The sequence below is a fragment of the Chanos chanos genome, chromosome 4 (assembly GCF_902362185.1).
Source record: "Chanos chanos chromosome 4, fChaCha1.1, whole genome shotgun sequence".
NCBI lineage: Eukaryota > Metazoa > Chordata > Actinopteri > Gonorynchiformes > Chanidae > Chanos > Chanos chanos.
Window position 1 is genome coordinate 28,914,331 of NC_044498.1, and position 72,089 is coordinate 28,986,419.

General features: G+C 41.6%; 1 protein-coding gene across 2 annotated transcripts; it reads left to right on the plus strand.

Moving 5' to 3' along the window:
* The first annotated feature begins 13,056 nt into the window (after window positions 1–13,056).
* Window positions 13,057–49,461, plus strand: LOC115810793 (AN1-type zinc finger protein 3). Of its 2 annotated transcripts, none has more exons than XM_030772806.1 (6): window positions 13,057–13,359; window positions 29,141–29,181; window positions 30,031–30,224; window positions 35,303–35,366; window positions 35,935–36,102; window positions 47,850–49,461. In XM_030772806.1, exons 1-6 carry the CDS (start codon window positions 13,289–13,291, stop codon window positions 48,002–48,004), a joined length of 693 nt encoding a protein of 230 aa, XP_030628666.1. In that variant the 5' UTR covers window positions 13,057–13,288; the 3' UTR covers window positions 48,005–49,461. The 2 variants fall into 2 exon arrangements, with proteins under 2 accessions (XP_030628666.1, XP_030628665.1); XM_030772805.1 differs by having other exon boundaries at window positions 30,031–30,210; window positions 35,301–35,366.
* Window positions 49,462–72,089: the final 22,628 nt, after the last annotated feature.

Below are 72,089 nucleotides of genomic sequence, written 5' to 3' on the forward strand. Positions count from 1 at the left end.
ATATTGCCAAATACAACTATATCATCAGATATCATCAACTACAAAACCAGTTTATTAGCCACATGATTTTATTCATTTGCCAGTCTGCCACCACCACCCGCACATCATCTCTGTTCCGCCCACTGATCGGTATCAGCCGTCTCATTGGGTCTTCCAGCAGGGTATGCTGAATCTATGGAAGAAAGGCGGTTATTTCCGATCTATTCATTATTCTATGTGCCATTATTATTTAAATCCAGCAAGACCTGTCTAAGTAAGCTAAGTAAGCTAATTGCATATTAGACACACAGCATTGTAGGCTAGACCAGTGTTTTTCAACCACTGTGCCGCGAGATATTGTCAGGTGTGCCTTGGGGAAATCATCCAATTTGTGTGCCTGTGCAGTCTAGCGCCTGGCAGAGTAATCATGTAGTACTCTTCCATACCAGTAGGTGGCAGCAGCAGCAGGTAGCTAATTGCCTTGTGCCTAGAGACAAGCGAATTAGTGACGCATGGATGCAGCGACAGGTGGATAGCAGGACGATGGTGAAAGTGATGGATAAGTTTTTGAAGAGGAAAAATGCTGACTCTGAACTGGACCCTGGACAAAATCCGGACCCAGATGAAGGCCCTAGTATGAGTGGAGGTCAAAAGAAAGCAAAGACGTCCAGCAAAGTTTCTGGCGCGAGGCAATACAACGAAAGCTATCTTGCATTTGGATTTACTTTTACCGGAGATGCAACGGCACCGACTCCGTTGTGCTTGGTATGTGGTGAAAAGCTCTCCAACAGTGCTATGGTCCCAAGTAAGCTTAAACGCCATCTCCAAACGAAACACCCTTCACCTCAAAACAAAAATGTGGAGTATTTTGTTCGCCTGCGTGAACACACGGAGAAACAAGCAACTTTCATGAGAAAAACCGCAAAGGTAAACGAGAGAGCCCTCAAAGCTAGCTACCACGTCGCTGAACTTGTGGCTAAATCAAAAAAGTCCCACACTGTGGCAGAGCAATTAATACTTCCCGCCTGCAAAGCCATTGTAAATGAGATGCTCGGACCCGAAGCGGCTAAAGAAATAGCCAAAGTCCCTCTCTCAGATAACACAATTTCCAGACGTATTGATGATATGTCTGCAGACATTGAAAGTGTGGTTTTGGACAAGATCCGTATCAGTAATAAATTTGCGTTGCAACTTGATGAGTCTACTGATATAAGTGGACATGCTCAACTCTTGGCCAATGTGCGTTTTGTAGATGGAGACACAATCAGAGAAAACTTTCTATTTTGCAAGGTTTTGCCAGGAAAAACAACAGGAGAGGAAATTTTTCGGGTCACATCAGAATATCTGGAAAAAGGAGGACTTAAGTGGGAAAACTGCACGAGTGTCTGCACTGATGGAGCTGCAGCCATGGTCGGGCGCACCAAAGGCTTTGTAAGCAGAGTGAAGGAAAAAAACCCAGATGTGATCATTACGCACTGTTTTTTACACCGCGAAGCCCTCGTAGCCAAGACTTTACCAGCAGACCTCGTTCCTGTGTTGGATGATGTTGTGCGCATGGTAAACTTTGTGAAGTCACGACCTGTGAAAAGTCGCATATTTGCGGCTTTGTGTGAAGAAGTGGGAGCGGAGCATAAAGCCTTGCTGTTTCATACGGAGGTCCGATGGCTGTCGCGCGGCAAGGTGCTGGCCCGTGTGTATGAGCTGCGAGAGGAACTTAAAGTGTTTCTGACAAGTGAGGGGTCCGACTACGCAAAGCTGCTTGCAAGTGATGAGTGGTGTGCAAGGCTAGCATACCTGGCAGATATTTTTCATCATCTGAATGAACTGAACACACAAATGCAAGGCCGAAATGAAAACCTGCTTACAAGTACAGATAAAATAAATGGATTCCGTTCAAAGGTGCAACTCTGGCAGCAACATGTGGAAAGTGGCAATCTTGAAATGTTCCCACTCACCAATAATTGGCAAGATGTTAATACTGCTGCACTGTGTGAGATAATAGTTAAACATTTGAAAACTCCTGAGGAGAAGATGTCATTTTATTTCTCTTCAGCCTCCACGGAGTGCCTTGAGTGGGTTAGGAACTCTTTCAGCTCAGCATCAGCTGTTGGAAAGGACATGACTTTACAGGAGCAGGAGGAACTAACTGAACTGAGACAAGATCGTGGTCTCAAGCTAAGCTTTGCTGATCTACCTTTGGACAGTTTTTGGTTGGCAGCTGCCAAGGAGTTCCCCATGCTGGCCAACAAAGCTATTTTGACATTGCTCCCATTTTCCACAACATACCTGTGTGAGGTGAGCTTTTCAAGCCTGACTGCTGTAAAAACTAAAAACAGAGAAAGACTGAGAGCTGTGGAGAAAGAGCTTCGTGTGTGTCTTTCATCGATTCCTGCCAGGATATCAGCTCTGTGTTCATCCAAACAGGCCCAGGTTTCACACTGAGTGAGTATAAATATGAAAGATTATAAAATACTTTTTTCTTTGTGTTTATTTGATTCCTATTCAAGACGTTATAATATAACGTCATTCTTCAATGTTAAAAAACGCTTATATTAACAATACAACACTTATATTGTTAAAATAAGCTTTTTTTCACATTTTCAGCTGGTGGTGTGCTGCGGGATTTTTTCAATGAAAGAAATGTGCCTTGGCTCAAAAAAGGTTGAAAAACACTGCTCTAAACAACAGGCTTCTTTACAAATTCAGATGTACTATGATGACTTTGAAATTGCTAACCCACTTGGTTTAAAGCACGGCGTTCACAAAATAGGTGCTCTCTATTTTGTCCTCAGAAATCTGCCACCAAGTTTAACTCTGCTGTGATGAACATTCATTTGGTTGCACCTTTTCATACTGAAAATGTGAAAAATATGGCTTTGATCCTATTCTACAGTCTCTGACTAATGACATCAAAATACTGGAGAGTCATGGCCTCGATTTACCTTTCTCCACTGAAAAATTCCATGGCACTATATGTCAGATAACTGGGGACAACTTAGGGATGCACGCAGTTATGGGTTTTACAGAGTGTTTTAGTGGATGTTATTTCTGTCGTTTGTCTTTGATTGAAAAAGATGATGCCCAGAATGTTTACAGAAAGGATGGCACCAAAATAATCTTGCGTGGAAAAGAGCTTTTTGAAATGCGCTGCAATGACTTGCAGTCAGACCCACAGAAGTTATCTGTGTTTGGTTAAAAGCAGAATTCAACTCTTAACAGCCTACAGTTCTTTCTTGTTTGCCACAATTTTTCTTTGGGCATAATGCACAACATTCTCGAAGGGGTGGCTCTGTATGAGATAAAGTTACTTGGAGTATCTCTCAGAAAATGTTCTGTCAAAACCTAATCTGATCTCTAGAATTCATGCTTTTGACATTTGGTACTTGGAGCACAAAAATCGTCCTACAGGGATTAACTTGAACAGTAGTGGCAATAATATAGGACTCAATTCCATTAAGACTCTTCATCTTGTAAGAAACCTTCCTTTGCTTTTTGGTGACATTGTGACAGAAGGAAACCAAAATTTGACTTTGCTGCTGCTTTTATTGCAGATAATCAACATCATATTTTCTCCATCTCTTACACTAGGCATGCTTGTACATTTGAAGCATTTATTAATGGACTTGTTCAAACAGTTGTATCCAGATAGGAAGCTGATCCCAAAACATCACTTTATGATACACTACCTGGCTTGCATAAGAAAAATAGGACCCTTAATACATATGTGGAGCACGAGATTCGAGGCAAAATCACAGGGTTTTCAAAAACACTCTTAAATACTTCAAGAACATCACTAAATCACTTGCATCATATGTCCATAGGATATCATTGGGAGACATCACCTTTAAACCATATTGAGTATGGACCCTTGAAATCATTTAATGTGGATAATGAGGACAATAGTTACATGTTTGTCCGAGCCCTGCATGCTGCTGTACTGAAAGACATCTTCTCTACTAACTGGGTTAAATGAGTGGGACAGACTGAATGTGTTTTGTATTGCAGTTTCTGTAGTGTAGTGGTTATCACGTTTACCTCACACGCGAAAGGTCCTCGGTTCGAAATCAGGTGGGAACATTTTGCTACTTGCTTCAAAAGCCCTTTTGAACCTGTTAAATTTGCTTTCGAGTAGGCTCTGTTAACGTAACGCAGAGTGTTCGCAGCAGTGACCATCCAAGGAAGGAGAAGATTTTCAGTTTGGAAGCTTTTCTCTCAGAAGTTAACCATTCGTCCACAAGATAGCGCCCTTGTAGAAATATCTGAAATGTATTTCCTTTTCTCGGTTACTGGAACATATTTCCCTTAGAAGAATCTGTCTTTTTAAAACACCTTAACACAGAACCCCGAACAGAAACGATGTCACCAAAAACACTTTTGTACAATGCATCATTGTTCTTAAAATCTAAAGCATGCCACAATCCAGACAGCGCTGCCAAAACAGCAGCTTTAGTTCCCCTTATGATGTCAGACTAAAGAGCACCAGCATGATCGAAACAGTATCATTTTTCATCTTGTGGGCTGTTTCTTTATGCATTCAACAACTAAGCTTCCATAATCAAATTATGATTTCAGATTTTCAGATTCAGTCTGCAAAACGAGGCTTTAGTCATCAGTGTTTTGAAGCTTATCATAATAGCCTCTTTTATGAACAGATGTGCAGAAAATGGATCAACTACAATTTGTGAGTTTAAGACCGCAGTTTATTAAAAATATATGTCAACCTTTATAGCAGACGTCAATGAAAACTTGCATAGTGTTTATCTATATACTTACACGGACTGACATCATTCTTAGTCCTCTAAATCATAAATTATCAAACCTGAGCTGGGAAATGTAAATTTGCCCATGTAAAACCTCTTAAATGAGTACAAAATTGTAGAAAATAATGTAGAAAATTGAAGACACAATGCAAAAGCATTTTCTCGACAAATAAGCTTATGATTTGCAATGTTTGGGGTGATAAAAGAGAAGGGGTGTTTTTTTAGGTATTTTTAACATCATAACTCAGAGATAAAATTGCACGTCCCCTGGGTGGCATTTCACCGTCTCTTTTCCAGAGACTGCTGCCCTCCAGTTTGAATGACCTACAGCCAAACCACTGTCAGTTTTTCAAGTAGTATTTATATGTAGATTTCTCTGTCCCCTAATAGTGTAACTGATGTATGTTCATGACTTACAAGCTTAAAAGGATGGATCTCAGAGCAGCAGTTGGATAAATGCCATTTGAAGCCATGCCTCAGTCACACTGAAGCATTCACTGATCAAGCAGCTACTCTGTATCTCTGAACCTTGCATGGATTTGCATTTTTTAAAATTGAATTCAATGTAATTAAGATGCAGTGTCACCTATTGAACATCAATGGTAGTTCACCGGTTGTAAAGTCTGCAGTATCCCAACAACCACCTCAGTGTTTCAAGTTTCAAGTTTCAAGTTTTATTGTCATTTACTAGATAACAATTGTAGACATCATTATCAGCAATGAAATTCTTGGGCTCGGGGCCAGCTCAACTTGCAAGAGTAGCAGTTAAATAACAATAATAATATAATAAAAGAACAATAAAGGTAGATATAGGGGTTCTATAGGGAGATATATAGGGAAATATTATGTACATGTGCATAAATAGAATGTACAGAGCCGTAGAAATATTAATATAGAGGTATAAGAGTAGGAGTATAGAGTGTGTAATGGGTGAACAGTCCTGAGTGGAAACAATCTTAAAGTGCTTGAGCAACAGCATGTGCAGCAGCATGGACGGTTGTGGGGTAGTGCAATATTGAGTTCTTTAGTGCAATGTATGTAGACAGTTATCAGTCTAAGGGTCTGAGGGTTCGAGGGTCCGAGGAGTGTCTGCAAGTGTAGTGTCACAGTGTTGTCACTTGTGCTGAGCTTCAGTCACTGGAGCCTGTTGTCTGTCTCGTCTTTATAACACCACAAAACCAAACATGGTGTCAGAAGTGGACCTTTGATTCGGCGATCTAATATCTACATGTACATTGAGCTGTCAAGTGAGTCTTTCAAGTTTTCAAGTTTTGTTTGCTAACATTAGCTTTACTGCAGCAGCAATGAATAGCCATGGCTGCGATCATACCCCCGTCAGCTCCGATGAAGCTCAGTGGCAATCTGAGTGTGAACTGGGAAATCTTCCAGGTGGAATATGAGGATTATGCCCTCTGTGTCAAGAAGCTTCAGTTTAAAATGTCGTAGGTGCGTTTTCATGGCCACATTCTGTCGGCTGAGGGTCTCAAAGCTGACCCAGAGAAAGTCAGAGCTGCCTTGGACATGCCAGCCCCATCTGACATCAAGGGTGTGCAAAGACTCATCGGATTTGTCACCTACCTGGCCAACTTTCTCCCGCGGCTCTCAGAGGTATGTGAGCCTTTGAGGAGACTCACGGACAAGGACATTGCCTGGCACTGACTGCCAAAGCATGATGCAGCATTCAGGGAGATAAAACAGCTTGTGACAATGACACCTGTGCTGCGGTACTACGACGTCTCAAAACCCGTCACAGTACAGAGTGACTCCAGCCAGCATGGCATGGGCTGTTGTCTGATGCAGGAGGGGCAGCCTATTGCTTACGCATTGAGGGCACTCACACCCACAGAGCGAAACTATGCGGAGATAGAGAAGGCATGTCTTAGCATAGTATTTGCCTGTCAGCATTTCCATTTTTATATGGATGAGATTATATCACAGCGGAGACAGATCACAAGCCCCTCATAGCGATCTTCAGCAAGCCTCTACTTAACGCACCCAAGCGCTTTCAGAGCATGCTACTGGCTCTACAGAATTACAACCTGCAAATCATCTACAAACCTGGACCGTTAATGTTTGTGAGTGACACGTTGAGCAGGGCTGTCACCTCTGACACCCACCCCGGCTCAGGCAGAGTACACAATCTGCAGTATGGTGGACGAGCAGCTAGCGATTGAGCACATAACTATATGGCTGACTATCTTGACGTCACAGACAGGATACAGCAACACACAGAAAATGGCAGTCAGTCGTAAGCTGTGAGGGCTATCATTTTGCAGGGTTGGTCTATTAACAAGGATGAAACAGTGTTAGCTATCAGAGAGTACTGGCCTAAGAGGACCTGAGTGTTCAAAATGGAGTGTTATTCAGAGGACAAAGAGTTGTGATCCCCAAGTCACTGCGTCCTGAGACGCTTGCTGGAATACTCTGCAGTCACATTGGTGGCGAGGCCTGCTATAGACAAGCATGGGAGACGATATACTGGCCGGGAATGCAGAATGAAATAAAAGACTTTGTCAGTAAGTGCACAATATGCAACAAGTATGCAAGTATGCAAGTATGCGGAAAGGCAAGGATGCCTGGAGGGCAATATTACAATGGTGGAACACCCCAACAGAGGGTATGGACAGCAGCCCTGCCCAACAGCTGATGTCCCGCCGTCTGAAGTCGGCTCTGCTGGTGGCTCACGCACTTCTCAAGCCACGGGTCATTACAGATGTAGTGGACAAATTGCGGCATAGGAAACAAGTCTTTTAATTCATCTACAACAGGACTGCCAAGGACTTACCTGAGCTGGCTGTGGTGGAAGCAGTTTGGATGAAGCCGCTACCAGGTGACAGGACAGGCATCTGGCACAGGGGAGTGTGTTTGCAGAAGGTGGCTCCACAGTCATATCTGGTGGGGGTCGAGGGATACCTCTATTGTTGCAATCGCATGGACTTGCATGTGGTAGAGCCAATGCCGTCACAAAAGCTGATGGTTGGTTCAGAGGGGCCTCCAGCTGAATGCAGTGAGTTTCAGCCCCAGAGTGGAATGGCTAAGGGAGAGCGGGCATGCATGCTCTCTCCTTAACCTTTTCCCAGCAGGCCCTACAACAGTCAGCATACCTCTGGCCCACCACAGGCATTGGATACACCTACTGTCCTTTCTTCTCTTCATCTCCCTGTTTTCACTCGATATGGCTGTCAGACACGGCCTACCAACAGACTGAATCTGTAACTTAGCATGGATTGTTAGCTACAGACCCTGGGTAGCTGGAAAAAAAAATAACAAAAACAAAAAAAAGGCATAGGATATGGGGGGGAGGGGAAGATAAGACGGGCTGTTCAATTGTTTTTAGACCCAGGTCATGTTTACTGTCATTGTTGTAACCATGTCCTTAGTTAAGACACGGTTTGTTATTACAAGAAGAGTGTGGTTTTACTTAAAGAAAAGGGAGATGTTATAGGTGGTATTATAGTGTCACCTATTGGACGTCAATGGTAGTTCACCGGTGGTAAAGTCTGCCATATCCCAACAACCACCTCAGTTGTTGTTACTTGTGCTAAGCTTCAGTTACTAAAGCCTGTTGTCAAATAACGTGATGGTCTGTCTCGTCTTTATAACACCACAAACCCAAACAGAATCTTATATTACCTACTTCTGACAATTACAAGTAAAAGTGTTACTCACGATTTTTTATGAGGATATAGTGATATTTTTTTAAGCTTCCTGTACTCAAACACCTGCATTTTTTTCTAATCTAGTAATTATAACATAGATTAATCTATAATAAATCCATACATTCTAAAGTGCCATGAATAGAAATACTGTACTACTCATGCATTGATACTGAAGAGCCTTGTCAAAATCTCTTTTGCACATTCTGTGCCCCACGCTTTGCTCTCTCTTCAGTGACCTGCAAATACATGTACATTATTATGTATCAGTGCTCTAACTCTTGTTACTTTAATGCCTGCTCTCTTGGTTCTCTCTATTTCTTTCTGTCTCAGGCCTCTCTCAACACACCTCCTTTGTTTGCCTGAAACACTAGTTCATGAAATTCTCCTCATTAAATATCAATAAATCTCCCCCCTCTCACTCTCTCTCTCTTGCTCTCTCTCTTTGTATTAGCCAGAAGGAGATTTTGCTCAGTATTCTCTTTGATCTTCCCCCTCCTCCTTGCCCAGTTTGTTGCCCCCATTTCACAAACTTTAATTAGGTTGGGAACTGTGTAACTCTATCACCTGTAGACAAATCTAGGTATGGAGTGTACCTTGGGCTGGGACATGTGCCGTCCCTCCATATCAGTTCATTTTACTCTACTGCTCCTCAGTGCTGCACTGGGATTTAAACTGAGAAGGAAAAAAGGTTCCTGCTGTTAATTGTGCTCTGTGAAGCCATACCAGCTAACTCTCCTCTGTAGTTTCTGGCAGTTAATGCTCCTTTGATCAGGAAACTGAGGCTCTGCCCTAACTGCGCGTGGGCCAAGACAGTGTGATGGTGTGAAACGAGTGGCAATAAACAGTTTCACTTTGCCACGTGTTTGCTGTGGTACTGTGGTCTGCCAAAAGCAAACTGTGCCTAGCTGCACATACCAGTTTTTAAGGGAAGATTTTGGCTTCCAAACTTACAAGCAAAGAGTTTGCTGAACAGACTTGTATCAGAGACAGAATGAAATATATTTTTGATGTTCATTGCTGGGTAAGGAGCAGTTGTTTATTTCTTTTCTCTTGTTCAGAGGAGAGGACTTATACCAGGGAGCCAGAGTATTCCTATTCTATCATCACATCATTTACCTGTGCATGCAGTTAAACAAATAATTTGATATGTAATGGTACCAGATGGATGCATAATTACTTATATTTTCTCTGATCCACTCACTATCTAAGCTGCTTATCCTGATTAGGATCACTGGGGGTGCTAGAGCCTATCCCAGCGCTCATAGACAGGAAAAGACTCTGGACAGGTTGGGCAGACACACACATTCACACCTAAGGGCAATTTAGTATGACTGACCTAACCTGCATGTCTTTGGACTGTGGGAGGAAACCCACGCAGACACGGGGAGAACATGCAAACTCCACACAGATACCCCTTTTCCACTGCCGCGGTGCCGGTGCCGGTGCCCGATCGAGCACCGGGGCCACGCTTTTCCACTGACAAAATACTGGTGCCGGAGCCAAAAAGCTGGCACCGGCACGGCACCACAGAATTGCTGGTCCCAAAAGTTGGAACCGCTGACGTCAGAGGCTATGCAAATAAAAACCATGCGAGAACCAATCAGTTCAGCGTTTGATACGTGACGTTCTCTAGAGAGGCGGGAGTAACAAAAAACGTCTGACCAAGTAGCGGTAGGCTAAAAGATATTTGTAGCATGAAAATATGTATATGATTAAAAGATGCATGAGTAACAATTTGTGTCTACATCAATACGGGCTGTTGTTAACATGTTACATGAACGTAGTCGGACCCAGAGTGGTAGAAAAAGACACTGGCTGTGTCCAAAATGGCATACTAGCGTACTGCATACTACATACTAGCCTAGTATACACTGCGTACTGCACACTACTCCACACGCTAGTATGCAGTATGGTACAATTACGAGACGTTTCGTGTAGTGCACTACACTACATTGCCATTGTCGCCGTCCGCCATGTTTTTTGAAAATTTTTGGAAAGTTAGAGGTTACCGCGTTGCATCATGGGATGGAGTAGTCAGCGAAGTGAGCTCGGGATGTATACTAGAAATTTTCGCCAGAGTAGTACATCATCCGGGTAACTGTAGTGTACTGCAAAATTTTTATTTTTCACGTACTGCATACTACTTACTACTTTTACGTCATAATTAGTATGCGAATAGTATGTAGTATGCCATTTCGGACACAGCCTTCATTTTTCCCCCACGGAAATTACCCAAACTTTCGCTATGTAGCGTTCGGTTCCCAAACCAGTGGAAATGCGGGCCGGTTCTCAAAAGGCACCAAGGCAGCACTGGCTCCGCACCGGCACGGGCACGGGCACCAGCACCGTCCTAGTGGAAAAGAGACAAGAAAGGAACCGAACCCGAAACCTTTTTGCTGTGAGGCAACAGCGATACCCACTGCGCCACCGTGCCGCCTGATCTAAACATAGAAAAAAATAGAAAATATGTTGAACGTTTTGGGGTATGACTGACCAAAACCTTGAAATGTTAACCTAAATTTCCACATCACTAGATGTAACCTTATGGCAAAATGTCTGTTTTCATGGCAGATATGTAGAGTCTGATTATTTAAGCCATTTTGATTACCCTACCCAACACATACACAGTAACTTCAATCACAGTATGTCCTCCAGTCTGCCTCCTGACAAGCTTACAATTCAACATAATTTAAATCCAAATGTGTCGAACCTCACAGCTCAGCTGCCAGACTAATTACTGAAAGTGGGCATTTTCCGTGTCTTTGCATTGAATCCTGGGGGCAGTTCCAAGAAAGACACCCACGCGTTAATTATTCTCATATGTTACACAGTGTCATATTACATATTTCTAAATTATATACAGCACCTCATTATATATAGCACTGTTTTTGTGGAGAGAAACTGAGTTAAACTGTAATGACTGAATATTCCCATTTTGTTGTCCAGTCCACACAACCTATAACTGCTGCAATGCTGCAAGCTTGTCAATAAAGCTCTTCTAGTTTGTCCATCAATAAATGGTTTTATTCCTCCCTAGACAAACATATATATGTACAGATTTTACATAGGATCGACTACAATGATGTTTCAGATGGCTTCCCTGTAAAACCACACCTCATGAATCAACTTTTTTGACACACCTTGTGTTTCCAATACAGTGGAGCCCAGTCAGGGGAGCTGTATTAGGATTATGATTTGTTCATATGTAAGCAGTACAAAGTGCATTTCCATCCTGTCTTTTTAAACATAGCATATGAATATTGAGTATTTATGAACTGTTTATGCACTACATAGGGGGAAATGTGTGTGTACACTAACGGTACATTCCACTGCAGCGAATTTCGCTTCGGTCTCATTCAGGTTCAACAGGGCCGAAATTCACTCTGATTGGCGAAATCGGAGGTGAATTCACCAAAGCAAGCGAAATCCAGATGGCGAATTCTCAACTTTATGCAAATGAGAACCACACAAGAACCAATCAGGTTTACTACTCTAGTGTGCACACTCTAAAAAGTTTCCTGTTTGACGTAAAGATTTGATCTTTGCTGTGTTTGATGCTGAGTCATGTGCCTGCATGAGCAGCTGTATCTCCAAATTTATGTTATATTGTTCAGAAATTATGGAAAGGATTTAAAATTGCTAAACATAAACACAGTGCTTCTCAATGCTCAGTATAACACGAATGTAACAAGGGGGTCCTAAATTTCCTTCAAAAGTTCAACACCTGACATAGACCTGGATACATGTACATGTGTGTAGGTATGCATCTAAATGTCTATGGCGGTGTTGTGTATGTGCATGAGTACTGTGAGCAAGGAGTTATCAGCTGTTATCAGCTGAGCTGAGTATGTCCCTTACTTAGCTTGATAGATACACTGTCACATGAACTCCTAAGGCACCTTTATTTACTGTGTGAGGTGTGAGTGTGTTTGTGCACAGGGGAAGGAAGATTTGGCTTTGAAGTTGTACAGCATGGTCTCATGTGGCCTCAAGGCCTGGGGCTCAACTGAGCAACTGATGTGAGAAATGATAGCACTTTGAAAGAAAAACATTTCCCCTTCTACTGACCCAAGCTATTTCTACCTTCCTTACTACCCCCGGCCTCTGCATTTAAATCATTTAACTTTACTGGGATACTCACAGTATCATGCTGCTGCAGCAACACTGCTGTGTAACTCTCATGAACAACCTATTTTGTGACATTAATGCTGACACTTCAAAGACCTTAAATTAAAACTCATCTTAAGATCTATATTTTACAGCACATTTGAGGAACTCAAAATAATGATGAAACATTACTCATTTTGTGTGTTGTTGAAAAACGTTTTGACCGAGGAAGGGAAGGCAGGTTAGGTTCTCAAGACGCCTTTGACTTGTAAATATCTGCTACAAACAAACGGTGTAGATTGGGCGATTCCACCTCGTCTAAACTTGTTCACAAATTCTGATATAACACGTACTTCATAAAGACGCATATGACTGTGACTCTAACATTTAGACAGTACATTTTGGTAGTGCCGTCGAGAACACATTTTGGCGTCCACTGGATTACTACACTTCACGTTTATAAAAAAATATACATACAATAATTAGGCACCCCTATACACACAATGGAACTTCCCTTTACTCCAGCTGATCGGCCTTAGCTCCCAGTGCGGTCCGTTGGACTGTCTGCGGCGGTACATCTGTTAAAAAATACAGTTATAAAAACTCGAAAGGTAATAACCGTCAGCCGTGTTGGCAACGCTTCCCGCGTTTGATTTTTTTCTTGTTACTTTGACTAATTAGTGAGGCGCTTTTTGATAAACGGCTGCCCAAGGAATTCGCAACAATAAGGCCGCGTCCTCATCCCCGGTCTCACGTACAAGAGCCTTACATTTTCAGACAGCAATGGGGGACACAGGGAGTGAACGGAGCAAGCCACCAAGTATACCTCCGCGCTGCCCTTGTGGGTTTTGGGGGTAAGTCAGTAGAATACATTTAGAAGATGTTAATACGGCTGTTGTTTCGTACACACGTTTAATATAATCGACAGTAACATTCGCCTATAATTGGATACGAAGGCAAAAGGCAAGGTGAATCCCGTTAGCTCGCATGCTAGTTAGCTCTTAGCCCCGAGCTACTGTTAATTTGTCGTTGCCCGTCGCCCTTTCCTTTTGTTGTTTGGAGTAGGCCAGGATGGGGGTGGGGAATGTAGCGTGCTATTTAGCTAGCTTAACACCAATCGGCTTCAGAGATCTAAATTACCTTAATTACATTTATCTTACAATCGCATCTCTTTAGTGTCGCTCATCAGAATAGAATTTACTAGTAGCGAACCATGAATTTTGTTGATACAATGATACAATCACGTTGGTGCGACAAGTGTGGCCAGTTTGTCTGTTGACAGATCTAGCTAGCCTGTTAGGATTGTCAGTGGCACGGCTGGCTCTGTCGAATACTAATATTGGGCTACCCTAAAAGCTTTGTCCAGATTGGTGCTCAGTGATAAGCCTTTTGCACTATGTTTCTATTAATGGTACATTTTTTCTTGCGCACTGTTGTTTTCACTGAAGAATCGTTTTTTTCAGCAGCTTGTCAAATATGCAGGTGCAATTATTAACGCAACACGATGTCACATATGATAGCAATGGGGGAGGGAAGAGAGCAAGTCGGCAGCAACAATCATCAACTGCACGAGATTTTGTTCTGGTACGATTTATCATACTGGCCTGTGTTGTTTACTTTTGACATCCCTAAGGCTGAGTCTTTTTGTTTGAACTCAGTCAAATACATCAGAGATCTAGTGAAATGTTTGATTAAGGACATGGAACACAACTAGTGAACTATTTGGTTAGTGAACATGGCACACAGCTGAAATGGACCCTTAGATGACATGACATGGTTTAAGTGCATGTGTTAATGCAGGTGTTTATTGATCCATTCACTTGAGCAAGTTATGTTTGTGTCAGTGACTTGAACCGAAGGCTTCGGTGTAAAGGCTGAGAAATACCATGTAGTTCCTCAGACTGGTTTCCCAGTCTGCAAATATAGCACATTCAAATGATTATGGACATAGTATTGCTAATTCCTTTTTTGAAACCAGAATGCTCTTTCCAGTGTTGTCAGCTTATTAAAGCTGTGTTGGTGACAGAATTTGGTCAGACTGCTGCATCACACTTGTGTGATGAAAACGCTGTGGGGTAATGATTTTGCCTAAGACATTACATGTGAATCTGCATAGCATTTTTTCAAAATCTGTCAAATAGTACCTTCTTCCTTGCTTGGTCCCTGGATTTTAACTTTTCTGGCGCCTTGGGGCAGGAAGTGTTAGGCCTGCCTTTCACAGACCCCGCCAGTAGTGGTCAAAATGTGAAAGACTGAAAGCTAATGCGTCTCACTTGGTTGCATAGCATTGTCATGGATTCCCGTCTGCATTGTCATGGATTCCCACCGGGACATGCAACAAATGATTAAAAATAATTGCGTGTAAAGGGGGAACACATCAAATTTAATGAAGCACTGGTGAAGCCTAGCCTGTAGATGAAGCATCTGATGAAGCATGTAAATTTGTAAGTGTTTTGTATTTATTTATATTCATATATTTAAGGTGTTAAGTTAATATATTGTTCAATTTGAAGTTCAGATTTGCCTTAGAAATAAAAAAAGAGCTGTTCTTTAATGTCCTCGACCTTCGTTTTGTGCTTTCTTTTTTTTAAAGTATCGATTTAGGAACCATTTAGGCACTGACACCGACACTGTTTTTAAAAGAATCGTTTTAGCACCAGTATCGGAAAAAACCCAACCCTACCTATCGGGCAGATGCTTCAGAGCACCTCTGGCCAAAAAGAGAACCTACAAAAAGTCTCTCATTCCCACTGCAATATCCATTTTAAACAAGGACAAGTAGACTGTCACTGCCTTTTAATGCAGCTTTGCACACATGCTCTTATTTATTTATTTATGGAATTGTTTGTGTTTTAATGTAATTTTACGTGAGTCTGTCATTGGTGTATGTTTTTATGTTGTTTGTGAGCCCCTAACCCAAGACAATTTTCTATCATCATGTGATGGACAGTAAAGTTTTCTGAATCTTGAATCTTCAAAGCAGGAAAGTTTTTGGGGGTTTTTGACGAGTCCTTGTGAGTTTCCAACATGCAGTTAGTGATGGTGCTTTGGATTGCTGACAGTGAGTTGTATTTGTAAATGAATGCCCATGTATTAAAGTATAAGGCTCCCACTGCTTCAGCCATCATGTTGGTCTGATCCAAAATTGTTCTTATATCTTCCCATTTCATTTTGGCTACACAGTAGATGTTGCTTCTGAAAAGGGACAAATGACCTCAGAGACTGTTCATTGACCCAGGCCCTAGATCAGCCTACTAAAAAAATACTATCAGATTCAAATATGACCACTGACCTACATACTGATTTCAGTGAATACAAGAGGTGTTCAGTAGCTGTGTTGGGAGTGTCGCTACTTCAGCCTTCCTGAACCTTATAGCCTACTTGTATATCACTGTGAATCAATTCTTTGTTCATTCTTCACAAAACAAGACATGATGGAGTAATGGTGCATTCCATTTGAACTTGGAAGTTGGAATTTCAGAGTTCCCAGTCAGAAATTTCAACAGGAATGCCCCCTGAAGCCGGATTTCCAACTCGGAGGAACCTCACCAACCCTGACTTCATAATCCAAGATTGCTGCCCCCAGTTGAGAAGTAGTGAAAGCTGTAGTAATGTACTGCTTATTGGCACTTTTGTCTCAGTTGTGTCTCATTAAGTCAGTCATACATACAGCATGACTGTGGACATGTTGCTATGGTGTTTATATGCGCAAAATACCACATATGTGTTGTATCAACTGGTATTGCTAACAATGGCCAACCTGGCTAAAAAAGGTTTTCTGACTTGTTTGGGAATGTGTTGTGACGTCATTCCCAGTTCCGACTTCTGAGGCAAATGGAACGCTGCATAAGATCGTAAGTGCTGGTATAGGGATGTTATGTGTTTTTCTGGGCTGTCTCATTTGATACATCTGACACATCTGACTCAGGATCAGCTTTTACACATCAGCCTTGAGCAGTTAGTACCTGACAAAATGCTGTTCTGACAGACACCCCTCAGGTTTGATCAGTGAGCATGGCGAGCATCTCCTTCACCTGGCATTGTGAATGTAACGCTTAATTGATATGACACCTTTGAAATAAAAACACACAAATGTGTTTTCCATTGATTGGTGCTATGGATATTCATCTTTGCTTTTTTACTCTGGCACTATTGTTTATGTGACCATAAAACCATACAACATGTGTTTATGGTTTGCCCAGCTGGTGCAGCTGTAAATTTCACTCTGCATTCTGTAGTTTACCATTCACCCGGCCAGGCTGTGTTCTCAAGACAAGACATTCTCTCCAACATTGCACTTCAGTGACCCCTAGTGTTAGTGGGGGTCCTGTACAGTTGTAAGTGGATCAAAGTGAAATATCTTGGTCTCCACATGCACTGTGTTCTCATAGAGACCCTTGTATAGCAGATAGATGAAAAGAAACATTGGATGACATGCCCTTTATGCCCTTTACTTTCCGCTACCTGATTGAGTTGTGTCATAAAATTAACACAAATACAGGGAGCTGATGATGACAGGTTGGCAGAAAAGGTGTGTTTTATGTCTGATTTTTTCCTTGTCAGTGGCCATGAGTTGCCCTGTAGGGCAGAAAATGATTTTTACTTTGACATTTATGACATCTGTTTAATTCCTCTTTCTTTTCTTCCTCCTGTCTACTCCTGTGGCTGATTTCCCTGTAGAGGATGAACTGAGATGTGCGTGGAGGCTTGATTGGGCCTCCCACCCTCCCCCACAAGCCTTAATTGCAGATGACATTTAACAGGAGATGTCAAATTAATTTCTGATCCTGTCTTGTTATGCCCCCTGAGAGCACCTGTCTTGATTGGCTTGGACTGAGTGCAGAGAGAGATTAGGGGGCGGAGGTCTTACTTTCCATCAGCTACCACCTTCTTTGTCTTCCCAAGGAAAGGCACAGGTAACCACCAAAACAATGGAAATGAGGAATATAGAGCGCTTTGAAAGCAAGCTTCCACACAAGTGTGGTGTCTGATTAAATAAAACAGTTATGACAACATTATGCTTAGAGTTGCTTATAAAAACATCAGGCAGGACCCAGAGATTCAGTCAGGTGTTTTTTGACAACCATGGTTCGAGAATGAGATCTCAGTGAGTTTGAAAGAGTTTGCACACTCAGTGATGTTGACTGCTCAGCTGGTTCATGAAGATCAGTGGCTGAACTGTTGTTGGTGTAGAAGTCAGAGAGAAAGACACTTAACATGGATCAGGTGTGGTCGAATGCACACAAGCCTTCACCTTGATGTTTGTGCATTAGTTTAAAATCCAACACAAAACCAGTAAGATGGGCCACTCTCACTCTGTTAACTACAAATATCAGCCTGGATTGTGACCAAGCAGATTCATCAAGAACAGTCCAACGACAACCTCTGGGTTTGTCAGAGTATGATAACATGCTGCAAAACAAAACAAAACTGGCCAAAACCTGAGTACCTTAAAGCCAATTCATACTTCTGCGTCAAATCTACACCGTAGGTAGATGCAGACTGCAACAACTGTGATTGGTCCGCTTGGTAGCATAGCCCTCCTTCTGCCTCAGTTGGTTCCATGGTCGTACATACCATCTCCTCAAACATGTTCTGTTTTTTCTGCATTGCAGTAATTTCGGTAAAAGTAACTGTTGTTCAACATTTATTAGCTCCAACTCCAACTCCAACATGATCTGCTCAGTTTCAGTCGCCACTGAAAAAATTCTGGCAAAATGGCGAACTGAGTACATGTTATTTTAGAGCTTTGTTTGTTTGTCCCTCAAAGTTTAGAAGCTAGTCCTTTTTAACGCAAAACTTGTTCTATAGATATTGCTGTGCAATGACTGAATAATGCTTTTTATTTAACATTATTTTTGCCACCGATTTTAATGCACGAAGAAATTCAATACAGTGGCATAGAAACCCCACCGTAAACTAGCATTTTGAAGGTTTCATTACAGAGTGACGCAGACATAAGAATGCACAAGTAGGCCTATAAATGCTCGCAACGGCGTAGGCCACTCGCGTAGGCTATGGCGTAGGCTCTGCGTAGAGTCTACGCAGAAGTATAAATTAGCCTTTAAGCACTGCACAGCTGCTGCTGCACCTGTCTTGGCCTTTTTCCTCCAGGAGTCCTCAGCACAGGCAGATGATGAGATGTGCATGTCACATACGTATGGATGGCTCAGAGCTGAATTTTCGAATGGATACAAACATGGTTAAAATCAGAACTGCAAAGGAGCTCTTTTCACTGCTTTTTAAACATGTGGTTTGTGTCATATATAAATTTCTAGCAAAGTTCTCAAAATTAAAAATATTCTCAAATATCCATTGTATGCTTCCACCTTTATGTAATGAAGGAAAAATGTACATTAAAGACAACAATTTCAGGGTGTCTCTGCTGAAAATGAATAGACTGTGTTTGCTATGTAATGAAATGAAAATAATTTCCAACTATTTTTGAAGTTTATTGAACACCAGTTTGCAATAATTCACAATAACAATAATAAACAGTTACTTCACATGTTTAACAGAAAAAGTGCATTTGTGAATAGCATCTCCTTTATAACCAAAGCACAGCCACAAAATGGACTTATACTCCCTTTTCCTTAGTCAGTCCCCTGTTGCTTCTCCACTCACATTCTCTGTCTCAGTGTCTCATCAGGACCGCTCACTTTATAACTTTATCACTCGACTGTTTCGTGGGGTTTGTGTTTCTCTGCTCGTCTCACTCTAATCACGTCATGCACCACAGACTTGTGTACAGTTATACCAGAGGAGGGCATTCTCTCTGCCTCTCCCTTATCATTTCGGCTGTATGTGTTCCGGCCGTTCTCATATCAGAAATGGTGGTATTATCACAGTGAAAGACACACCAGAGTATTAGGGCCACACTGAGGAATGAGAAATTCTGAGGTTTGGAGGATATGGTTGTAATATTACAAGAATAAACTTGTTTCACAAGAAAAAGGTCATACTGTTGTGAGAATAAAGTCGTAATTTTAGGCTACGTGTTATTTTAGAGGGGAAATATCAGAAAAGCAGCCTGCTGCCTGCGTTAAAATGAGGAGCATGGAGCATCTTGTGAAGTTATACTTTGGTGTAGGTATCACAAATAACGAAATATTTAATCTTTTGGCACATCAGCATCAGATTGTCTAATTTGTTGGTTGCTGGTAGTATATTTCCTAAAAATTATTTTCCTAAAACCTTTTTTTCTGTGACTTTATTCTAATTAAATTATGACTTTTTTCTCATAATATTGCAACGTTATTCTTGAAATCTCTGATTTTTTCCCCCTCAGTTTTGCCTTAATACTCTGTTGTAGATTTGAAAGACGACGATGCCTCCTCATATTTGCTTCTCTCTGTCTCGCTGGCGATTGCCATTGTCACTCTTGGAGCTTAGAGAATATTTGTTTTTAGTTTCCCCTCTCTTCTCCAACTCATTTGCATACTGAGCACTGATAGGCTGCAGTGTAAAGACTGTATTATCCAAACTCTATCAGCATGTCGAGTTTCCAACCAAAGGATTAAATGCACTGGATCTGGTCTACACAAACATTAAGGCCTCATACAAAGCCATTCCCCGCCCCCACCGAGGACTTTCTGACCACACCACTGTAATGCTCACTCTAGCATACAAACCACTGCTTAAGAGGGCAAAACCTGCAACCAAACAGGTCAGAGTGTGGCCAGAGGGAACTATCTAAGCCCTGCAGGACTGCTTTGAGCGTACAGACTGGAGCGTCTTCAGAGAGGCAGCAACCAGCAGCCATCTCACAGACATTTAGGAGTACACTGCGTCAGTGACTGGATACATTAACAAATGTATTGAGGATGTTACAGTCATGAAAACCATCACCACACGAGCCAATCAAAAGCCATGGTTCACAACAGAAGTTCATAAACTGCTGAAATCCCAGGATGCTGCTTTCAGAGCAGGAGATGAGGCGGCGCTCAGAGCAGCAAGAAGCAACCTTTCCCGTGGCATCAAGCAGGCAAAGCGTGACTACGCACACAGAGTCACTCATCACTTCACCTGCTCAAGAGACACACGGCGCATGTGGCAGTGCATCCAGTCCATCACAGACTACACCACGTGTCTGTGACTCTGACGCCTGTCTACCGGATGCACTCAACACTTTCTACACCAGATTTGAGGCCCAGAACACAGAGCCAGCGAGGAAAACCAACCCCCTGCCAAATTCATCGGGTACTCTCCCTGTCCCCGGCCAGCGTGAGAAAGATGCTCTCCAGAGTCGACTCACGCAAGGCTGCGGGGCCCAACAGCATACCAGGTCGAGTGCTCAGAGCCTGTGCAGACCAGCTGGCTGACGTCCTAACGGACATCTTCAACACCTGCCTGAACCAGGCTGTCATCCCGCAGTCCCCCATGTTCAATCTTGCTGACCCATGACTGCACTTTCAGCTCCAGCACGAACCACCTCATCAAGTTCGCCAGTGACACTACTGTAGTGGGGCTCATCAGCAATAATGATGACAGGTCATAAAGAGAGGAGGTGCAACAGTTAGTAGACTGGTGTAAGGTCAACAATCTGTCTCCGAACGTTGACAAGACCAAAGAGATGATTGTCGACTTCAGAAGGTCCAATGTTGTCCACTCTCCACTCAGCATCAATGGTGCCATTGTGGAGCGAGTGAAGAGCACCAAGTCTCTTGATGTTCACATTGTGGCGGACCTCTACTGGACCACCAACACCAGTTCCCTGGCCAAGAGAGCCCAGCAGCGCCTGCACTTTCTGCGACGGCTGAAGGAAGTACACCTCCCCACACCCATCCTCACAACCTTCCACAGGGACACCATCGAGAACGTCCTGACCAATTGCATCACTGTCTGGTATGGGAACTGTCACGCCTCTGACCGCAGAGCTCTCTCGAGAGTTGTGTGAGCAGCAGAGTGGATCACCGGCACCTCTCTCCCCTGCCTACAGGACATTTTCACCTCCCCGAGCCATCCGCAAGGCCACCAGCATCGTAGCTGACTGTTGCCACTGCTCCCATGGACTGTTCACCCCCCCCCCCCCCCCCCCCCCCCCCCCCTCCCATCTGGGAGAAGGCTCTGCTGCATCAGGAGCAGGTCTATCAGACTGTACAATAGTTTCTTCCCTCAAGCAGTCTGGCTCCTGAACACCATGCTGAACACCATCCTCTCTGGACTCTACTCTGCACACCCTGCTTTGATTGGACAGTTAAGACAATGCACAGCCACTTTGTAAAGGGTACAATGCTGCTAGTGTTCAACACATGCACACTATGGCTGGTTGACCCAAGTACATACCATGCTACACTCTCTGTAAATGTTTACATACTGGACACAGTTTCTACAACACACACTTTATTTATTATATTGCACTCCCTGTCCTTTGCACAGTACCTGTTTTGTTTACACACTGTCTACTGTTCATGCACTGTTTTCTTTTACTGTTTTTTTTTTTTTTTTTTCAGTTCCCACTGTCAAACTTATACTGTATCACTGACATCTTATTTGTGTTCAATGCACTGTGTCTTCCCTTTGTGCCCCCCCCCCCCCCCCCCCCCTCCAGTATTAAGCCCTTAGTGTAATGCCTCTCCATATTTCTTAGCACAGTCTTCTTTTAATAAGTATATTTATTGTATTGTACTGTCTATAGTCTTGGTATTTATTGTATTTATGGTATGTCTGACTATATGCTGCTGTCTATTTTGCTTTGGTCCAAGGAGGACGACATTTCATCTCTGCTGTATGTGTACTGTATATGGTTGAGATGACAATAAAGCTCTACTTGGCTTGACTTGAGTAGGGGTGTGTGATATTGACAAAAAATGGTATCGAGATATTTTCTGGGATTTTGTTGATAACGATAAGTAGACAATATTTTGCATCCTTCTTAAGTGTTTGTAAAAATCTTATACTGTACTAGCTTGCTCTTGTTAATAGGATATTAATTATTGCTGACTAATGATATTAATGGAAACAACATGTTTAAGGGAAACAGATCTTATTTAAAAAACAATACAAAAACACTGAAATCACCAGTGCAATTATTATTGTGATCAGTTTGCAGATGGTGAAAAAAGTTAGTTGTTGAGCTGTCTTTAATGGCAACCAATTTCTGACGTAGTTTGCAGATTGCCATCTTTCGAGCAACATCCGTCTTTTCAAAGCCAAACCACCTCCATGCAAGTGAGAATGATCCACGTCTAGCAATTAAATCTAATGACGTACATTGCGAGATTTCAATGCACAGATGCAGTAGTCTGTCCTTAAATCTAACCTAGACAGCTCCCAGCAGCCAGTTCAGGCACGTCAGTGAGATGGGGGAGGTACAGTAGTCCAGTCTAAAGAAGGCTACCACCTGGACCAGAAGCTGAGTAGCATACTCTAGCAGGTACAGCTGGATATTGTGGATATTGTATAGTGCATATCTGGTGATTGGTTACTGACTGTTGCACACCTCCTTGATATGCGTTATTCTTACCCAGAAACCCCAGCTGGGTGAACAATGATGTTCTTTTTTTTTACTGGGTATCTATTTCATCTATGACAGGCAGTACGAGAGAGACAGAGGGAAGGAAAAAAGAGAACAAGGCAGTGTCATTGGGGCTAGTTGAGTGCATAACTGGACTTGTGACCATTTTGAAAACCCATGCTGAAGGACATGATGGTTCAAGAGTGATTGACATGTGATTGGTTCTGTGGTTACTACACCAGAGAGGAAAGAGAGGATTCAGATGAAGAGGGTTTACACAGACACAACTGTAGTGCCGTTATAAGTAACATAAGTAGGCTAATGCAAGGGGCTGTTTTCAAATTTATCAGAACAAACAATAATCTTAGTCCTCAGTATATGAGACCCGGACTCTACAACAAGTCATTGACAGTCTTTGTTTGTTTTTTTGTCAGTTGTTACCGCTCATCTTCCCATTTTACATACTGATGCCACTTGCAATCTTTGGTATGATAACAAAAGGTGCTAGGTGCTATGCCAGAAATGTGCTGAAACCAACATTATCACACACCTTGTAAAAGTTTTCTTTCTTTTAATTGTTTTAATTTTATAATGGTAACACATGTATGCTCCAAATATACAGTGTGGTTTGTTTTGGTCTTTTAACAGCTAATTGCAAATATTGAGTCAATCTATACAGCCCTCTATGCGTCATCGTTGCTAGTGCTAGTGCTTTAGCTTCAAAACGACCTTAGTTCTCCTGAGTGCTGAAAAACTATCCCAGCATGAAACTGAAAGAAAATTGAAAGTTTCAAAGGGAAGAGCTCAGTGCATGCTAGAGAGATTTTTACAGAACTAGCCATTTTCATCCAAACCAAGTCTAGGCAGACCTAAAGTGACCACATCATCTGAGGATCAGTACATCAAGCTAACTTTGCATTGGAGCTGTGCCAGGTTTGTGTGAAGGAAGCACAATCAGTGTTGACTTGCGTTGCCTCCCTTTCACATTCACCAGACCTCTACCCCATCAGAGATTTCTGGCATTTGAATAGGGAGAGGGCAATACATACCGTAAAGGCTGATTTATACTTCTGCGTAGGCTCTATGCAGTTGTGAGCATTTATACTTCTGCGTTGATGTGTCTGCGTCGCTCTGTAATGAAACCTTCAAAACGCTAGTTTGTGGTGGGATTTCTATGCCACTGTATTGCTTTCCTCGTGCATTACAAACGATGGAGTAATTTTGCGAGTTTTGGAGTAAAAAGCCGAAATTCAGCCCTTGCACAGCAATATCTGTAAAACAAATTTTGCGTTCAAAAGAAGGAGTTTCTAAACTTTTGGGGACAAACAAACGGAGCTCTCAAAATAACGAGCGTTCAGTTCGCTATTTTGCCGGAAATTTTTAATCGCAACTGAAACTGAGTGGATCACTTTGGAGTAGGAGCTAATAAATGTTGAGCAACAATTACTTTTACTGAAATTACTACAACGCAGAAAGGACAGAAGACATTGGAGGAGATGGTGTGTACGACCATGGAACTGACTGAGCAGAAGAAGGGTGATCCTACCAAGCGGGCCAATCGCAGTTATTGTGGTTGCCTCGACGTGCATTGCAGCGACGCGTAGTTACGTTTCTAGGGAGGTGCACGGCAGAGTCTACGGCGCAGATCCGACGCAGAAGTATAAATTGAGCTTAACAGTGTGGGACAGGCTCAGAGTGCAGGCTGTGGTTAAGGTAAAGGGGGCTATACCCAAACCATTTTGACTGTCAGTGGATGCTAATTAACTTTAATTCAATTTATTGGAGATAAATGACATCATCTTGTTTGAGAAATGCTGTGTTACTGAAAACTTCTGTTAGTTTTTGATAAATGTTGAAATAAAAACAATTTTTGGTACTGCACTCAGACCTTGGAATCATGTTGTATGTTCACAGACTGAAGTGTCCAAGAAATGTTAACTGAATAACTGTGATCTTGCCTCGTTTTCTGTTCATACTTGTTTATTACAGTTTGTTTGATAAGCACAAAATGGAAACACCATAATTGTGCACCGAGGTTTTAAAAATGTATTGCTGCATTTAATAGTGCTACTTTATGAGAATAAATTGGATATGGATATATGCTATGGATAGATATATACATATGGATTTTTGGTGATGTTGTTCAGCTTCAATAACTAAATTATGCTTAGGCTTTGGAGGGACTTTGCAGGTTTTTTGGGTAAAAAAGCATATCGTTAGATAGCTTGTCAGAGAACTTTCCCCCATGGCCTGACACTGTGATATTGGTACCTGTACAGGCAGCTGACAGATCCCCAAACTGTGAGTCTGCCTTGGAAGACTGAGAGAAATTGGAATAATTATATTTCCAATACGGTTTCCTTAACTTCATCTGAGGAAACTGAAATAGTACGTAATTTCTGACAAGTTGTAAAATGAGCATATATCCAAAACCTTCAGACAGTGGTGACATTGTTTTTTTAATTTTGTTGATGAAAAGTATGTACTTTCTGGTATGTGCCTGCAGTGCATACTAGGCTTGGGCGGTATCTGTTTTTTCACACCGTCATACTCTCTGAACATTTTACCAGGGTATATGGTAGATGACGGTATTTGTGTTATTAAAAAAAAAGTAAAAAACAAAAATCTGCTACTGGTGATAGAAGTCGTAGCATGTACGACATTGTCTAGCCCAGTGTTTTTCAACCTTTTTCGAGCCAAGGCACATTTCTTTCATTGAAAAAATCCCGCGGCACACCACCAGCTGAAAAAGTGAAAAAAAAAGCTTATTTTAACAATATAAGTGTTGTATTGTTAATATAAGCGTTTTTTAACATTGAAGAATGACGTTATATTATAACGTCTTGAATAGGAATCAAATAAACACAAAGAAAAAAGTATTTTATAATCTTTCATATTTATACTCACTCAGTGTGAAACCTGGGCCTGTTTGGATGAACACAGAGCTGATATCCTGGCAGGAATCGATGAAAGACACACACGAAGCTCTTCCTCCACAGCTCTCAGTCTTTCTCTGTTTTTAGTTTTTACAGCAGTCAGGCTTGAAAAAGCTCACCTCACACAGGTATGTTGTGGAAAATGGGAAGCAATGTCAAAATAGCTTTGTTGGCCAGCATGGGGAACTCCTTGGCAGCTGCCAACCAAAAACTGTCCAAAGGTAGATCAGCAAAGCTTAGCTTGAGACCACGATCTTGTCTCAGTTCAGTTAGTTCCTCCTGCTCCTGTAAAGTCATGTCCTTTCCAACAGCTGATGCTGAGCTGAATGGGTTCCTAACCCACTCAAGGCACTCCGTGGAGGCTGAAGAGAAATAAAATGACATCTTCTCCTCAGGAGTTTTCAAATGTTTAACTATTATCTCACACAGTGCAGCAGTATTAACATCTTGCCAATTATTGGTGAGTGGGAACATTTCAAGATTGCCACTTTCCACATGTTGCTGCCAGAGTTGCACCTTTGAACGGAATCCATTTATTTTATCTGTACTTGTAAGCAGGTTTTCATTTCGGCCTTGCATTTGTGTGTTCAGTTCATTCAGATGATGAAAAATATCTGCCAGGTATGCTAGCCTTGCACACCACTCATCACTTGCAAGCAGCTTTGCGTAGTCGGACCCCTCACTTGTCAGAAACACTTTAAGTTCCTCTCGCAGCTCATACACACGGGCCAGCACCTTGCCGCGCGACAACCATCGGACCTCCGTATGAAACAGCAAGGCTTTATGCTCCGCTCCCATTTCTTCACACAAAGCCGCAAATATGCGACTTTTCACAGGTCGTGACTTCACAAAGTTTACCATGCGCACAACATCATCCAACACAGGAACGAGGTCTGCTGGTAAAGTCTTGGCTACGAGGGCTTCGCGGTGTAAAAAACAGTGCGTAATGATCACATCTGGGTTTTTTTTCCTTCACTCTGCTTACAAAGCCTTTGGTGCGCCCGACCATGGCTGCAGCTCCATCAGTGCAGACACTCGTGCAGTTTTCCCACTTAAGTCCTCCTTTTTCCAGATATTCTGATGTGACCCGAAAAATTTCCTCTCCTGTTGTTTTTCCTGGCAAAACCTTGCAAAATAGAAAGTTTTCTCTGATTGTGTCTCCATCTACAAACGCACATTGGCCAAGAGTTGAGCATGTCCACTTATATCAGTAGACTCATCAAGTTGCAACGCAATTTATTACTGATACGGATCTTGTCCAAAACCACACTTTCAATGTCTGCAGACATATCATCAATACGTCTGGATAATTGTGTTATCTGAGAGAGGGACTTTGGCTATTTCTTTAGCCGCTTCGGGTCCGAGCATCTCATTTTACAATGGCTTTGCAGGCGGGAAGTATTAATTGCTCTGCCACAGTGTGGGACTTTTTTTGATTTAGCCACAAGTTCAGCGACGTGGTAGCTAGCTTTGAGGCTCTCTCGTTTACCTTTGCGGTTTTTCTCATGAAAGTTGCTTGTTTCTCCGTGTGTTCACGCAGGCGAACAAATACTCCACATTTTTGTTTTGAGGTGAAGGGTGTTTTCGTTTGGAGATGGCGTTTAAGCTTACTTGGGACCATAGCACTGTTGGAGAGCTTTTCACCACATTACCAAGCACAACGGAGTCGGTGCCGTTGCATCTCCGGTAAAAGTAAATCCAAATGCAAGATAGCTTTCGTTGTATTGCCCTCGCGCCAGAAACTTTGCTGGACGTCTTTGCTTTCTTTTTGACCTCCGCTCATACTAGGGCCTTCATCTGGGTCCGGATTTTGTCCAGGGTCCAGTTCAGAGTCAGCATTTTTCCTCTTCAAAAACTTATCCATCACTTTCACCATCGTCCTGCTATCCACCTGTCGCTGCATCCATGCGTCACTAATTCGCTTGTCTCTAGGCACAAGGCAATTAGCTACCTGCTGCTGCTGCCACCTACTGGTATGGAAGAGTACTACATGATTACTCTGCCAGGCGCTAGACTGCACAGGCACACAAATTGGATAATTTCCCACGGCACACCTGACAATATCTCGCGGCACAGTGGTTGAAAAACACTGGTCTAGCCTACAATGCTGTGTGTCTAATATGCAATTAGCTTACTTAGCTTACTTAGACAGGTCTTGCTGGATTTAAATAATAATGGCACATAGAATAATGAATAGATCGGAAATAACCGCCTTTCTTCCATAGATTCAGCATACCCTGCTGGAAGACCCAATGAGACGGCTGATACCGATCAGTGGGCGGAACAGAGATGATGTGCGGGTGGTGGTGGCAGACTGGCAAATGAATAAAATCATGTGGCTAATACACTGGTTTTGTAGTTGATGATATCTGATGATATAGTTGTATTTGGCAATATTTTCATGATTCCATATCTTGTCATATTTAATTGATAAGCTAGTAAATTTGAATGAAACTGCGTTAGCCATCATGCACTGTTAACTCAGGAATCGTCCAAGCGTAAATGGGGTCATGAGCGCTAGGGAAACGCAGAGACAACTCCTTTTTGAAGATTAAGAAAGATCACCCGTCGTTTACTTCAACACCACTCCACATCCTCGTTGTCGCAGAACACACAACGTAATCACCCCCTAGGGTACATGGGAAATGTAGTTAACCAATCTACTGACAGTAGTGTGAATGTAAACACACAAAACCATGGGCGAGATCGCTGTGACTTGTATCAAATATCAGTCCTGTGTGCAAGTGGTCACCACAAATATTTTTTTTCTATTGGCTAAGTTCCCTGTTGTAATAAATTCATTTCATTTTATATTTTTATAAAAATAGTCATAGTACACACAGCTTTGTCCGGATTGGCTGACTCACTTTTATCATCAGGATGAAAACCCAAACAGGGGCAGAGACATTTATCTTTTTTACTAGCCCTACATTATCTCCACCACTTGCAGTCGCCATCTTTGTTACCAGTAGACTGACCTCTGGTGGCGCCTGCTGTGCACCAAAATACCTCACCTCAATACAGCATCTCCATATCAGGATATAGAAAAAGAGAAGTGTCTGTATTTTTGACGGTATTGAGACTCATACCTTCAGTATTTCTAAACACCCTGGTATACCATAATACCTTGATACTGCCCAACCCTAGTGCATACCTTGTCAAACAAATGAAACTGTTTGTCTTCATGTTAAACAAAGCCTATCGGCAGATGATTGATTTCTTTTATTCTGCTTTTTTTCTCAGGTCAAGCAAAACCATGAACCTCTGCTCCAAATGTTTTGCTGGTATGTACACTGCAATCATTGTTTTCGGTGATTTACCTTCCTTTTTTCCTCATTCTGTGTAATATGTAGGCTGCTGTTTCCAGGGCATCTGGGAAATGATCTTTGAGTAGCTTTTGGTGTTTAAACAAATTTGAGTGTGTGTATGTGTACTTTTGGGTTGGTGTACTGAGGGGAGACACTTCCACTCCCTCTCCAACACCATCACAGCTGGGTCATTCCACGTGAAAATTAAGGCAAATATTAGTGTCTCAGTTTTCTTTAATTCACAATGAAACTATGTATGTTTATAGGTTATAAGAAGTAAACAAAATAATCAGAGTACTCAAGTATTTCACAAGTGTCAGTGGTCAGATTGATAAGCAGTTGCTGACTTAGGATGTAACTGTCACTAAATTGTAGTAATTCATCAGACATGTAAAATAAAAATTTCAAGCATTTGGCAGAACAATGTAATGGATATGTTGTTTACCAAATGGTTCCATTCAGATCCTTGAGTTTTCTCTCCTTGAGATTATTCTCCCCATAAGAGTATCAAAATGAAGCATACCCCAAGGGAAGATGGAACAGATTTTATTATTCCAAAAACAGAGCCTTTGAGTCTTTGCATCAGTTTTTTGTTGTTGCACAGCTGTGATGTTGCTTTTTAGTGCTGCCGTACAATTATGTAATTCTGAATAAACGGCAAAGTAACTGTATACTTAAAACAGGCCACTGCTGGGGTCTGTTTTAATTTATCTCTTTTAGAGGATGCTTGTAAGATTTACATTCTGAATAAATGTATAGCATGTCAATTCCTTATATATTTTGGAAACATCCAAAGAATTATCAAATTATTGTCCCATTCAATAGACATCCAGAAGAAACAACCAGATGAGGACTGCACAACGGAGCCCGCCTCCAGCTCCAGCAATAGCCAGTCAGCAGTCTTGTGTAGTGAGACAAGCAGCAGCAGTAGCCAATCCCTGTCAGCGGCAACAGTCAGCTTAGAGGAGCCCTTGTCAGAAGGCACAGCTCTGCCTGCACGTGATGGTAAGGAAAGGGGTGTGGGCTAGATTAAATCAATTATAGAGGCACTATTTCTTAAACTGATTTGGTGGAATAGAGACATCCATACAGTTAACCCATTAAGGCCAGATGCAACATTTGCATGATCTCTTTAAGACCATGTGCAATGTTTGCATTTAGATGATGTCATCATTTTCAAGACCTGTGTCCGATGAAATGCATCTGATTTGCTGAAATACATGTGGGGAAGGCAGAATGCTTGTTTTCGTTTGTTTGTTTGTCTTTAGTACGAAATGCTTTGCTTGTTTTCCTGAGCAAGGGGAGTGCATCAATGTCTCTCCCTTCGCTCAGGTCGTCAGCTATTGTCGCTGTCTGAAGCACAACTTTAGAAACGTTTTTGCGGGAAACGGAGACTAAGAGACAGGCTAAAAATAAACAAAGCATTTCGCCTTCCTCACATGTATCTCAGCAAATTACAATGCATTTCTTCGGTCACTTGTCTTGATGACAATGATGACATCATCTAAAATGCGCTCACATCGCATCCGGCTCTAAAGGTAGAAGCATGCAGATGTCGCGCACGGTCTTAAATGGATCACGCAAATGTTGCATCTGGCCTTAGTAGGTTAAGCAGAGCTCAAATAACAACAGCTTTCATATTGGAGTTTTTCAACCTGGTCTTCAGTCAAACTTGGCGTGGTCTAACTGATCTTCTGATGGAGGTCTTGGTATTCAGCTAACAGTCTAGATCAGATGTTATTGTGCAGGACTTAAGTAAACATGTGAAGCAGTGTGTTGACCATGGAAAAGAGGCATGTTAGATCACATCCTGAGCAAGGCTGTGAGAAAATTGTGACTGTCTGACAGTGTGTTACCACTAGGCTGTAGTTTAATATCCTCTGATGTATGGTACAGCTCTTAGAACAGACTCTGATTTTCTGTCATTCACTCTTCCTCAGATGGCTCCAGTTATGTGTTTACTACTGTGAGGCATTGAACGCTCTGTCTGTTTGAGCAGAGGACCTAGGCTGTCCAAAGTGCCATGTATGAGGGGTGTATTTTTTTTCTCTTACTTGACAGTGTTAGCCACAATAGAAATGTGACCCAGCTGGCTTCCTGAGCTCCATCTCTCCGTGGGTATAGATTTGCCATTGTTCAGAATGTCGCTTCAGACTGAGGAATATAACTTGACCAGCAAACTTTCCACTGGGAGCATTCAAGCTCTGAATAGCCTCACTTACCGCTCTCAATTCAAGTCAGCTCAGTTTTATTTGTATAATGATTTTTACAGTGGAGACTGTTAGAAGGAAGCTTTTATACAGGCAATAGAAATGCGTCCAGTTTAGTTTTGTCGGGTTTAAGTGCATGAGTATTCTCAGTGTAGCCAGGGTTCTGAGCAATGCTATGGCACGGGAAACAGACACAGCAAAGTAAAACATAGACGTAGCTGTGTAGCAGTCCGATGGTTGCTTTAGATAGTTTCTCTGCTGTCTGTACTTGGCTCTGGTAGTCAATGATATGGACTGTTACCACTGTTAGCCAAAATCAGGATAGGGGAGGGACACCCCTTCAGGAGGAATTGGGTACCATCTCTTCTCAAAAGCCAAGGCCTGTCTCAGGATGTTCGACAGTTATTCACAAAACCTTTGTTAGCCAGCCATTTAGTGACGTTAATCTGCCAAATGTTTTGTCACTGTGCAGATTTGGGTTTAGGTCAGCTTTCTAACATACCTGTACAATATATTTTTTAATGGTCTTCTTACACACCTGTACAACACCACTTTTAATGGTATTTGATTGTTGCAGTCATTCATGTCCGCATAAATGACAATCTTTTACCCTTAGTCAGCCCTTTTAAACTTGCTTTGTCAATGGTTGCCCCGGCACTCAACATACATTGAACTGTTGTCTTTGGTGTCAATACCTTCATGTTTTTCACATTGCCTATTACCAGAGCTCTTTCAATAGGACTGGAAGTAAGTGGGTCACTGAGTAGGAAGAACCCTCTGGTAATGTGACCTGGAACCATCTAGGCATTGGTGGTCAAAGCTATCCACTGCATGGATGCATGGACAGGGACAGAGTTGAAGCACCAACCAAAGGTTCATTGCCTGGGCATTCTTGGTAGCACAATTGGCAGTCGCCAGGATAGAGTAGACTGAGGGAGAAGACCAACCAGATTCATTCATATTCAGTTGAGTGATTCCAATTAAAAGGGAAGAAGAGGGGTTATCGAAATGATACACAAATGTTGGCCAAAAAGTGTCATAGCTATGGTAAAAACTTGCTAGCTCTATATGCATGCCAAGCCAGAGGAAGTAGTTCTTTACCACGTGCAAGATCTTTTCTGGTCTAAGGTGAGATTCCTTGGTGTTTGTGTGTATGTGTGTGGGTGAACTAGCTTTAGAAGTCCTCCTGTTACTGAATGACAGGGCTTCCCTTTGGTTACTGTTCTGATGGTGTTTGTCTGGGATCTGCAGCTCCTAGTGAAAAAGGTCACACTACTCAGGAAGAACTTCAGCTTCCCTGTGTAGGTACGATAGCAATCCTAACACGGGGACACCAAAAGATGTAGGTGCAATAGGAATAGCAAATCAGTATCAAATAAATCAGTCTCATATAATTATTAACCATTAGTTTTGGTGTTCAATATTTTATAATTAAAATATTAAGATTAATGGAATAATCTAATCGTAACACTGTGCTACAGTCTTAGCGAGTATTGCAGTACTAATGTATTGCAATTACACTACTAAATCTATATGATTCATGAACAACCAGGTTGATGAAGGCAGTTGGGAGTACTTTGCTGGCAGAGGTTGGCATTCAGTGAATATTGCGGCAGAAACAGACAGGACAACAGTTTATTCCAAAGATACTATTTATTAACATAATCAACACTACTTGGCAAACTAATACTGATATGGCACAATCAATAATCAGCAGCAAATAGAATGATCAAAGCACAAATGGTAATAGGATGGTAATGAGGCTATGTACAGGTATTCAGTTTAAGACTGAATGAGTGTAAGAGTGGATATGTGTGCGCGTGAGAGAGAGAGAGCGTGTATATGGGCGTGTGCCCAGCTGAGCACTGAAGAGAGAAGGAGGAGCGAGGGAGAGAGGCTGTGTGCAGGTGCACGGAACAGAGAAGGAGGAGCGAGGGAGAGAAGCTATACGCAGGCGCACAGGCAAGAGGTATGTGTGGTATGTGAATGTAGTGCGCAAGCATCTGTGCTAGGCACCAACTAGAGTGGGGATGGGCAACAAGAAGCACGTGTGTGAGAGAAACAAAGAATCTCTAGCTAGTCTCAAGCAAGTAGACCCTAAACTCAACAACTCTACCCAACCCTTAACTCGCACTGTAATCCCAAAGTTGAAGTGTGATCAGACAAAGGGAGTTAGAGAGAGAAAAGGAAAGCATGCAAGATCTATCCTTCATGAGTCGTCAACAAAAGAAAATAACAAGCAGCAAAAAATAGACTTCTGTGTGAAATACAGTGTGTGCATTTAAATCACAAAAGAATTAAAATAACACTTTCTCCACGTTAACTACATACAACATTAGACTAAAGTATGCCCAGATGCCAGCCTTACTTTGAATCACTCTTGGGTGGTGATCAAGGAAGAAGTTCTTTTCCTTGTTGCTTGAAGATCTTCGGGGCTCCATCGCTCGTCCAATGATCTTGAAGCATTCTTGATTTAGTCCGTCGACATTTTAAGAAATGAAAAGGGATCCGGTCTCGTTTTCTTCTGTCAAATACTGCATGGGCTACAGTATAATTAACCGGTGAAGTTACAGTCGCAACCGCGCAAGAAAAAGTACATTAAACTTAGGCTGGAAGTTTGGTACAAATATCCCGCTTCGTTGTTTCTTAGCTCTTTTCTTCTACAGAGAAAGGTGGTGTCTCTTTAGGCAGGGAGGGTCCCTTCCTGAGAGGAAATCCACAGCCAGAGAGAATGGTGTCTCAATGCAGGTAGGAACACCCGCTAAAGAGAACTGCTGCTAGAGTTGGAGAGAGTTGGCCCAAGAATTTTTGCAGTTTTAAGGTGAAATTGTGTCATCAGTGTATCTGGTATCTGGTCTCATTGCTGTATCCGATACTGTTACAGTGAAAACTTAGACGATGGGTTCAGATTACCCACGGGGTCAAGCATTGAATTATGGGTGGTATGGTGTACGGGCCTGGCAGCCCCTACACCTGGAAGGCTGGCTGCTGGACTGTGAAACACACTGGGACTGTACCACCTTCAGGGCTATCTGTCAAGCGGTCGTGTCTTTTAGGGGTGTGCGATATGTATCATGTGCGATAATATCTTAATTGTTTTTTAGCGATGTGCGAGCTGACATTATCAAGTATGTCACTTTGCAAAAAACAACCAAAAACACACCTTGAGAGTCCACGCATTCACTGCGTCATGCAGCCTAGTAGGATAGACAAAATATTGAGATATCATTTTTTGTCAATATCGCACACCCCTACTGTCTTTTATGTTGACGTGGGATGAGTCAGGACAAGACACTGCTGTGCCTCCCAGTGGTTTTCCTGATTGCGGAGCTGTCTTTGGCTCCCAGGCCTTCTCCTGTCACCAATTAGTGACAGTGTAGTGTTTAGTGACACTGTAGTGATCAGTGATTAGTGACAGTATAGTGATTAGTGACAGTGTAGTGATTAGTGCAGATGTGAGAGCTCAGTGCTGTTCATGGTCCTGAACAGCTCTGCCTTCCCAATCTTGCAAATCTTCATTTCAGAGCTTTGCAGACGCTGAGAGCCGTCATCGCAAGAGGAAGAATTATGTGATTCCCCCAGTGCCAAAGTGTTTTGTTGTATTTATTTAAGCCATAAACATCCCACAGAAAGCCTTGAAATGCACATGGAATGCATCCAGTGATAACTAACTCCACCATTTGCATGAACACTGTATGTATCTATTATTTGTCAGTAAATATATATTAATTAAATATTAGTATTTTGCTTTTGACAGTTCCTTTTTCCTCAGGTGATTGCTAGTATGTTACATCAGTGCATGTTGCCAAAAGTTCTCTCTCTCTCTCTCTCTCTCTCTCTCTCTCTCTCTCTCTCTCTCTCTCTCTCTCTCTCTCTCATATGCAGAGGTCTGTAGCACAGACACAGCCCATGGCACACTGTCCACTCACACAAAACGGCCCTATGACTCAGGTAATTCATAGTGCTTGTCCTACGGTGGACTATGCATACATTGGTTTATTCTGGTCTGCTCATGAGTTTACTGTTGTATTGTTTAATGTATTGTTGCATGAGTTGTGTGAGTGGGAATGTGTGTTCCATGCTTGGGTCTGTGAATGCACATGTCTGTATGTCTGTGTCTGTTGTGGTATGTGCTTGTCTCCTTAAAAGATACTTTTTATTTTAATCAAATGGAATGGGAAGTCAGAAGTGTAGACCATGGGAAACAGAAGTGCAATGGAGCATCATAAATGTATCTATATCCACTAACTAATAGACCTGAAACACTACCTGAAACAAACGAGCCTAAACAATTAAAAGCAACCATATTTCCATTTTGTGGTCTCTTAATGTTTTTTTTTTTTTCTCTCTCTCTCTCTGTGTATGTGTATGTGTGTGTGTGTGTGTGTGTGTGTGTGTGTGTGTGTGTTTGCTGTTAAAAGTATGTGCGTTTTTGTTAATGTGTTAAGGGTTTTTTTTGAGAATGTGTGCTTGTAATATAAATAAAAGGAGAATGGGATGTGTTATCTGTTATCTGCAGCCTCAGAGTCAGAGAGCGAGGCATCTCCAGAGAAACGTGTGAGAGTAGGTGAACCCTCATGTTCAGACGAGTTGGCCTGTGGCTCCAAGCAGAAGAACCGCCGGCGTTGCCATCGCTGCCAGACCAAACTAGAACTGGTGCAACAGGAGCTGGGATCCTGCCGCTGTGGTCAGTATCAACACACACAGCCTTAGCTCACACAGTTTTCCTAACAGTACGTATGTCCATGTGTCCCCCTCCTTATAGGACTGTGATGAAAACATGTTAAAGAACACATTCCTCACATTATGAATTAAACAACTGTAAACCTGCTGTTTATAAAATTATGCCACGATAACACATTGTGTCTCTGCTTTGGGAGTCGATTCAGAAACAAAAAAAAAAAGTTATAATGTACCGCAAGTGCATGTTCTTGAGTAGAGTGTGCAAAGAATCTTTGCACCACTAAGAAATTTCTGAATTTTTATTAAAAAACAATATCAGGTGTATATTTGAATAAACAGACTATTTGTTCTGATTTTCAAACCAAATTTAGTTTTAACTGCAGTACATCACGTAGGCTATATCCTGACATTTAAAATGTACAAATATATCTATCTATTGAGCAAAATATCAAGTGAACGTGACCTGCTGACGCACAATAATAACTACTCAGTTCTGTACACATCCAGTAGGCAGTTTATTAGGTGACTCCATGCCTTTCCTGAAGATGCAGTGCTCCTACAGTGAATCACATCGCCATGCTATTTAGTCATGTGCAGCTCATCAGTGGTGAGAAAAACTGTGCGAGTTAGAGTGTTTATAAGGGAAGAGTAAGGAGGCCTTGAACTTGAAAACCAACGAACAATTTACAAAGCAACTGAGGCTCATGAGGTTTTTAATCATCACTCACTCTCCTGAAGACATGAAATGCTTATTATTGAGCACATCAGACTCCCTACTCAAGAGCTTGTTTAATAACAAGGCGTGTTCACAGCTGCGTGGCTCTCTCACACACATCTACACTTCAGTTTTCTACATCAATCACATCTACACTTCACTTTTCTACCTCACACACATCTACACTTCACTTTTCTACCTCACACACATCTACACTTCACTTTTCAACCTCATACACATCTGCACTTCACTTTTTTACCTCACACATATCTACACTTCACCTTTCAACCTCAAACACATCTACACTTCACTTTTCTACCTCACACACATCGCCACTTCACTTTTCTACCTCACACACATCTACATTTCACTTTTCTATTCAATTCAGTTCAGTTCGATTCAAAGTGCTTTATTGGCACGACAAATAGACAAATAAGGTATTTGTATATTTGCATTGCCAAAGCAGTCATACAGAGGATAAGGAATACAAAGATCCAAAAAAAAATCTAAATGTCTGTGTAGACTTACAGAGACTTAATCGTACATCAAATAAACATAGGATACTACAGAACACATAAAGACATAGTATACTGTTACGTTCCCCAGTCCTGGTGGCCGCCTAAATAATTGCAGCTAGGCAGCACTGACAACCCCTTCTGGTGGCGATTATGTTTTTCTTTGTTTTGTCTTGGTATTTTTCTAACCTTTTGATTAGGAGCACCTGAAACCTGTGGGCTGAGCCTATTTGTAGACCCTCCTGGCACCGTTCCTGCGAGACGCGCATGGGCGCCCTAGAGGATTCTGGTCCATCCCAGCACAACGTGATGGTGTTCCCGCTTCGCTTCCTAAATTCGCTTTGTTAATTCTTTGTCTACATATTTCGGATAATAAAACCCCTAGATATTGACCCATTATCGTGTGCGTCTCCCCCTTTATGCTACGGCTGGTGATCGGCCGTAACAATACAATAAAATAACATACTACAGAACAAACACGAATAGAAACATTATATGTACTATATGTATAGAAACATTAAACTTATTTACATTTTCTTATTTCTGTATACTTTTCACACTGAAGAAGAAAGTGCTCCTCTGTCTCAACCCTCCCTGTCTGGCAGTGACCACATGTTCTGTCCTCTTTTGGCAGCCAGGTTTTTCTGTGTCTACCTGTTTCCACTGCAAGGTTGTGGTCACTGAGCCTGTACTTGATCAGGATTTGCTTCTGCTTCATATCTCTGACAGAGAGGAGATACTCTGCCAATTTGTACTCTCTTTTTGGAGTCAGATAGAAGTTCATTCTACTTTGACTGGTAGTTTAGTCTCTCCAATGTTCCAAATACTCTTCCTTTGCTTGCTTCATTATTTTATTGACACGAATTGGTGGTTTTTCTGATTCTCTTAATAAAGCTTTTAGGGCTAGCATAGACTAATATGTCCACGAACCAACTCATTTCAGTGGCAGCACTTCAGATCTTATTCTAGCTCATGGACAAGATGTCTCTCACATTGTCGTTTCTCCTTACTCGGCTGCCCTCTCAGACCATTTTCTTATTACTTTCCAAGTAAATCTCCCGTTCAGGCCCGTTGTCTCTACCACGGTTCGTAGCTGCCGTCGCATTAATGCTTCCACCACTGCTGCACTCGCTGAATTGCTTCCTACTGCTCTCTCTTTTAATGATCAGCAAAGGTCTTTGAACGACTTGACGGACAGTATAAATTCAGTCCTCTGTAATGTACTAGATATGGTAGCACCATTAAATATAAAAAATAGGCGTATACACTCAACACCTTGGTTTAGTAATGAAACCCATGTGCTGAAGCAGGTGTGTAGGAAATTGGAACGAAAGTGGCGGGCCACTAAACTACAGGTTTTCCGTCTCGCCTGGCACGACAGCCTGATAGATTATAAACACACTCTCTACACAGCCAAATCTGCATATTACATATCATGATGTGCACCCTTTAACTCAATTTAACCCTATCTCTCTAGATGCACTGTCCAAATTGGTGCACTCTGCTAAACCAGCCTCTTGCCTCCATGACCCCCTACTTGCTAAACTTTACATAGAGCTTTTCTAGGTCCTCAGCCCAACAATGCTTAAATATGTCACTTAAATCTGGTGTTTTACCCTCCGCTTTTAAAATGGCCGTGATCAGGCCTTTACTTAAAAAAACTGAACCTTAACCCTGAAGCCTTAAATAATTGTAGGCCGATCTATAATCTCCCGTTTCTTTCAAAAATACTTGAAAAAATTGTAGCTGCTCAGCTGATAGCCCATGTGTCCTTTAACAGTCTGTTTGAAGTATTTCAATCAGGCTTCAGGTGTTTTCACTCTACTGAAACCACACTTCCTAGAGTAACTAATGATCTTTTATTAGCCATGGATGCTGGTGCTACTTCTATTCTTGTTCTGCTTGATCTGAGTGCAGCATTTGACACCGTCGATCACGCTATATTGTTAAAGCGCCTGGAAAATCAAAGTGGCATTCGTGGCCTGGTGCTCTCTTGGTTTAAATCTTATCTCGCTGAGAGGAGGCAGTGTATCCTACAATAATGTGACCTCTGAATACCTTGAGTTTAACTATGGTGTTCCTCAGGGGTCAGTCCTTGGCCCTCTTCTATTCTCTATGTACATGCACTCTTTGGGTGACATTATTTGTAGTTACAACTTCCATTGTTTGCTGATGATACTCAGATTTTCTTATCTATGAAACACAATGACTGTTCAGAATTGGCTAACCTTGAGGCATGTTTTTGTGCTATTAAGGGCTGGATGTTTTCAAATTTCCTGATGCTTAATGCAGGAAAGAGTGGAATGCTGGTCATTGGTCCCCCTATGCATAAGCATCTTTTTAGTGATCTTACCCTGAATTTTGACAACTGTATCATCTCTCAAAACTCTACGGCTAAAAACTTTGGTGTGATTTTTGACTCTAGTGTCTCACTAGTCACTCATATCAAAAACACAACCAAAACTGCCTTTATCACCTCTGTAATATCACTAAAATTAGGCCCTTTCTGAGTATGGCTGATGCAGAAACCATTGTTCACGCATTCGTAAGGTCTCACCTCGGTTACTGCAATGTTCTGTACTCTGCCCTGCCTGCCTCTATTACCAAGTCTTCAGCTGGTCCAGAATGATGCTGCCAGAATCCTGACCAGAACAAGGAAGTTTGACTACATTACACCTGTCCTGGCTTCCCTTCATTGGCTCCCAATTCATGCAAGGGCAGATTTTAAGGTCCTCTTATTAACATATTAAATTTTACATGGGTTTGCGCCGGCCTACCTGTCTGACTTGATTACACCCTATAACCCACCTCGCACCCTGCGCTCTCAAGATTTTGGACTATTAGTCGTTCCAAGAGTTAGAAAGAAGTCCGCTGGTAACTGAGCCTTTACCTACCACTCTCCCTTCCTCTGGAACGGTCTACCTACAGAAATGAGGGAGGCAAACTCTCTTCATACCTTTAAAACCAGACTAAATACTTATCTATTTTCTCTGACTAATGGATCCTATAATTTTGATTTGACTTTGTTATAGACATGTAAAGCCCTTTGAGACTATAAATAGGGATACTGGGCTCTAAATAAAATTGTATTATTATTATTATTATTATTATTATTATTATGTTTGGAAGCAGTACTGGTCTGAACTGTATTAGTGTTTGTTACTGGGTTAGTGAGCTTCAGTACCAGCTGGTTCAGAGGACTCTTTTCTCGGTTCAGTTCCTGGGTTTTTAATGCCTCAAACTGGAGTGTATTTTTTGGACTAGACTTCAGATGTATCCAGAATTTTAGAGTTTGCTTCTTCATAGACAAAGCCAATGGATAACGGCCTTATTCTACTTTCAATATATATCGGCAGAATTTGGCATGTAGGGCTTCCGTTGGGTGCTTCTCCCATGCAGTGTAGTTCTGCATATTGAGTGGACCCCAGACCCCACTTCCATATAGCGTGATAGGTTGTATTATGCTGTCAAATAATTTGCACCAGATTGTGACTGTGATAAAATTTAGATTTTATAGCATAGAGTGCTCTACGAGTTTTTTCTCTGAGTGCATTCACTGCCATGCTGAAACTTCCTGAGTAATGGTAAGACCAAGGTAAGTATACTGCATCGTGTGCTCTAGGATGGCACTACCTAGAGTGACCATGTATCTGTGTTCCTGACATCTGGGCTTCTTTTGGAAAATCATGATTTTTGTTTTGTTGGATTTAATGCCAGGGCCCAGGTCTGGCAGTACTTCGCCAGCAGGTCCAGGTGCTGCTGTAGGCCCTGTTCGGAGGGTGACAGGAGCACCAGGTCATCTGCATAGAGCAGGAATTTGACCTCTATGTCTTGAAGGGTGAGTCCAGGGGCTGCAGATTGTTCCAACTGCATGGCTAACAGTAATATAGATGTTGAACAGTGTTGGACTCAGGCTGCAGCCTTGTCTCACCCCAAGTCTCTGTGTGAAGAGCTCTGTTTGTTTTCTGCCAGTTTTTTACTCTGCATTTATTGAATACATTGATTTAACACATTATATACTTTATCCCCTACACCACTTTCTAAAAGTTTGTAATATAATCCTGTATGCCAAATAGAATCAAATGCTTTTTTAAAGTCAACAAAGCATGCAAATATTTTTTTCCATTTGTTGTGTCTTTTACTGATTAGGGTGTGTAGGGTGTAGGTATGATCTGTGTGGTCTGGGAGAAAGCCAGTTTGATTTTTGTAAGTAAGGTTTGAATTCTATTTAAAATCCTACTAAATGCCTTCTCCAGATTACTGCTCACACAGATACCTCTGTAATTATTAGGGCCCAATTTGTCTCCACCTATATGAATTGGTGTAATAACCTCTTGATTCCAGACGTCAGGAAAACAGTCAGAACTTAGAGTGAGATTGAATAATTTGAGCACAGCTCTCTGCAGCTCAGGTGTGCTGTGTTTAAGCATCTCTCTTCTGATGTTGTCAGGACCACAAGCTTTATGGGCTTTTAAAGATGTTTGTACCAATTATTATCTTGAAATGGGGTGGTCAAGTGGATTTTAGTTGTTTTTAAATATAGACTCTAAATTGTGTAGATTTTCTTTGATCTTGCTCTGATTTTGATTTGTTTCTGTGATTGTATTTCACTGTAAAGTTTTTGAAAATGCTCAATCCAAATTTTTCCATTTTGAATGAGTACTTCTTTTGGTTCTTTTGTACTCAAAGTATTCCAAATCTTCCAGAACTGATTTTTATTGATGGAATCTTCAGTTTCGTAAAGAAGTCTGTTGGTGTAGTTTTGCTTTTTTCTTTTGATTGTTTGTAGCTTTTTAGGGTTTTACAATATTGTTTTCTTAAGTCTGTGTTTTGGGGATTGTGGTGTTTTGGTTTGACAGTAGTTCTTTCCTGATATTTTTACATTCTGTGTCAAACCATTTCTCACATCTTTGTTTTTGGCTGTCTTTCTGTTGCCTGTTGTTAGGCTAGCCTTTTTTGCTGTGCTGTGTTGTTCAGCTGCGATTTGTTCAGAAAATCAGGTTCAGCTCATAAAGTGATGTTGATACCTTTTTTGTCATTAGGGAAATATTTAGGAGTCCAAGCAGTGAAGCTACTGGAACCCTGTTGTGTTTCTTTGGATTTTTAGGGGTCCAAGCAGTTATTATTTTTCTGCCCTAAAACAGCAAAAACTGCATGGGTTAGACCCACCAAACTTGGCACCTATGTTCCTATGGTCACCCACTACTCAGGTAAGAAAAGTTGCCCCTATTGACCACATGGTGGTGCTATAGCAAGCCAAAGTGCGTTTTGGGCTGTAACTCTTGAACCCATTGGCCTTTGGTGTAACTTCACCAATAGGTGGCGCTATAACAAAAAATGGTTATAACTCCTAAACCTCTTGCCCGATCAAGTTCAAACTTTTGATGCTGTGTCTTGGTCAAAAGTCGTAACAATGGCTAAAAGGCCAAATTGATCGCTCAAACAAGATGGCAGCCATCAGCCAATCAAATTTCAGCAGCCCTTAAACTGACTGAACTATGACCTATCATTATGAAACTTTGTAGGATTGTTCAGGATGTGTCAAAGGGCAATCTGTATTAACATTTTTCCAATTGTCCAAATGGTGGCGCAGTACAGCAGTGTGAAAGATGTGCAGATTTAACAGGTCATAATATTTTACCTGTTTGTGCTGGGGACATGAAACCAGTTCTGTTAGATGCCTCTCCTGAAGAAGAACAAAAAAGCCTCGTGGAGCAAAATGATCTGCCATATTGGATTTCTGCCATTTTGAATTATCTGAAAAATCCTCAAAAGCTGTCTCCTCCTAGACGGTTTGGCCAATTTGCATGACATTTGCTACACAACTTCTTCAGACCACTATCTTTAAAAGTTCTATAAAGAAAGTTGCTACGTTAAGAAACTTGGTCGCAGTAAGCCAATGAAATTTTGAGGTGTGGTCTCTAGTGCTATAATGAGTTCTAATTCTTGAACGCAATTTCTGATCCTCATAAAACTTGAGATGTGGCATCTATAGGACATGAGACTTAAGCCTACAAAATTTGGTGTAAATCCATCCATAGGTGGCACTGTAGCACAGAAATCGTCCTACTTCCTAAATGGATTGACTGATGAACTTCAAATTTTGTATACTTTGTCTCTTTGAAAACTTGAAATAAAATCTACATGGACAAGGTCATAGTTAAAAACAGATGCTTGCCATCAGCCAATAAACTTTGAGCAGCCCTTAAACTAGCTTTGCTTTGACATATCATGAAACTTTGCAGGATTGTGTAGGGTGTGTCTAAACATCATTCATATCAGAATTGATCCTTTACTTATAATAAGCTTTACCCTTTGACCTCTTTGGTCTTTTAGCCTGAACTGCTTGGACCCCGCTGATCGCCGCTTGCGGCTATATTTATTAGAAAATTTAGTTGTTTGATTAGTTAATTCAGGTGAGTTTAGTGCTTGTGTAAAATTTCCGAGCTGTCTGGAGCCCATCTGTAGGTCGGATTAAGTTTGAACAGCTTACTGGGCTTCATATGTGTGTTACTGGGTTGGCCAGTCATTTTCAGAAATATATTTAATTGCTTATGGTCTGAGAAAGGAGTTTGCTGCCTGACAGTGAATGCACTGAAGTGGGCGGGGTCCATGTCAGTGATTGCATAATCCACTGCACTATTACCCAGAGGTGAGGAATACATAAACCTCCCTAAAGAGTCCCCTGTGATCCTGCCATCAAGCATGTACAGACTTAAGGCTTGACAGAGGTGCACTAACTCTTTACCACTGTTATTGACCACACACTCTAGGTTGTTTTGTGTTATGGTGGTTGGTGAGAGGTGCAAAATTGACTGGCCAAACACATGTGCATTGCCCTGTGGATCTATCAAGTCAGGCTCAATACCTGTCCGTGTATTAAAGTCTCCACACAATAGCACTTTTCCCTGGGCCTGGAAATGGCTTATTTCTAGATTGTTGAAACAGTTTTCCTCATAATAGAATATAAGCAGCACAGACGTAGGTTGCAAATTTAGAAATGTAGTAATAGTATCATGCAGTTTCAGCCAGATGTGATTTTTTTTTTTTCCATTTTAACAGCTGAAATGTGTTTAGCCAATTCATTTTGCACGACACCAAGATACCACCTGAAGATCTGCCATGGTATGTTTTTCTTAATTTTACTGAGGTCACAATAATCTCGTAATAGTCTGGTGGACACTGAGTTACAACTTTTTCTCGCCACCAAGTTTCAGTAAGTATCATGACTTCACTGTTTTTAACACTTTTCAGAAATTCAGGGTTTGAGCTCTTCAAACCAAAGGTTGAGGAGTAGAGACCCTGGATATTCCAACAGCTAATGCAAAAAGAACGCAGGAATACAATTACAATGAGAAATTAACCAATTCCGTGACACATATCAGTAAAGCAGTTTTGATGTTTCTTTAAAAGCTATCAATTTATGTTTTCTGGACTTTTTTTTACATTTTCCCCCTTATTTTTCTTTTTCTTTCTTTTTTTTTTTTTTTATTACTGTAAATGGTTTTGTGTTTGTGTTCAACTTACTGCTTGAGAAGATCTGCACATAGCTTGTGAAGCAAGTGTTTGATTTCTCCCAGCTCAGAGGGCTGGTGGGATGCAGGCTTGGGCCACAGCTGCAGCATAACTCTGCTGCCTTTCTGGCTGCTGGATGATTTTGGCAGAGGAGGGTCTCTTCTTTTTGGTGCTGGGCTGGGAAGTTGCCATGTGATGAGGAGGTGTATATGGTTGTTTTGAAGGGGGAGGCCTGTTGGTGAAGGAGTTGTTGCCTTGCATATAAGTTGGGGGAGGGTAGTGGATAAGGTAGGGAGGATGTGGCTGTGGGTTGGTTGGATTCCATCCTAGAGCCACATCTTTGAGAGTTCTGACGAAGATTCTGACTCCATCCTTGTGAAGATGAAGTCCATCATACAGATCTCATGGGCCAGTGGAGTGGTGATGGGCTACGTGGACATTCGGCAGGGCAGAGCAGCTTCTGGTTAGCTCTGCATTCAAGTCATGGGTGATGTGGGGAGGGATGTCTATACGTGGAAGCAGAATAGAAATTATGATGCGAAATTCTGGGAAATCCCTGCTTGCTCTCTCCGCCACCTTCATCATTGCTTCTGCAGTCCTGCAATGTTGGGAAGGGAGGGCATTTGTCCCGGTGTGGACAATGATAGAGTTGGGTCTGTCAAGGATGTACTGATTAAGGAGACGAAGGGCCTGATTGGTGTTTCTTCAGTGTTAAGTTGTTACACGTTGTCCAGGAAAGAGTCTTTCAGGGTTCAGGAACTCTCCGTTTGGGTCCATAAGAAGCACCACTTGTGGGTTTGGTGTTGCCATATTCTGCGAGGTAGGAAGTGTTTCTGTGCGTGTGGGGGAGTGAAGGGAGGATTCAGTGAGTGAGTGTGTGTCAGTGGTGTGTGTTGCCGGTGGTGAAGCCCGCATGCTGTATTTGATTTGTTTGTTATATGAATGTGGCAGTGAGTTTAGGTGTTTGAGGTGCTGGGCAGAGGGAGCTGCACCTCTGTGTATGCCTCTGTGTTTGTAGCTGTGTGTTTCTCCCTTTGTATGTCAATTGCTGAAGTCTGTTTTACCTCCGGTTGCTCCTTCATCTGTGTTATTTGCCTTGAGAGGGTTTTTGTTTGCATCCTCTTTTAACTTTGCCAGCTGTGCTGTGAGACTTTTGTTCTCCTCCTGAATACCCTGGATGGTATATCTTAGCTCAGAGATGGTGGTCTGGGTATTCATCCTCAGCTGCTGAAGCTCCTCTTGGAGTTGCCTGATGGAGTTGTAGGGGGAATCGTTTAGCTTGGCCTGCATGAGTTCTTTAAATTCTGCAAACTCCAGCTCAAGAAGGGCCAGACTTTCTCTTAACTGTCTGTCAAAGCTGAGGGGTGATGGTGGAGCAGGGGTCAAAATGGAGGTTGCCTCCTTTAGCAGTTCTTCAGTTTCGTGGTAGCCTGATGATTTCTCTTTCTGCAGCACTGCTTTCAGTTTAGGGAATGCCTGCTCAAAGGAAATCAGACAATTTTCATGCCCCTGGACTAGGATTGTACCCTTAGTGTAGTAGGTGATGGTCAACTCAGGGTTGTGTGTGTCCAGGTTGTCATCCTCATTCTCTGCCTCCACATCCAGTGCCTTCCTTGCATATGTGATTGTAGTGTTTGCAGAGGACAGATTTCCACTCAGATAGGTAGTTGATGTAAAATATCAGATTGTTTTTAACTCTTGTCCCTGTGCTTTGTAAAGTCTGTAAAGAGGACCTCTGGATTATTTCTTAGGATGTGCTTTTTATGTTTGTTCTTTTCCTTAGAGGTTTTGCAATTACTGTGAAACTGCACTTCTCTACCTTCTGCTGTCTGTCTGGTTTCCATGGTGATAGAATGTTTACTGCTCTGTCGCTCTACACTGTCAACAGTCAGTTTGCTATGCTAGTCTGCTAATTTGCGAATAGATAATAGATCTTCTAATAGTCGTTGCCTTGTAACTTACAAATAGCACCCTCAGTCGCGTCACTTTTCTACCTCACACACATCTACACTTCACTTTTCTACCTCACACACATCTACACTTCACTTTTCAACCTCACACACATCTACACTTCACTTTTCTACCTCACACACATCTACACTTCACTTTTCTACCTCACACACATCTACACTTCACTTTTCAACCTCACACACATCTACACTTCACTTTTCTACCTCACACACATCTACACTTCACTTTTCTACCTCACACACATCTACACTTCACTTTTTAACCTCACACACATCTACACTTCACTTTTCAACCTCACACACATCTACACTTCACTTTTCTACCTCACACACATCTACACTTCACTTTTCTACCTCACACATCTACACTTCACTTTTCTACCTCACACACATCTACACTTCACTTTTCTACCTCACACACATCTACACTTTTCTACCTCACACATCTACACTTCACTTTTCTACTCACACACATTAACACTTCACTTTTCAACCTCACACACATCTACGCTTTTCTACCTCACACACATTTCAGGTCTCATTTATAGAGATAATAATGTACTTCTCTTCACCCTAATTTATGGATAATCATTTGTTTAAAGACAACATCACACAGATAGTCATTTCCTCTTTCATTACTGCACATTCACGCTTTGGTTTGACAGAGGCAGTTCTGCCATTTCCATGGTAATTCACTGGAATCAGCCATAATGCTCTGTATTTTGTTTTTATTTTTAAACACGTTTCACATTTACTGCAAGTATACCAAACAATTTATTTGGAAAGAAAAAAAAAAAAAAATCGTGAGCCTTGCCCAAAGTGTATACAAATCTGAACCATGATAGCAGGGATGGTGAGGGTTTTTTTGTTGTTGTTGTTGTCTGTTTTTTGTTTATTTTGCAAACATAGATGGGCCACCATCTGTATGGAGTTTATTTGGTATTTATATGTTTGAGTTTAGCACATGACTTGGTGAGTAGCTAGATTGTTGACCTCATTCATTTGTAAAATTTTTTGGTATTCCTTTTTCTGGCAGGTTATGTGTTCTGCATGTTACACCGGCTTCCAGAGCAGCATGACTGTCTTTTTGACCACCTGGGTCGCGGACGTGAGGAGGCTGTGCTGAAGATGGTCAAACTGGACCGCAAGGTGGGACGCTCCTGCCAGCGGATTGGCGAAGAGTGCTCCTGAACCAACAGAGGAAGAGGAGAACAGAACACACACAGAGAACATGAATACCTTTCCCCTCTCTCCCCAAGTCTGAGCCCTCAATACTGTCAGCCCTCCAACTCAGCCAGTGCAACGATTTTACCATGTATGAAAGCCCGTCTGCTGTCCCTGTCTACAGTGGGCCATCCACTCCTCCCCCCACACCCACAGACACACACAGCCTGGTGCTGGCACCCAGTTCCCGAAAACTCCAGAGAATCCCACTGGCCATAATTTGTTGACCTCTTTATAAGCCCAAGTCTTGTCTCCATCACACACACCTGCTCAGTTGCATGTTTCCTCTTCTGCTGCCTCTCCCACCATAGAAGATTCCTTATCCAGGCCACAGGTTATTCTCAGTCCATACCCCACCTCACATTAAGGATGTGGAACAGCTGGAGGATTTGGTGTAGATCTTCACCCTATTCTCATATCACACTGTCTCCCTCCACTGTAACCTCCACTGGGCAAAACAACTCATGTTTTGGCTGTGTGCAGAGATGGATAACTGAGTAGACCATCAGTAGCCTCCAGCAAAGTGCAGATGGATGGTTGGACAGACTAATGAAGCTTCATACCCTTGTGTGTACTTTTAAATTTGAAAGGCTTTGTGTGAAGTCATTCATATGACGTAGCACACCTACGCACACACAGTTGTGAGAGCAGCAGCTCTCCAGGGATAAGGTTTGTCCTTTGTCCTGTTCACACTCTGTCCTGACACTCACACACAAACACTCAGTTTCTTTCACACAGTGCAGACTGTGTTTGGAGGATGTGGATGCAGACTTAGTGAATTAGTACCCACTGGACCCTTAGCTCTGCTGGAGAAAGGCCCATCACAGCTTTAAGGGGTCCCAGGCCCTCATGGTAGCTGAAGTTTAGGTTTGGTTGTATTAGCTGTGTATTTGTATTTGGTTGTATTAGCTATGGAATGACTGAGTTTCAAACCTCAGCTCCCAGGAGTTCCCTGTGAAATACTGAGTGTGCAGCTCTTTCTGTTGGAAGCAGCCCAGACCTCTCAGTGGAACCCCTGTTTCTCCCTCTCTCTGCCCGGGCTCTCACACACTTAGTGTCTCTCTATCTCTCTCACCCATGTCTGGATGCATTAATCTCTCTCCCTTGTGCTCTCTCTGTTCTCACTGCCTCTACTGAACCACTCTCTTTCTTTCTATTTTCTTTTTTTCTTTCTTTTGGGTACGAGCGAGGGTCAAGGAGAATGTGCTTAAGGACACAGACGAGGGGCAAGGCAGAGTGCTGCACTTGCCAGCACTTTTTTACTTTTGAGTGTTTTCTTTTTTGAGTTATTGACATGGACAAAAACTGAAGAAGAGAATTATCCTGCATTGAAAGGTATACTTATTTAACCCTCTTTGTGTTTTTGGATTAACGGTCACTCTAGAGTAGAGAGCAGTTCTTTTCCTTTGTAGGTTAACATTGTTTAAAAAAAAAAAAAAAAAAAAAAAAAAAAAAAGAATGGATGGATGAAAAATAATTCTCTAGCTTTTTGCTGGTTTCCTTTGTTTTGTTTTGTTTTGTTTTGTTTTGTTTTGTTTTGGTTTGTTGTTTTTTTTTTCCTTTCTTCCCTCCTTTTTAAATTTTTTTATTTTATTTTATTTTTTGCTGAAAGAAGAATAAACTGGATCAAAGGATGTGTGATGTGTTCTGTTGGACATGCCTAAAAACTGGGTTAAATACAGGAATTTAAGCTTTCCTTTAGAACGGCACTGGGTAGTTTAAGCATGTGAACTAATCTATGAATCATATATCAGAATGTGTGTTAGACAGATTTTATATATGGCCTAATATTATACATGTTTATGGGTGCATGTTAGAAAGAACAGAGTTTTATTGGAACAGCATCAATGACATTAACACTATTAACTATGAAATGGCATTAAACTAACACTATTAACCATGAAATGGTATCAATGACATTAACACTATTAACAATTAAATGGCATTAATGACAGTAAACTAATATTATCTATGAAATGGCATTACTGACATTAACATTTTTAACTGCGAAATGGCATTAATGACATTAACATTATTAACTATGAAATGGCATTACTGACATTGTTTTTAACTGTGAAATGGCGTTAATGACATTAACATTATTAACTATGAAATGGCATTTAGTAACATTGAACTTACTAACTATGAAATGCCATAACAACATTAAAATAACATTATTAACTATGAAATGCCATAACATTATTAAACTAACACTATTAACTATGAAATGGCATCATAATGTTAACATGTTTGGGTATTTGATGGACAAACCACACTGTACTGACACACATTGAGATAAGTCCCTTTGTCAAAAAAGGTGAACTTCCCTTTCAAGCTCGTTTAAGTCAATGCTGATAAACTCCTCTTCTGCAGTTAAATCATTTAAATTGCAAGAACTGGCTTCACTTTTCTTCTGTTTAATGTGGATCTATTTTTAATCAGTTTTTAATTGACAATGTCAAATGATTTGCTCAAGGTTTGCCGCAGGCTAAAGGAAACAGTGCTGCTGACACACACACACACACACACACACACACACACACACTCAGGCAGGCCTGATAAAGGCCTTGTAAAAATGAATACGCTGTAATGTCCACAGGCCCTCTGAAAGATTACCCTAATCCTGCTAAAGACCTCATATACCATTACAGTGCTGTTTTAGTCTCCTTCAGAGAGGTTCATTTCATCCTTCTTTCTGATGCTATTTCATTAATAATTGTGTCTGAGGCCAGATTTGCACAGAAAAGACTGAAGAATGGTATTAAATGTGAAGTCAGAGATCATCTTTGGGAGACAGGTGAAACTAACTCCATAGCAATTCCACTTCACATCTGAGTTATTATTATTTTGTAAGGAGATGGGAAGACAGCATTTAAAATGGAAGATGAACGCATTAAGAGACATTAATTAATTGGAGATGCACATTCTATCCTCTGAGGTTCTCAGAAGTTTAGAGTGAATTTTAAAGCACAAATGCATGTCAGCCTTTTGCTCATATTTCTGTTGGGAGAAAGGACAGAAGCAGAAGTGCATGCTTAGGGTACAGAATCTAATCAGAAGGCTGGAAAGGTAAGTAATGACACTGACACTCAGACATAGGATTTAGGATTACAGTTTGAGATTCTTTAAATTTTAAACTGTGTATTCAATACAAAAAGTCATAATAACCTGAACACAACTGCTTTCTCTTTTCTTTTCTTTTGGTATTTACGGTCTATCTTTATGGTACTTAACTTAAGTAACCTTATTCATATTGTTCTGCCATCACTACTGACTGGTCTTCTGCTGTTTTATAGTCAGCATTGCTTGGAGACATTTCGGCACTGGCATTACACACTCATTCAAGTCAGTGCTGCTCCCAGACCAGTGTGTGTGTGTGTGTGTGTGTGACTGTGTTGGTTAGAGAGTTAGAGAATATACCTTCTCTGTCTCTGTATTCCCTTTGCCATGTCTCTGTGCAGGCTCTCTCTGCTTCTCAGAGTCAGGTTTGCATACTGTGAGGGGAATATTTTGTATTCAGACGGTGGGAGGGGGTTGATGAATTTGAAAGCCCCACTGCTCCTGATGCCTCTGTCTCCCAGCCCTTATCCTCTAATTAGAGTTTTAGGAGGCAGAAAAAAACAGCTTGATCAAACTACATCTCCAAACAGTGCCATGCATGGAGGCCAGAGTAAGATCCAGAAATCGGCTAAGTCAACAGACAGTCAGGAATACAAGCAGTTGGATGTACATTGTAATTAATCACATCTCTTGACCTACTTCAAATAGTTAATCCACATGTCTGTTAGTCTGAAATATCTGGTATTTCCTCGTTTCATCTGAATTTTTAAAAAGTAAGATACTAAAACTATTTGGACTGGAAAGATTTACAGATCAATATTCAAATTTTAATCTTGTCCTGCTGGTATATGCAAGCAGTTTTATAATACTGTATTTTGGAGTCGAGCTGGGTTTGTGTGTGAGCTACTATGTCTGCTCATATTTTCCTTTACTTTGCCTGGAGGGTTGAGTGGCAGTGGATGGTTGGATATAGTAGACCCAAGCCCTAACCCGCCTGCCAAATTGATCTGTTACGATGGAGTTAGCTGGCTGTGTATGTGGACAGGCTGTGCATGTATAATTAATCTATGCCACTGTCGGACAGCTATGAAATGTTCAGCATGGCCTCCTATTCCCAGGTTTTCCCAAACTTCTCAGTTACTGTAAGATCCCAGCTAATTCTTCAAACAATGTTTTGCTCAAGCTAAGGCAGCTCCGTGTATTACATGAGGGCAAGGCAAGAAGTCTGTGTGTGTCTGTGTATGTGGATGACTGTCTGATGATAATGACAGTGATCCTGGTGAGGACATAGCAGAACAGCCCTTGATTCACTTACTAATGCAGTGATACAGGCCGATATCCGGGCAGGGGATAAGATGAGGAGATTAGGAAGGCGTCTGTTTAGATTTGCAGTAATTATCTGCAGATGTACAGCTGTAATTACATCCTTGTCCTTACTGTGTTAGCACTGGTGATACCCACATGAGTCATTAATGATTTGTCATCTATACCATTGTAGCATGACAGCACATTTTCTCTCCTTTACTCTCCCCACTCTCTTTCTTTCCAAACACACACTGCAGAGTGCTTGTGTGGTTGGGGGTTGGGGTGGGGGGGCTTTCAATGCCATCTGAATCTCTTCCTCTACACAGACCTTTATATAGACCTTTGTGCACATCACAAAGACTAGATAAAGTAATGAAATAGAAGAGTTTTAGACAAAGCCCTGCCAGTGGTTTTGTTCAATGGGAGATGAAGTAAGCATTCAGTAAGAGGGGTGTGGAGCTATAGGAAGAGCTGGATATTGATCACTAAGGTCTTTGGCAATGATAGTGGGAATCAAGTAGACTGAGGCAGTAGACTGCCTGACTTTGTTTGCTATGTTTGTCTTTTGTCTTTATCCTGTAATGCTGTAAATTCACAGGAGGCCATTCATTACATCATTACTTGTGATTAAATGTCATTTAGTAGGAAGATTTTAGGTTATATACCCAAAAATCAGTTTACTGTAAAATCTGCACCGATTGCAATGAAAAATTACCTTGGAAAGTGGACATAGACATGCCCATCTGGTGCTCAAATAAATATCCTAGAATTACTTGTTAGAACTTTTCATTGTGGTTCCAAACAGAATACATAGATGGCTGTACCTTGAACAACATACTCATTATACATACATACACAACCATTTTACCATGTGGAACCATTCTCATTTTCTTCAGAAAGGGAGTAGTTTCTCATGTGTAAACAATCTGTGTTCTAAGATCTGAAGACAGAAAATGATGAAAAGGCTAGGGTGAAAGTATTTCTGGGTCTTCATTTTTTTCAGGCAGTTTCAGCGTACAGACATTCAGACAGAGGGAGTATCTGTCCTCCCTCAGTGCCAAACAACAAAAACACTGTAGATTAATACAACAGCAAGGCAGTGAAACACACACCAAAATGCTCTGCACATAAAGGAAAAACAGAACATGTTAAAGTCATTTGGTACAGGAAATGCAGTAAACTGAAGGACAAAACATTTGAGTTTTGTAAAAATTTGGTTCGCTTAATCTTATGAAGATTGCTAATTATATAATGGCCAGTTTAGAGTTTCACATGTGTGGAACTGGAATCAGTGGAGGTTTGGTTATACCCCAGTCAGGGAATTTCAACACTGAGGTGTAAAACACTGCAGGAAAAGGTTAACAGTTGAATGTACCCTGCTCACCAGATTCTGATGTTGAGTTTGCTGTTTGAATCTATTTGCCATGTACTTCTGCACAAATAGATTTCCTGCACTAATAGATTATTTGGATATGGAGTGGAGTCATTGCTGATCACTGAACATAATCCATACCAAATAGTTAAAATCAATATAATCATTGATAAGTGAGAAATACAGATGCAAGCACTAATTCTCAGCAAAACAGCAGCAAATGTTGGTGCTTTGGATGTGGTGCAACTGCTTGTAAGTCTCTGGATGAGAGTTATATTTCGGTAATTATAATTAGGTTCCTTTGAAATTTCAAATTTTCTGTCAAGGAACAATTGTAACTTGATGTATGTTGTAGGTGGAGGCCATAAATTAACAGAGCAGTTATTAATGGATTTCTTGGACAATTAAACCTAATTTCAGTCTAGATCTGCACAAAAGCATTTTGGAATTTTCCGTGCAGTACATGTGTACAAGGAAATCTGCACAAAAGCATTTTGGAATTTACCGTGCAGTACATGTTTACAAGGAAATCTGCTCTTACTAAAACACCTATATTGAAAGCAGTAAGTGTTTTCAGGATATTTATTCGGCTGTTTGAGAGGTTATTTGAATTCCTAATGCTTATAAGGTAAATGTGAATTTCTTTAAGTACAGCAGATCCACATAGCATCAATGCCATGCTGTGCATTTATACCATTAGCATTATGAACCCTGTCATTATGTAGATTAAGAGCAGAGAATGTTGAGGTAATTTCCTATATTTTGTGACTTTGGCATAGAGACCAAGTTTTAACTGGTCTGGGGTAACTGTTCATGAGGAGAAGATTATTAAAGGTTGTGGAATTATTCAAAATGTTTGAAGATCCAGTGTAGTTGGTATAATGGGCCCTGATGATGAAGTTCTTGCCCATGATTCACATGTCAGGTTTTCAGACTCTGCGTTAAATGCAAATTCAATTGTCTGTTGCATGGTAATCATGAGATTGAGAGCTGAACAGTTCCATGTCAAGTACCCTGCACCAGAAATGACGAGCTCCACTCTAAGGGACTTCAAACAACCTTACATACGGTGGATAAGGTTACAAGGTAAAGGTTACAAACCAGTGTTGACAGTCATGACATGCAAAACTTTAACAGCTCTGTGATAACCCACCAACAGCCCTAGAAACTGTCCAGTTAACCCACTGAAAGCAGCCAGTGTTGAAATTCCCTGACAGGGGTATTATCAAACCTCCACTGATTCCAGTTCCATACATGTGAAACTCTAAACTGGCCATTAGCTATACAATTAGTGATCTTCATAAGATTAAGTGAACCAAATTTATATAAAACTCAGATGTTTTGTCCTTCAGTTTACTGCATTTCCTGTACCAAATGATTTTAACATGTTCTGTTTTTCCTTTATGTGCAGAGCATTTTGGTGTGTGTTTCACTGTCTTGCTGTTGTATTAATCTACAGTGTTTTTGTTGTTTGGCGCTGAGGGAGGACAGATACCCGAAAATACAGTGTAGCCAACAGTGACAATATGGAGCGCTTTAATGCTGCTTTAAATCACAAAATACAGATAACGCAGCTGTTGGCTGGTGATGATACCAAAACATATCATTGGCTACCTCAGAGACTACCGGTAGTTAACAATTGAAGCTAAATGACAGCATCCCAATTAATGTAGCTACACTATAGTTGTCATTAGATGGCTTAGCTTGTGTGTTTCTGTTTTTCGTCACTGGTCAAAAAATGTGAACTCATGAATGAGGCCACACTTTACAGTTATTGTAGGGCAGCTAAGGGGTGTTCTTAAGCACAACGCAAAAGTATTGCATTGAATATAAAGTACTGAAAGGACGATGATGTTTGGCTTTGTATTTTTATGTGGTAAATTGGGGAATTTGTAGTTTTAGAGAGTAAATCAAAAGTATAGTAATAATTAGTGTAATCACTTTTCAAAAGGAGTAACAAGTAAAGTAATCCCATTTCAATTTTAAGAAGTAATTAGTAACTTATAACTAATGACTTTTTTTGAGTAACTACCCCGACAATGGTTTTGACTAATAAATTTGCCATTCATCAATCTATAATAATAAGGTTGCCACTACATTTAAAAAGACCTCATTTTTTTCTTATAAATATAAGTTTAAATTTTTGACAATATCTGAAGAAAGCTGTACAATCTATCAAATCAGCACAGCTTGATTGTGATGGAGAAAGAAGAAAAACAAAGTTACAGATAAAACCTAGTGACGATTAACAATACAGATCAAAGCTAAAGTCACACTGTTATCACTACATATACATAAAAAGGCCAGACATGTGAGTACCATGTGAGTTGTGTGAATTCTGTAAGTTGCGGTGAATGATGGGGCAGGCTGGAAATGACTGGCGAAGAAAGAGAGAAGTGCCTGATGGAAGGCTAGTCTCTCAGTCATAATAATGTATTTATTGTGCACTTCTCAGAGAAGCCACACCATCCACATAGTGACATGCCCAGTGCAGTGGAGACGGGATAAGCTGTACTTACACTATAGCCCAAGGTGAACAACTTTGATTTTTCTCTGGATGGGAGAGAGAAAAGCCTTGTTGAGCTCAGGGCAGTGTAGTTCATGGGGTTGATCAGAAGTTTATGGTAGTTGTTTATCCGGCAGTCTTTGAGAGCCTAATTAGATATGGCACCACAGCTTGGTTTGGTAACCTCTCTGTGCAGCTGAATTCAAAACTAGTCCGACTCATACAAACCGCATGGAAGATAATAGGTATAACCGTGTGTTCACCCTGGACGCAGTGAGAGCGTCAAAGCGACCGGAAGTCATTCATTTTCTATATGAGCTGGCGTCTCTTGGCGGTGAGGAGCAGCGTGGTGCGGAATGGCGCGTCTTGGGCAGTTTGGGCGTCAGAATGAAGTTGAAGTTCGATTAATTTTATGGTAATGAGCTATGACGCGGTTCGGCAACAACCAATCGGAATTTAGAAGTGCTCCGCACTAGAGAATTCTAGGGAAAACAACTGTGTAAACTTTTGTTCCCACCAAACATTAGTCCCCAAGCACAATGGAGGAGAGGGTGATCATTGCCGTGGTGGGTTGAAATGTCACTTAGCATTATTAGCATCTTAGCACTTCGACAGAAAATTCACACCACACAAATGGCTTATAATTAGTTTATTTTGTTAGTCTATTTTGTTACCACATATATAGTTATAATTGTTCATTTCTCGCCTTCATTAATCGATTTCTCACCTTCACATTTAAAAGATTTCATGAGGTTAACTTATACCCTACTTGTGGTCAGTCTGCACAAAGATACCGGTTGACACATTCATTTGCCTTGTGGAGTCTTTAGAAAAAGTTTGCAAGCCCAAGTAATCCAAACATACTTGTAACTGCCAATTTTATCTACGTCAGAGTGTCCACAGCATTCGACAGCATTGTTGGCAGGGTGGCTAGAGCAAATTTTGACGCTCTCGCCACTGTGGTACAGTGAGGCAGCATCCATTCCTGCAGTCCACCTACAAGCAGGCTGTGCTAAGGTAAGCCAACAAGATAATAACTGGTCCATCTCATGTGCTACACACTGAGTACCAGCTACTGGCATCAGGGAGGAGGTTTAAAATACCATGGTATTGTTTGAATAGATTTAAAAGCTGTTTTGTCGCTATCTCAATAAAAATTTTAAATGGAGGCAGACATAATAGGGATGAAATCAATATGACCATCTTCCAGTTGTATTGCTCCTCTGTGCTTTTTTTTTTTTGTAGTATAGGTTTTATCTATTTTTATTTTGATCTATTTTATGTTTTTTATTTATTTACCTATCTTTTTATATTTTTCTCTGTCTTTTTTTATTGTACGTTTTGATTATCATGTTCTTAGCTGTCTTACCCTGTCTTTTATGTGTGTGGAATGTTTTTTTTTTTTTTTTTTCTCTATGGATGCAACATGTGGGGAAGCCCAAACCTAATTTCCTACAATGTGGGACAATAAAGTGAATCTTGAATCTATTTTCTATGACATGAATTTTCTGTTTTTCTGTGGATCTTCTACAACAAAAACCCCTATTTTCTTTTGACTGTTCTCTCCAAATATTTGTTAGTTTTCTGCAGCCCAGCCTGCTCTTACTCTCAAGATCCCTTTTCAGACTCAACTGTAATACAGCTCTCTATCAGTCAGGGTGACTGCTGTGGAAGGGCAATATTTCTGTCCCTTGGACACTTCAGTTGGCAGCAATGCCTTTGCAAATGCAACACTACATGGCCCCTCTCATTCCCTGTTATTTAAATTCTTCCTGCCTGAGATAGGCTGCATTTGGATATTTCTGTGTCCAGGCTCAACAATGCACTTTTAACAGTGTGAACGGACCAACCCCAAAGACGGGCTCTGCTCAGCCAAAAGTACATAAAACAATACACGCTATTTCCAGTATGTATATTGGACATGAAAAAAAAATACAGTGCTTACATAAACACACAGAATGAATGATAGATTCACCCTCATGTGCATAAGGTTTTATGGTTTAGAACAGAGTAAAACAGACAAACATTTCAGCACGTGTAGGACACCTGATTCATCCCCCAGTGAGACACAGAGGGTGTGTGTGCATTGGTGAGGATGACTTTTCTGGATAACCTTCCTAAGAATAATGTAATGCTTCACCTTCTCCTCTTCTCTGGTTTTAACTGGGACAAGACTGACATCATCATCAGTGTAGCTCACCACCTCTGTGTGTCAGTGAGAGAGAAAGAGAGAGAGCATCGGAGCATGGTGTGTGTGAGAGAGAAAGAGAGAGAGGGAGAGAGAGAGAGAATGCCGTGCATGCGTGTATGTTGGTGTGTTGGCATGTTTGTATGTTGGCATGTCTTAGGAAGAGACACAGAGAGCGAGAATGCAATGTGTGTGTGTGTTAGCAAGAGACACAGAGAGCGAGAATGGTGTGTGTATGTGTGTGTGTGTGTGAAAGAGAGAAGGACACAAGGAGAGAAGAGTAGCTGGTGAAATATCCTGTATGGTCCCACAGTTTCATGATTAGAGCATTAGTCAACCTAAACTCCATGAACACACCTGCTCTCCCAACCAAAGGTCAATCTCTTTAGCCCCTGTATATGTATATGTATGTGTGTGTGTGTGTGTGTGTGTGTGTGTATACTAAAATGAGAGACAGTCAGAGGGAAGGTCACTGGTGACCAGTGGTGATGATTTGGTCCTGAGACTGCTGTTCGAGTATCTGTACTTTACTTGAGTGTTATTTTTTTTTGGAAACTTATGACTTTTACTCCACTACATTTGAAATACAAATATTGTACTTCTCACTCCACTACATTTCTATGCAGGTTCTCGTTACTCGTTACTTTAACGCATAGCTTTGAAGTCAGCGGACGAATTTTCTTTTCTAAAATGCGATAGGCCATATTGTGCTCATCACAGGGGAAAAACCGATCACAGTAAACTGCTCCAATGCTGTCAGTCAAGTGCGTGTTGCATTTTTTTTAACAACTGAACTTGGCGGTTTTACTGATGGCTACTACACTGGAAGATAAAGATGATAAAGATAAAGGTTCCTCACCAGAGCAGCCATGGCCATATCTTAAGTCCATTTTTGAAATCAACTGGTTTCCAAGCTAATTGCTTCCCGTATGCATTCGCGCGCTGTGTTCGCCTAACACTTACAATCATTTGCCACAGAAGATATGAGAAGTGACTTGAAAATTGCGATTTATATGTTTGTGAATGTGTGACGAATCTGGTGACAGAGGCAGACCACAACTTCTACTGTTAACACAGTGTGTGAACACATACGGAAACCAGTTGGCTTGAAAACCATTTGGGGCATAACACTGGGTCCTGTGTTAATCCACTGCTGACGCATTCTAATAGTTAGCTAGCGAAAATGCCTAGTTAACGTTACTGACAAAAATCCTTTCAGAAATATATGTTTTAATCTTGTCAGGTAAACACAGTAATATTTGTAAGGTCGGCAGTTTCACGTAGAACCCGGTCCCAATAAGACGAGGGGGGGCGGGAATCAAGCGGTGACGATGGTCATCCAGCTGTTTCACATTTCAGACAATGCTATGTAGTAGAAGTAAAATTAACCTAGCCTACAACATTATGACGTGTTTATCATTTTAAGGCCAATCTGGGTTAACCTAGTGCCTGTTTAACTGAAGCTATACACTGTCTTTTATAGAGGAAGCATTTGGTTCAACTGTGTTTCTACAGGCTTTGTAGCATATTCCACAAGCTTTTTATTCTACAGGTTCTACAAGCAAGTCAGTGCATTCAGTAGGTTGTTTCAGAGTCATTAGACTCTGTAAATGCATTGTTGCAACAATACAACAATGCGATGACATTAAAAAGAAAATGTACTTTTGAATACTTAAGTATTTTTAAAAGCATGTATTCCAGTACTTTAACTCAAGTAAAAATTGAACTGAACAACTTTTACTTGTATTGGAGTAATATTTGACCAGGAGTATCTATACTTTTACTCAAGTAATGGAGTTGTTTACTTTGTCCACCTCTGGCTGTGAGTAAGCTGATTATGTCAGCTTCTCTGGTACATCCAGCAACAAATCAAAACAAATCATACAGGTTTTGCTGTTGACTCAGATCTCTCATTTAATGTTTGCATTAGAAGCATTTCCCAAGTAGTCTTCATCTTCTTATAGAACTTTACCAAGCATTCAAGGATCAAGGGATCAAGCGTATCTTTATTGTCCCCGAGGGGCAATATGTTGTGCAAACAGCAGTATCCACTCAACATCAGACGACAGTAAAATATACACTATATATGGACAAAAAATACTATATAAAAAATAATAAAAACAACATAAAAGTACATAAAAATCCTCAAAAATAAAGTAAAAGGCAATAACCACAGCCTAGAAATCACATTGAGTATCCTATAGGAGAGAAGGTGGGACTTAATGCAAGACATCTGCACATCTACTTTAGACATCTCCATGGAAAACATGGGTTGATTTTCAACGTCTGTATGGAAAACATAGGTTGATTTTAGACGTTTTTAGATGTCTGTCTCAGCAACACTGAGGACAGGAAATCCTCTCAATCCTGTTCTCTTATAACTGTTCATAGACCACCAGGGCTCTACACTGATTTTGTACAGGAGATTGCTGCCTTCATTTTACTGCTGATCACTGAGTGATTGAAGTTGTAACATCTGTATGGATATTGAAAGTATCCCTTGGTTTTGCTTCTGGATGAATCTGGTCTGTAAATGCCTCTACTGCAGCTCACAGGAAGGGAATGTGCTCTGAGCGGAGTCATGCTACTAATACCAGGGCTCATAATGTCTTGAAACCAATTGGACATTTTTTTTCCATTTAATATGCATGTCTTGATGTCTTTGGACTGTGGGAGGAAACCAGAGCTCCTGGAGGAAACCCACACAAACTCCACACAGAAAGGACCCCAGCTGCCCAGCTGGGAATCGAACCTGGGACCTTCTTGCTGTCAGGCAACAGCACTACCCACTGCATCCGTGCCACCCCAAGGCATGTCTTATCCTTGAAATTTTTAACAATCATGTCTGGGCAATTCGCTTGTATTGTTCAATCTGTTTGTATACTAAAGTCCCATAAAATGTTTATTTCTTGGCCTTCCACCACAGCTGTTTTAGAATGTGGTAGATCTTAATTTTTACACATGACCCAGTGTAAGTACTTACCTAATCGATCTTGCCTGTTTTTATACTCTGTGGGGGCCAGTAAAGGGCAGCCTAAGATGAGATGATCTATAGTTTCTAGGTGTTTATTACATTAGCCTGGTAATACCTGGTTGGTAGTCTTTGACCTTGTGCTGTTATGATAAATCCTTCCATTTCTGATTTTAAGCCAGAAGCAGCCAGCCAGTGATGGATCATGGTTGTGTCTACATCGCTGAGGAAATTTGCCATGCAGAGCCTTACATTCCCAGTTGTCCTTAAGTATCTTATGTCCTGATTGCTTAGCTTTCTGTTTAACATTTTTGGCTTTTTCTGTTCATGTTACATATGGTGTATGTTGTGTTATGTTTAATTCTTCTGAAATTTTTTTGGCTTCTTTAATGACTGAATATAACTTCTTTTTGCTTTCATGCCGGAATACTAATTTGAGCATCCAGTCGCTACCAATCTATCTAACCCAATTGTACTTGTCTTAAAGCATTATTCTAGGTAAGTAAAGCCATGACCCCCCTCTTTTCGAGGTAAGTAGAGGCGATCAACATCAGATTTTGGGTGGTGCATTCTATTCATGCTGAGGAGCTTTCTTATTTTAGTATCTAGTTTCCAGTTAATGATATTAAAACTAGGTCACGACTGGAATAGCTTAAGTATTGATAGCCTCTATACGATTTTGTGCATTGAGTTCGCTTTTGAGCACTGCTCTTACCCTACGACAACATTCTTTCCTTATTTTCTCTCTCATCTGGGAGTGTTGTATTCCATCCCCCTCACTTACTCCTAAGCATTTATATGTCTCTTCTGGTTCCAAATACCCTGATGACTGTATTAACATCTAATTGTACATTTTTTGTTTTTAACAGTTTTCCATGTAAGAAGGTGGCCTTAGCACATTTGTTTAAAGTTTCAAGTTTTATTGTCATTTACTAGATAACAATGTGGACATCATTATCAGCAATGAAATTCTTGGGCTCGAGGCCAGCTCAACTTGCAAAGTGTAGCAGTTAAATAATAATAATGAAAGAACGAAAAAGGTAAATATAGGGGTAATATAGGGAGATATATAAGGGAATATATATGTACATGTGCAATAAATAGAAATGTACAGAAATGTAAAATATAAAAATATAAGAAGATATAAGAGTATAGGAGTATAAGAATGTGTAGTGGATGAACAGTCCTGAGTGGAACAATCTTAAAGTGCATGTGCAACAGCATGTGCAACAGCATAGACAGTAGACAGATAGCAGGAGCGTGAATAAACTATGGCTGGGTTGGCAGGGGTCAGCGAGGATCCGCTTTGCCTTCCTCCTGCAGCGCTGGCTGTAGAGGTCCTGGATGGCTGGCAGCTCAGTCCTGGTGATGCGCTGCGCTGATCTGACCACCCTCTGCAGAGCTTTGCGGTCATGAGCGGTGCAGCTGCCATACCGGGCCATGATGCTGCCAGTCAGGATACTCTCTATGGTACACCTGTAGAAGTTGGTGAGTATCCTGGGGTCCATCCCGAACCTTCTCAGTCGTCGGAGGAAGAAGAGCTGCTGTCTTGCTGCTTTCAAGACCACTCCTGTGTGGTGTGACCAGCTTAGATCCTCGCTGATGTAAATCCCCAGGAATCTGAAGCTGCTGACCCTCTCCACTACTGTACCCCCGATGTGGATGGAGGTGTGTCCCTCTCCCTGCAATCTCCTGTAGTCCACGATCATCTCCTTGGTCTTGCTGACATTGAGCAGGAGGTTGTTGTCCTGACACCACGATGTCAGGGCTCTCACCTCAGCTCTGTAAGCAGATTTGTCACCGTCAGTGATGCAGCCGATGATGGTGGTGTCATCGGCGAACTTGATGACAGTGTTGGAGCTTTGTGAGGCCGTGCAGTCGTGGGTGAACAGGGAGAACAGCAGGGGGCTGAGCACACATCCCTGGGGGGCACCAGTGCTGAGTGTTAACGTGGAGGAGGTGACGCTGCAGAGCCTTACTGACTGGTGTCTGCCTGTCAGGAAGTCCATGATCCAGCTGCACAGGGAGGGACTGATGCGCAGGTCTTGGAGTGGGTCCAGTGTGGTGGGCAGGGTGAATGTGATGTGAGTTTTGACCATACGTTCAAAACACTTCACGATGGAGGTGAGTGCTATTGGGTGGTAGTCGTTAAGGCAACTCATGTTTGTTGTCTTCGGGCCTGGAATGATGGTGGTCTTCTTGAAGCATAAAGGGACTACAGATTGTTTCAGGGAAAGGTTGAAGATGTTCGTGAAGACATCTGCCAGTTCATATGCGCATGCTTTGAGAGCGCGGCCCGGGATATTGTCAGGACCAGGAGCTTTACGTGTGTTTACCCTTCTGAAAGATTTACACATGTCTGCCTGAGATAGCTGAAGTGGGCAGTTGTCCTGTTCTAGCAGTAGGACCGGTTTGGTGTTGTTCTCAAAGCGAGCATAGAAGGAATTCAGCTCCTGTGGAAGAGAAACAGACACCTCCCCCATGTTGCAGCCCTTTCCTTTGAAGTCTGTGATGGTTTTTAGTCCACTCCACATGTGCTTGGTGTTGGAGCCACTGTAGCATGTCCCCACCTTTTCCCTATATTGACATTTTGCCGTTTTTATTTTCCTTAGCATGTACTGGGCTTTCCTGTTGTCGGGCAGACACTGCGCAGCTTTCAGAAAGAAAAGGACATTTGTTAACCTTAATTGTTCCTTAGTAATTAAAGTTGCAGTTATATAAACTCTCTCCCTCTTTTTCACCCTTCTCTATCTATTTCTATCACCCCCACTCTACCTCTCTATCCCTATCCCCTTTGATCCCAGTTCTCTCTTTTATGGCCCAGGCCTCCCTGCGTGTAGGACCAATGCATACCAAAGCAGAAACAACTCGCAGTAACACCTAACAGACGCCAGGCTCGATGTTTTAGCGCAGCAACCCCCAGACCATTTGGTCAAATGCTGCTAACGTTTAACTGCGAGGGAGACTAGATCATCTCAGGAGGTTAGTTTCCCTGTGAAAATGAAATTCAGACCATGTCACATGCCTCATCCGCATTGCTCCACTCGGGCACAAACTATGTAGAACAAAAGAAAAACGAAACTAACCATACGATATTATCAGTTAAATACGCACTGTTCGTATAGTCACAAATGTGTGATAAAACTTAAAAATAACCAGGAGCCAAGTCCTGAGCAGCTAATTGTATGACTGTCGATGTAACTGTGCCGTTTTTAATGGTAAAGAAACCATATTTGGTCTTGCTCGGGAGCATAAAATGCGGTAGATTCAAGTACGCGGACGTAATTTTACTATTCTTTAATGGGAAAAAGTTATGTAAAATTATTTTAACCGAGCTCAAATTAATACTTCCCAAATTCCAAGGAGTGTCTCCTCCTTTCAGGCAGAGACACCCCCCCCCCCAAAAAGGATAGCGGCACCCCCCGTCTGCAAATCAGATAAAATGCCGGACTCTCTGCTATTCTACAGCTCAGTTCAGTTCAGCTGTGCCAAAGTTCAGTTCAGCTGCGCTAAGGTTCAGCTCCAGTTGAGCTCCGGTGTAAGTCCGTCCATTCCGTCCTGCTCGTCTCCACGAAGAATCGGCCCAGGCTCACCGCTACGGAAGATCCGCGACGCTAAAAGACTTTCCCGGCACCGACACGAAGTCTCGCTCACGGTCTCCTTCTGCCTACCTCGGTAACTCTGGTCTCTCATACCTGAACGTGGCTGGGCCTGCTCTTCCTCTTCCTCATCCCTTTTCTCTCCCTTCCTCACAACCCCTTTTTGTATTTAAGTAACTCCACTAGAACATCACTCAGGTAGTTCTTTTGGTTAAGCGTGCCTTCTCGTGAGTAATGCCTCATGCTCGCGTAGTTGTTCATTCATACATACTTTAGGTAACGAGGATATTGTTATTGTCTACCGTTAGTTGTTCGTCTTCTTGTTAGCAGTTTAGATGCTGTGGTATGTGTGTGTATAGTGGCTGTGCCTTAATTCCACCTGATTTCCAATTTATTCAACATTAGATTCATTCTGTACCGTTTGAATTTGATCGTTGTAATAAACGTGTACGTCTGTAGTCCTACTCCTTGAGTACGTGATAAATTATTTCCTAGTTACTGAATGTGGTGATCCAGGAACTTAGTTAGCTAGAAGTATTGAATTCGAAGAGTATTATTGTACCTGCTACTTTAATGCTGTTATTTATTATATGTACGGCTAATGAAGAGGTATTCAGAATAATATCTAGGTTCAGTGTTCAGAGCGCTGAGCTATAAATAGAATTTTTCAGAATATCTGTAATTTCACTGGGTTCAGGTTCCAAAATAAGGTTATGGTTACAGCAATATTACAGCAGTATTAAGTCTAATATTCACAGTGAACCATTAACCAGATTTTCCTCATACCATTGGCACGACACTGTATTCATCTGGGTCTCCGGAGTGGAAGGCTGTTGTCCGTGCTCTGAGTGCCGAACAAACTTCACCGTTAACCCACGGCTTTTGATTGGGATAAGTCCGTATAGTTATCCGCGGTACAACGTCATCAATGCATTTGTTTATGTAGCCTCTTACGTGCTCAGTGTACTCGTTGATATTGTTGTTAGATGCTATCCGGAAAACATCCCAGTCCTTGGTGCGGAAGCAGTGCCGCAGGACGGCGTCTGATTGGTCTGTCCAACGTTGCACTGTGCGCGTCACAGGCTGCTCACACTTCAGTTTCTGCCTATAGGCTGGCAGCAGCAGGACCGAGGAGTGATCTGATTTGCCAAAGGCTGGGCGAGGGAGGGCTTTGTAGGCTTGACTGAACGGAGAGTAAGCATGATCCAAGATGTTTACACCACGCGTTGGAAATTTCACGTGTTGGTGATATTTCGGCAGAACTTTTTTCAGGCTGGCTTTTTTCAGCCATTATGAAAGCAGCCACTAGGTGCAGGGTTTCTTGCTTCTCGATAGCTCCATACAGTGCATCCAGCGCCCGAGTGGTGTCGGCGCGTGTGGGGATATAAACAGCAGTGAGAAACACTGCTGTAAACTCCCTGGGCAGATAAAAGGGTCTGCATTTGATCATGAGGTATTCAAGGTCCCGTCGATATTGTCTGTACATCCACACACCACCGATTGTTGACCATGATACAAACACCACCGCCCTTCCCTTTACCCGACAGCATTGTCCTGTCCTGGCGATAAATGGAGAGACCTTCAGGTAGAATCGCCGAGTCAGGGACTAAGGGGTCCACCCAAGTCTCCGTGAAGACAAAGACGTTGCTGTCTTTTATGTCCCGATGGAAGGCAAGTCTGCTCCTTAGCTCATCCAGTTTGTTGTCCAAGGATTGAACGTTTGCTAGGAGTACGCTAGGGAGCGGGGAACGGTGTTGTCTGTTCCTCAGCCTGACCAGGACTCCGGCTCTTTTCCCCCTTCTCCTCCTCCGGCGACGCTTCTGCCCAGGTAGCCAAGGTAACCGAGGTAGATTAAATCCAACAGAAGGAAAGTCCGATGGTAACGAGCTAGATTGTGGGTTTTGACTGATGTCCAGCAGAGTCTGCCTACCGTACATGATTAGCGCACGACAATTGGTGAAAAGACTAGAAAATAACACTAAAAGAATAAGAAAAAAGCAAAGTTGAGGAGGACGCCGAGCGACAGCGGCCGTCATCACCGGCACCATCTTGTACCTTTGTCCAGTGCAAACTCCATTCCTATATCATCTCTTAACTTTTTAACTATGATAAGTAGACTTTCCAGTTCTTTATCATTTTTACCAAAGAGCTTTAGGTTATCCATGTAAAACGGATGATTAATACACTTGTCACAGATTTTATTTACTTTTCCTGAGTCATTGAGAAGTTTAGTAAGTGGGACGAGTGCTATGCAAAAGAGGAGTGGAGAGAATGAATCACCTTAACATGTCACTATTGATGTAAATGTTTCCAGCATTGATGTTCTTATGTTTAGTTATTTTATTTAAAATGAGTGTGGTTTACCAATTTTTCTTGCTTATGGTTATAAAGTTAAAGATAACGGGGATATCTTTAGCATTTCAAGACTTTTTTCTGTCCAAGAATGTGGTGAACTATCAAAAGCTTTCTTATAGTCAATCCAAACTGTTGATAAATTTTTATGTCTGTTATGGCATTTTCCAAAATCATTTTATTTACTAGCAACTGATCCTTACATCTGTCGGAGCCTCGCTTACAACCTTTTTGTTCATTTGGAAATACATTATTATCAGAAAGGAAAGAGTATGTTCTGTTAGTATGGATATTCAGATTTTATACATTGTGGATAGGATAAGTTATGGGTCAATAATTCGTAGGAACGTTCGTCTTGTTATTTTTAGACAGGAGGTAAGTGACACCATCTGTAAGCCAGGGTGGAATGTTTTCGGATTTTTGACTGTATCATTTAAGGAATACGTTAACTGATGATAACATGAGTGAAGAGAGTTAAGCCAAAAATTAGGGATTTTATCTTTGCCTGGTGACTTCCACTTACTTGACTTTACGAGTGCATACTTAATGTCATCTAATGTAAAATCATTCCATGTTTGTTCTGGTATATCCTTGTGTAATAGCAAAAAGGTTTACCCCCCAGTGGCATGTTCTGTTTATCTGTCCAAATAGGGAATTCCCACCCAATTATCCATTTTAACCCCACTTTATAAATAGCCACACCTCATCCAGTTTTATGAATGTCCCTTGAGTTTCCGGTCTGTGCTGTGGATGGTGTTTTTTAGCAAATAAGTCAGGTTGCCAGAAGTTCCACTAATTAACGTCATGGTCTTGGTCGAGCAAGTTTTAACGTAGGCAGGTGCCGTGTAGCCATCATTTCTTCTGAATGGGGTTTATGGCTTTGGCTGACCCCTAATGTTCACCTCGTGGTCTGTGCTGGAAGTCCCGTTTGAGGAGGTATGTTTTAAGATTGATCGAGTACCTCATGTTGGCCCAACTCGTTGCTTACCGTTGTTTCATTTTAGCTGACCTAGTTTTATAGAGCGGATGCTCACGACGGAGTAGCACTTGCTACCCTGCAGCACATTGGTAAGTGGGGTTGAACCATTTATCAGTTGACCCATTTATCAGTGTTTATTTTATGGGGACTGACTTAAGTTTTAATCGGTGTTCTGTTGTCTTTTAGGGTTATAGCCACTGCTGTGTAAACCTTTTTCTTAGCTATTTTTGCTTTCCTCTTAATTAGGGGCCAAGCAGCTTTGCTGCTGGAACCCTACTGTAATTGTTAGCGTTCTTCGCTCTCGTTATTGTTTCCACAGTGGGAGTCTATGGCAGCCCCTAGAACTGTATGGTAAAAAGTTGTGAAATTTGGCATATTGATAGAGGACAGTACAAGACATCCAGGCCCGAAGTTTGGAGTCAATCCATGCATCCCTGTAGTGCCACAAATAGGCCAAATTTCAAGGTACATTTTCACTCATAACTTTTGATTCCTTTATCCTAGAGTTGTGATCTTTTTCCCCCTAAATCCTTGGGTCACGAAGAGTCGAAAGCTCACATTGTCGTCAGTTTCTGCCCATTAGACTTTCCGCCATTTTGAATTTTTGGAAAACCTACTTTTGGGAAGTAGTCCTAGACCATTAATCCAATCACCACCAAATTTAGTACACCTCATCTACAGTGTAGTCTGATCAAAAGTTATCAAAAGAATTTTGCTAGGCCAAAGGACATGGCTGCTGTCATTCAAAGAATTTCGATGGCAAAGCCACCAAAACAGGAAATGAGCATATCTCAGCAGTGCTCTGATGGATTGATGCCAAACTTGGAACACTTCATTGAGAGTGGGACTACTGGGTACCCACCACGTTTCATGAAATTTGACCACATGACGGCGCTATACCAGATAAACACATTAAAATGAATTTAAATACCCATAACTCCAAGACAAAAGCAGACATTACAACGAAACTTCTTGTGCATCATCACAGTGTCATGCCCTAACTGGGAAATTATGACCTCTAGCTGTCGGCCATTTAGTTTGTCAGCCGTCTTGCTTTTAACAAATTTCAATTGTTTTCAATGGGAACCCATAGAAGCCCCTGTTGCATCCTGGTGACATTTGGTACCCTCATAGAGCACAGCCCAAGTTATCCAACCACCAAATTTGATGTCATTCCGTCACTGATTCTAGCGCCACCAACAGGCCAAATTTCAGAGTGCATTTTTGCCTATAACTTTTGAACCGTTTGGCCTAGAGCAGTCATCTTTGATTCCCCTTATTCCCTGTCTCGTGCTGAGTGAAATGGACTTGGTTTTTCAAAAATCAACATATTTTGTTTCCCGCCACTTTGAACTGTTCATAAACCATACTTTTGCGAACTAGTTCTAGACCATTGATCTTATCACCAGAAAATTTGGTACACATCATCTACAGAGGAGCCTGACCAAAAGTCAAATAAAGAAAATGGTATGGCTGCTGTGGTCCATTGAACTTTGATGGCGGAGCCTCTAAAACAGGAAGTCAGCCTGTCTCAGTGAGGCTTGCATGGATTGATGCCAAATTTGGTACACCTCATTGATAGGTGCATTACTGAGCACCCACAAAGTTTTCTGAAATCTGGCCACATGGGGGCACTATACCAGAAAAACACATAAAAATGTATTTTAGCACTCATTACTCCAGGACATCCATGCCCACTGACCTTTACCCAAATGGGGGGAAATTTGGGCCTCTGCCTCGCTCCCTGGAGCTCCGGGCCAGAGCCTGGCTCTCCCTTGGGCCCCGAGCACCCTCTCTTAAGCCTAGGAAGCATCCTCTCCACACCTAGCTCGATTTATGGTAATTGTTAGAATTTTTCACTCTTGTTTCTGCAATGGGAGTCTATGGCAGCCCTTAGAACCACTTGGTGGATTTTTTTTTTTTTTAATTTGGCACATAGATAGAGGACAGTACCAGGTATCCAAGCACCAAATTTGGGGTCAATCCATGCAACCCTGTAGCGCCACCAATAGGCCGAATTTCAGAGTACATTTTTATCTATAACTTTTGAACTGTTTGGCCTAGAACAATCATCTTTGATTCCCCTTAATCCCTGTCTTATGTTGAGTGAAATGGACTATGTTAACGAAAACCACCAATTCCATTTTCTGCCATTTTGAACTTTTCATATACCCTACCTTTGGGAACTAGTCCTAGACTGTTGATCCTATCACCACCAATGGTACACATCGTCTACAGAGGAGCCTGACCAAAAGTTAAATAAGGAATTTTGCTAGGGCAAATGATATGGCTGATGTTGTGCAATGAACTTCAATGGTGGAGCCTCTTAAACAGGAAGTGAGCATATCTCAGCAATACTTGCATGGATTGATGCCAAACTTACTACACCTCATTTCCAGGTGGAGTACTGGCTCCCCTGCAAGTTTGGTGAAATTTAGCCACATGGAGGCGCTATACCAGAAAAGCACATAAAAATGTTCTTTAGTGCCCATTAATTCAGGACAAACTCAGATATTTCAACCAAACTTCTTCTGCACCGTCACAGTAAAGAAGCCTAGCTGAGAAGTTATGAACCCTCTATGTGGGCCATTTTATTTTTCAGTCGTCTTGGTATCATTGTTTTTTAATGTTTGTCTATGGCAGGCCAAAGAAGCCCTAGGTGAATTGTGGTGGAATCTGGCACCCTCATAGGGAATACTACGTTTCAGTGCATCTGTTCATGCTATGATGGGCGGTTGTCTTGTGTAACGGTTGTTCTGATTACTTGTCTACCTGGTGGCCATGAGCTGCTTGGCCCCTTCATTGCTGCTTGCAGCTATATTTGTTTTTGCCTTTCTGTTAATTGACTTGTCTTTTGCTTTCTGTTTCGCCTCTTAAATGTTTGCTTTGCCTGCTAATCGTTTGGCCGCTAGCTTACAGTTTCGCCCTTAGCTTCCTGCGTGCCTGAGTTTATTTCTTTTTTTCTTTACGTTTGCCTGTAACATTCTATTTTGCCTTTAGTTCACTTTTCATAACATTTCCGCTTATTGTTTTACCTGATCAGGCAGGCACCCTGATCAGAGTTTGCTTACCTGAGTTTGGTTGGTTTGTATCGTCCTGCATGGTTGGGTTTACTGTTTTGCTTGCTTGCTTGCTTTACTGTTTATTGTTTGCATGTTTGGGTTTATTGCTTGACTGCTTTACTGTTTATTGTTTTGCCTGATTTACTGTGTTGTTTTGCATGCTTTACTGTTTACTGCATTGCTTGAGTTTTGTTGTAAACTTGCTTATTTTGTAAACCAGCTGCTCTTGTTTTTTTTGCATTAGTTCGTCTCTCTTTCTGATACAAGTGCTCAGTGTTGTCTGCCGGTTGTACCGAGGGGAATTTTCATAGTTGGGCTCCCTACTATTAACCCTTGCCACTGCATGCTTAATTGATGTGCTTTTCTTGCACCCAACCCCTTCCTGCACCTCTTTTACAGTGTGTGTGCTGTGTAAGTGCGTACATGTTCACGACCACGTGTGGCGGTGGTAAGTATATCCCTCTCAACTAGGTAATTCCTCTTAGCGGTCAGCCTGCCTTTCTTGGTGCCCCTCTTGTGGCATAGTAGTAACCCTAGTGGTATTTACAGAAACACCTTGTTTAAATCTCTTTTTATTACTTTATTAAACAGTAAATTAAATTCTTTAGTATTTAAATAAAGTGTTGTTTTTCTCGCATGAACACTCTCTTACAGCTCT

Bases quoted from the DNA above. Each gene is read 5' to 3' on its own strand.
- LOC115810793 (XM_030772806.1), top strand. From the start codon at position 13,289: ATGGGGGACACAGGGAGTGAACGGAGCAAGCCACCAAGTATACCTCCG. The intron at 13,360-29,140 runs GTAAGTCAGTAG...TTTTTTTCTCAG, and splicing joins TGCCCTTGTGGGTTTTGGGG to GTCAAGCAAAACCATGAACC. The intron at 36,103-47,849 runs GTCAGTATCAAC...TTTTTCTGGCAG, and splicing joins GCTGGGATCCTGCCGCTGTG to GTTATGTGTTCTGCATGTTA.